At 45.6% G+C, this 69,876-nt stretch overlaps 2 protein-coding genes, 1 long non-coding RNA gene and 1 pseudogene across 20 annotated transcripts; 1 reads left to right on the top strand and 3 right to left on the bottom strand.

Annotated features, from left to right (window-relative positions):
• Positions 1-10,387: 10,387 nt before the first annotated feature.
• Positions 10,388-44,633, top strand: Hmox2 (heme oxygenase 2). Of its 4 annotated transcripts, XM_087574578.1 has the most exons (7): positions 10,418-10,494; positions 16,025-16,111; positions 40,595-40,713; positions 41,652-41,769; positions 42,417-42,908; positions 43,586-43,712; positions 43,802-44,632. In XM_087574578.1, the coding sequence occupies exons 3-7, from the start codon at positions 40,631-40,633 to the stop codon at positions 43,927-43,929; spliced, it is 948 nt and encodes a 315-aa protein (XP_087430704.1). In that variant the 5' UTR covers positions 10,418-10,494; positions 16,025-16,111; positions 40,595-40,630; the 3' UTR covers positions 43,930-44,632.
• LOC148002765 (uncharacterized) lies at positions 21,185-29,219 on the bottom strand. The gene is made up of 3 exons (XR_015631441.1): positions 29,162-29,219; positions 26,098-26,206; positions 21,185-21,697 (listed from the first exon to the last, which is right to left on the bottom strand). It is a non-coding gene; the product is annotated as an uncharacterized LOC148002765 (long non-coding RNA).
• Positions 36,073-37,510, bottom strand: Hmgn4-ps3 (high mobility group nucleosomal binding domain 4, pseudogene 3; annotated as a pseudogene). Its single transcript, XR_015631440.1, has one exon. The product of XR_015631440.1 is annotated as a high mobility group nucleosomal binding domain 4, pseudogene 3, transcript variant X2 (transcript).
• Positions 44,634-44,729: 96 nt separating the features above from the next.
• Cdip1 (cell death-inducing p53 target 1) lies at positions 44,730-67,548 on the bottom strand. Of its 14 annotated transcripts, none has more exons than XM_087572776.1 (8): positions 67,435-67,548; positions 60,856-60,929; positions 54,214-54,326; positions 48,474-48,540; positions 47,900-48,007; positions 47,504-47,659; positions 46,630-46,903; positions 44,730-46,533 (listed from the first exon to the last, which is right to left on the bottom strand). In XM_087572776.1, the coding sequence occupies exons 5-8, from the start codon at positions 47,982-47,984 to the stop codon at positions 46,422-46,424; spliced, it is 627 nt and encodes a 208-aa protein (XP_087428902.1). In that variant the 5' UTR covers positions 47,985-48,007; positions 48,474-48,540; positions 54,214-54,326; positions 60,856-60,929; positions 67,435-67,548; the 3' UTR covers positions 44,730-46,421.
• Positions 67,549-69,876: the final 2,328 nt, after the last annotated feature.

Below are 69,876 nucleotides of genomic sequence, written 5' to 3'. Positions count from 1 at the left end.
CAAGTACGGTTTTTCTGCCCGAGTGCATGTGGCGTGTGTCTGGCGTGAGGGCGGGAGATGGGGTTTCTGCTAGATAGAATACCTGTCTTAAGCCTTCCTAGTGCTGAGATTAGAGGTATGAACTACCATGCTTGGCTGATTATCTCTACATTATGTAAAACATTAATCTACACTTATAAAACGCTTTTTGGTGGTGGTGGTGGTGGTGGTGGTGGTCGTCGTCGTCGTCGTCGTCGTCGTCATCATCATCATCATCATCATCATCATCATCGACGATGTCTCACATTGTAGTCATCTGGCCTGGAGGTTGGTATGTAGACCAGGCTCTGCCTTTCCAGTGTTGGCGCCACACCTGGCTTGATTACTACTTTAATAAATACATGAGATCCATCTTCATTTGTGCATATTGGCTGTCATTTAATGTTCCCTAACCTTCTGAAGCTATCTGTGGGACTCCTCTGTATGTCCGACTAACTTTTTTTTTTTTTCTTTTCTTTTTCTCGGAGCTGGGGACCGAACCCAGGGCCTTGCGCTTGCTAGGCAAGCGCTCTACCACTGAGCTAAATCCCCAACCGACTAACTTTGTAGGAACTGTATTTCTTTTTCTTGTTTGAGATGGGTGTGTGTGTGTGTGTGTGTGTGTGTGTGTGTGTGTGTGTGTGTGTGTGTGTGTCCGTCCCTGGCTGTTCTGGAACTCACTCTGTAGAACCAGGCTGGCTTCAAACAGAGCTCCACCTGCCTCTGCCTCCCAAATGCTGGGATTAAAGGCGTGTGTCACCACCACCCTGCTCTTTTTTTTTTTTTTTTTTGTTAAGACAACTGAGATTTAGGTTCAACTCACACTTGGATGTGCCTTACCAGTTATCTGAAAAGTTATTGCTAAGTGAGACACACCATCCATTTTCCAGTCTTTAACTTGTCTCAAGTCAAACGCCTCCTCAGGATCTTCTCCAGAGCGTGCACTTTGTTACTTGGTTGCTAACAGCTCTGGAAAAAGTGCCTTTGATTAGACAGGCAAATGACTGTTGATGATTTCGTTAGTTAACCAATGGGCTGTGAATACAGCAGCTCCAGTAAAAGCCAAAAAATCCGCCATTGTTTTCCTTTAAAGCTAGCATTTGAGATACCTCAGGGGATTGTTTTTGTAGTGTCTATTTTTTAATTTATTTTTTATTACTTTTAGTTTTGTGTGTATGTGCATGTGGCGGGGTGGGGAGGTATACATATGAGTTTATTTTGCCTGCAGGGGCCAGAAATGTGAGGAGTTACAGATGTCCCTAAGCCACCGAATGTGGATGCTATGACTCAAACTCAGTCCACTGGAAGAACGTTTTTGTTTGTTCGTTTGTTTGTTTTGTTTGTTCGTTTCGGGACAGAGTCTCTTGTATATAGTCCTGGCTGTCCTGAAATTCACTAGGTGGACCAGGCTGGTTTTGAACTCACAGAGATCCACCTACTTTTTGACATCTGATGTAGTTTGTTTTTTGAGACAAGGTCTTATTATGTGGCCCAGCTGGTCTCAAATTTGGGAGTCTCCTGCCTCTGCTTCCAGAATACTGGATTATAAGTATGTATCACTATGCCTAGATGATTATGCTATGTGAGACATTGACCTGGACTTTTAAAAAAATGCTTGTGTTTATTGTTTAATAAATCCTTATTTAGGGCTGGAAAGATGGTTCAGTGGTTAAGAGCATTGACTGCTCTTCCAGAGGTCCTGAGTTCAATTCCCAGTAACCACATGGTGGCTCACAACCATCTGTAATGGGATCTGATGCCCTCTTCTGGTGTGTCTGAAGAAAGCTACAGTGTACTCATGTACATAAAATAAATGAATATTTAAAAAATAAATAAACTCACATATACACTTGTGTTTACATTTATAAATGCATGTCATTTATGATTTTTTCTTTTAATAGCATATATTGATTATCTGTAACCATGGGTTTCAGTATGACATTTTTATGCAGGTATAAAGTTCTTTTTACCACATTCACTCCCCATTAGCTTTTGTTGTTCTTCTACTCCCACTGACGCCTTCCTCTCCAGCCAGCCTTCCTGCTCTTTTCATACTTGTTTCCTTAAAATACTTAAGTGAATGAAAAAATAAATTATAGGAAATATTTTATCATCTTTCTAACGATATGTGAATATGCGTGTGAGTATGTGCATGTGGCTACAGATGTGTGTGGAGGATAAAAGAGGGTGTTTGGTCCCCTGAACTGAGTTACATTGGCTGTGAGATGCGCCATGTGGGTGCTGGGGACTGAGCTGCCATCCTCTGGAAGAGCAGCAAGTACTCTTAACCTCTGAGACATCTCTCTAGCCCTCCACAGCCCCCTTGTTTTTCATAATGATTTCATCAGTGTTGCTTACAGGAGCTTGGGCTAAGGGGAGAGGTCATGTACAGGAACGTGGGTATCCATTTATGAATTTGTTTTGTGTATATCTCGTCACCTCTGCCACCCTATGATATTACGCTTCTGTGCCTATGGGGCAAATCCATATCTTACTGGGGTATGGGGCAGGCGTTGAGCAATTGTAGAGCACCGTAAACATCTGGGAAAATCACTACTTAGTGGTAAGTTCTTCAGGTTCCTATCGTGAACTGAACACTCCTTCGGTTTCATTTTCATGCACATAAGCAGAACCTTTGGGGAACTGGGGCAATCTAATTCCCTAATTAGCCGCTGTTGGACTTTGTCTTGTTGCCTTAAGTAAAAGAACTGTCAGTCAAACAGCCACCTGGAGAAAATTAATGATCGTAATGACGGCTTTAGCTGCTGAAGGCACAGCTTCAGTAAGAGCCGTTTGAAAATCTGTCATACCAACTTACTGCTTATCAACAGCCCCAGTGAACCCTAAATAATCTTGCAACTGTTTCCATGTAGGCAAGAGGGGGAACAGGGCTCCTTGCGAGCTAACAAAATTATGAGCATGAGGTGCTAAGAAGCGAGGTTCTGATTGGTCCAAGCACAAGTCTCAGTATTTCTCATTGGTGCTTAAGAGGCAAGACTGTGATTGGACAAGCAAATAGCTGAGGTTTCTCCAAAGCAAATGGTTATGTCTGGTTTCAGGTCCCAATACCCTTGTCAGGCTATGTAAGGTCAGCTCGTGGGTTTGCCATGAGACTTGTCACTACAAGCCTCGGCTGGTATAGCTGCCATAGTTCTACCCGGGAGCTGCCTTACTGGATGGTTTTTGGTTTTGTGTTGTTTCTGTTCTTCCCATTTTTCAATAGAGTTGTCCGAGTTAAGATGGAGGAAACAGCGGAGAGAGCAGTGAAGGTGGTGGGTTGTTGGAGAACCCTGCTCTTAAGGTCACAGTCCGCCATGTCTGGTTAGCTGTCTGAGTTCCGTGTAAAATGGAGGACTTCCTTTCTCAGAGGGGCTTCCCTTTTTCTGCCTAACCTTACTCGGAGAGTGTCTCTGGGCACAGATGCCTGACTTTATCTGGGATGTAGAACTCTCTGCACTCTCTGGATGTCTCGGCACACAAGTTCTGCTCTGGCTTCCTACCTAAATGATAATTAGGTCCTGTGTTACGACCAATCAAGCATTCCCGCCCATATGATTATTAGGTACTATGTTTAGGACCAATCAGCCCTTTCCACCAATACTCCTAAGAGCCCTTATATACCCTACTCCTGTAACAATAAAATAGAGCTGTTTCCGAAAGTCCTCCCGTCATACTCACAGCCGTCTGAACCCTGCTTTCTGCTCTTACTCCTCTGCCTTCATGGGCTGGTGGCCAATGATCCCTGAGAAGAGAGACCCACAGTAGGTAACTCGAGGCAGCTGAGTGGTTGTTAGCACCACTGGTAAATGGGTCAAGGCAGCCAACTATTTGACGTTAGAAAAAGAAATTGAACGATGGGGGCGGGGCCTGCAAAAAAAGAAAGGAAGGAAGGAAGGAAGAAATTGAACACTGGAGGACGCGTAGGAAGGACAGTGGACCCAGACAAACAAGAAAAAGCTAAGAGCGGAGACTGAAGGAACCAGAGAAGAAAGACTGCAAGGCCCTCGTCAAAGAACTGCCAAGTCTTCAGGATCTCAGGGTCTGAGACTCTGAACCCATACTATAATCAACCTTGTCTCTTGGCACCAATCTTCATCTTTCCGCTAGGCCACAAGGAAAAGTGCTCCGCTTTTAGCCTAGGTGGACATCATTGTAAGGTCATCTCGAGTTCACTGAGACTTGTGAAATCAAAAGGTCCAATACAAACTGAGCCAGCCTTGGATGGTGCTGTGCCTTCAAGAGCCCAGATGACCATCTGTGATCATCAATTTGCTTTCTTAAGGTGTCTGTAGGGTATTCCAAAAGTCTGGTAGGCAGCAAGAAAGAGTCTAAGGCAGCTGCCAAATGGGGCATCACACTGGACCACCCTGAACTCTGTCTCAGTCAGGGTTTCTATTCCTGCACAAACATCATGACCAAGAAGCAAGCTGGGGAGGAAAGGGTTTATCCAGCTTACACCTCCACATTGCTGTTCATCACCAAAGGAAGTCAGGACTGGAACTCAAGCAGGTCAGGAAGCAGGAGCTGATGCAGAGGCCATGGAGGGATGTTACTCACTGACTTCCTTGCCCTGGCTTGCTCAGCTTGCTCTCTTATAGAACCCAGGACCACCAGCCCAGGGACAGCACCACCCACCATGGGCTGGGTCCTCTCCCCTTGAACACTAGTTGAGAAAATGGCTTACAGGGGACACCAGACTGGCTCTACCTTGTTCAAAAGCCCTACTGACCTGGCCTTTGATTCCAGCACTTGGCAGACGCAGGTGGATGTCGGAGTTAGAGGCCAGCCTGGTCTACAGAGCTTCAGGACAGCCAGGGCTACATATTGAGATCTTGTCCGGAAAAACAAAACAAAATAAATCCATAGGGGCAGATCCAGCAATAAATAAATTAGAGAAGAAAAGAGGTGGTGCCCTGGTTTTTGGAAACTTTCACCATCAAAAGCTCTGATAATATAGCACAGTGGTAGAGTTCTTGTCTTAACATGCTGGAGATCCTGGATTGAATCCCTAGTAGTGAGTCCTATCTCTGTAATACTACTACTACTACTACTACTACTACTACTACTAATAATAATAATAATAATAATAATAATAATAATAATAATAATGACAGAAAAGAAGGCTCTGAGGAGAGCTTGCATTCACCACTAACTTAGCATCAATAAAATCCAACACCCTGGTCCTGCTCAGGGAGAAACTGCCTTCATTCTTTGGTTATCAATTAGGTTATCTAGATTTCTTCTAGAACGTCTTGGTTCTTTGTGAATAACACTGAGTAGGAAAGGATTCTGAAAATTTGGTTAACACTGCTAGAATGGAAATCTTCCTAGCTTGTAGGTGCATTATATACCTGAATAATAGAGAGATAGAAAGAGAACATTGTGGGGCTGGGGAGACATAACTCTGCAAAAGTAAGGGGCTTTTCTATGCTCTCCTTGCTGTGAGTAAAAACCCAGAGACCTTCATATTTATGGTAAAGGTGAGGCGCTAAGCTGGGCAGATTCTAAGCTATTCTAACCAAGTGTGCTGGCTTACTTCCCAGCCATGTGGTCCTTTCCTGCCATCTCAGGCCGCTCTGGCTCACTCCTGTCCTGATTCAACTCCCTCATTCTCTCCTGAGACTCTTCTCCCTCTCTCTGGGCTCAGAGGTTCCCCCTTCTCCTCTCCTGCCCGGCCATAGGCTGTTCGGCTCTTTATTTAACCAATCAGGAGGTGATGGAGGATAACATTTCACAAAATACTGAGTCCTACCAAAGTCTAGACTGCAACTGGATCTCTGAGTACAGGAGTCAGACTAAGAATATACAGTGCATAGAAACTTCTCCGGCATAACTCACTGAGAGAGCTCGTTCAAAATCTAGAATTCCATCCCAGCACGAAGCCAAACCAAAACTTTAATAGTTAAAAAAGTAAGTAGTTTTCTCCAAAGTTTTATTCTGCTTGGCAATCACTGAATAATTGAGTTACATGTCTCCCACACCATTACTATGAAAATCTATAAACATACAGAAAGGCTTAAGGAACTGTACAGTAAGAACCCATGTGTGTACTACCTGCATTCCGCAGTCCTCAACACTCTGCAATCCTCTTTCCTGCAGTGCTTGGCTGCCCATCCTTCTGCTCATCTCCCTTGTCTAAGAGTTTATACAATTTTGTTTATAAGATGTATTTTTGCTATTTTTGATCATGTCCACATGTGTGTTGAGGTATGTGCACATGAAGCAGATGCCCTCAAAGACCAGAGGACTTAAATCCCCCTACAACTGGAGTTACACGTGGTTGTGAATGTCATGAGGTAGGTCCTGAGAATCCACTCCAATCCTCTGCAAGAGCAGTGCCAGATCTCCAGGGCTGAGCCACCTCTCCAGCCCCATCTTACTTTTTTTTTCTTTTTGTTTATTTGAAACAAACTTTCTCTGGCTGTCCTAGGACTCAGACATTGCCTGCTCTGCTTCCTGAGTGCTGGGATGTAAGGCTTGGACCATCATGGCCGGACTCCATCTTACTTTTTAGAAGTCATTTGTTTTCGTGTGTGTGTGTGTGTGTGTGTGTGTGTGTGTGTGTGTGTGTGTGCGTACATATGGGTGTCACATGCTCTCATCTTAAGAAGCAGAAGCAATCCACTTGGCGGGGGCACAGTGGCACAGGCTTACTCATTAGCCTGGTTCTTGAAAATTAGGCTAACATGATTGGCCAGGAAGTCCTAGAGAGTCACCTGTCCTTGCTAACACTATGATACAAGTATGCCAGGTCCAGCTTTAAAAAATATTTTTTGGGGCTTGAGAAATGGCTCAATTCAATGGTTAAGGGCACTGACTGCTCTTCCAGAGGCCCTGAGTTCAATTCCTAGCCAACACATGGTGCCTCACAACCATCTGTAATGGGATCTGATGCCCTCTTCTGGTGTATCTGAAGACGGCTACAGTGTACTCACATACATAAAATAATTAAGTCTTTAAAAATGTTTACTTAAAAACATTTATTTTTATTTTGTGTATGTGGGTATTTTGCCTGAATGTATGTGTGTGTGTGTACCACAGGCCTGTGTGATGCCCACAGAGATCAAAAGAGGACATTAGATCCTCTGGAACTAGAATTACAGAAGTTTATAGACTACCATGTTGGTGCTGGGAATTGAACCCACGTCCTCTGCAAAAGCAGCAAGTGCTGCTAACTGCTGATCCATTTCTCCAGCCCCTGCACACCCACATTTCTACATTATGCTAAGGATTGAATTCGGGCCCTCACACTTGTACAGCAAGCACTGTACCAGCTGAGCTAAGAAGCCAGATCCCTATGAGTTTGAGGCCAGCCTTGAGTTTTAGCACTGCCTGGGCTATGTAGAGAGGCTGTGTCTGAAAAAAAAATAGAAGAAAGTATAAGAAAATATATGGTTTATTTTTTTCCTCCATCTTTATTAACTTGGGTATTTCTTATTTACATTTCAATTGTTATCCCCTTTCCTGGTTTCCAGGCCAACATCCCCCTAACCCTTCCCCTCCCCTTCCATATGGGTGTTCCCCTCCCCATCCTCCCCCCATTACCACTCTCCCCCCAATAATCACGTCCACTGGTGGTTCAGTCTTGGCAGGACCAAGGGCTTCCCCTTCCACTGGTGCTAGGCTATTTTTTTTTCTTTTTTTCGGAGCTGGGGACCGAACCCAGGGCCTTGCGCTTGCTAGGCAAGCGCTCTACCACTGAGCTAAATCCCCAACCCCTCTTACTAGACTATTCATTGTTACCTATGCAGTTGGAGCCCAAGGTCAGTCCATGTCTAGTCTTTGGGTAGTGGCTTAGTCCCTGGAAGCTCTGATTGGTTGGCATTGTTGTTCAAAGTATATGATTTATTATGGATTCATTTCAAAGCAACTTTCCTTGAGGAGGGGAGAGACAGACACACTAGAAAAATAAAATAACGGATTATTTAACATCAGGCTGCCCCAGGTTCCATTTGGGTAAGGATTAAGGCAAAGGAAACTTTTGTATCTTGTTCATTGAAACCAGTGTGTTTGTCTTTGGTTATTCTAAGTTATATTTTTTTGGAAGTTGAGATAAACAATTTAGTTTCAACTCCGAAATGTGAAGCCTGAGTGATTTTTAGCCTGATCTCATGAGACCTAGTAAAAGAACTCATGCTGACATAATGTTACCCTATAATTTTTATCTAACAGGAGTATCGTTTTTTTTGTTTTTTTGTTTTTTTTATTAACTTGAGTATTTCTTATATACATTTCGAGTGTTCTTCCCTTTCCCGGTTTCCGGGCAAACATCCCCCTCCCCCTCCCCTTCCTTATGGGTGTTCCCCTCCCCATCCTTCCCCCATTGCCGCCCTCCCCCCAGGAGTATCGTTTAATGCTATGTAGCGATCTTCCTATTTATGCCTCGCTTTGGGTCTTGAAAGTATGTAACCAAACTTTTGGCTACTTCATTGGGTTATTTTCCCTCTACCACCGGACTCCGCCCTTATCCCTTCCACCGCCCAACACAAGGTAGGAGAGAAAGGCTAGAGGGAAAGGGGGCGTTGATATCTTTATACTGCTTCCTGCTGATCAGGGGCTTCAGATTCATGGGACAAGTTTGACCTTCGTTGTCAGGATATCTCCAACTAGGAACCAGCAATTCACCAAACAGCAACAGTAGCAGCAGCGGTAGCAGCAGAGGCAGGGATGGGGAAGGAGTGGGGAGGGGCATGCGTAGCAGGAGGGTGAGCAGCAGGCACTGCAGCCTTGGGGTCTGGCATTTTTATTCCCTCTCAAGAGTCCCCAGGATTCCATATGTAAGCTCTCTTTAGCTGGCAAAATCACACCCCTGCCAGGGCAGGAGACAAATCACAATTAACTGCTGTGGACAGTCTGAAGCAGCCCACGTCCCACTTCTGAGATTAAAACAAAAGCGTATTTACAGGCTGGAGAGATGGCTCAGGGGTTAAGAGCACTGGCTGCTCTTCCACAGGTCCAGAGTTCAATTCCCAGCACCCATACGGTTGGTGGGTGACAACCATCTATAAGGGGATCTGATGCCCTCCTCTGGCATGTGGGTGTAAGTCCAGCAGAGCATTCATATATAAAAAACAAACAAACAAACAAACAAACAAAAAACCCTATTCACATAACTTTTCTGTGTTTTTAAAGAAAGTAAAATTTTCACTATAAAAGTATATAGAATATACAAATATATAGGAATAGCTACCCAGAAGTGGAATTGTTAGTTGGGCTTGATGATAGGGTATTGTGATGTAGGAGGACCTTGCGCTAGAGGCCAGCCTAGGCTACTTAAGTGAGATCTTAAAGGAAGAAGGGAGGGGAGGGGGAAGCGAGGGAGGGAGGGAGGGAGGAAGAAAAGAAAAAGAAAGAAGAAAGCTGTTTTATTTTTGAATTAGCCGCACTTGAGTGTTGGTATGTGCCTGTGCTAGCAGAGGCCAGAAGAGGGCGTCAGATCCCCTGAGGTTGGAGTTACAGGCAGTTGCTAAACAACCAACGTAGGTGCTGGGAATGGAATTGGCCCCTCATCCTTAGCATTACTTACTCCGAGCTACATCTCTAGTCCCCACAAACAAGGTCCACACAGAAGACAGACAGGGGACTGTTAGCAGAGGTGGACAGAGACCTGAGTGAAGATGATCGTTTGTACTGGAACTTCCTAGGGCTGGCTCGCGTGTTATGTGCCAAGTTGTCAAGGGGCTTGTGTGTTAAGTGCCAAGTGGTTAACTTGGCTCCTACATACATGCACAGATATAAGAGGATAAGCAAGAAAATGATGTCACTGCAAAGCGTTCATTCTTTTTTCTTTTTTTCTTTTTGCAGTGTTAAGGATCTAATAATTGTATTCCAATGAGTTACATCCCCAATCCTGTTGTGTTTTTGTCTTTTTGATAAATGCTCACACTGTTGCTCTTGAATTCTCCTGCCTCAGTCCCATCCCTGTCCCCCCACTCCTCCCCCGAGTGCTAGGATTCCAGGCTTGAGCCCCGATTCTCTCTCTCTCTTTTTAAAGATTTATTTATTTTTATCTGAGTACACCGTAGCTATCAGACACACAAGAAGAGGACATTGTATCCCATGTGGTTGCTGGGAATTGAACTCAGAACCTCTGGAAGAGCAGTCAGTGCTCTTAACCACTGAGCCATCTCTCCAGCCCAGCAGTCAGTGCTCTTAACTGCTGAACCATCTCTCCTGCCCCGAGCCCCGATTCTCGATCAACAAACAGTTGGCTTTTACTGACACGCTTCCTTCCTCTCGGGTTAATGTTACCACTCCCGAAGCTGTCTTGGAAGGCAGTGTCAGCTTGGCCAGGAGCCTCCTGCTAGCTGCCGCGCGTCTGGAGGCGTGGCCTATGGCTCCGCCCCTCGCTGCGTGCGCACGTCCTGCCGTCCTGCCGTCTTGCCGCCCTGCGGTCCTCGCGCTCGCCGGCTCGGCTGCGACGGTGCGGAGGGAGTCGCTGACGCGGAGACTGACTGACCTACAGAGCGGCTGAGGGTGAGTGGCCCGCTCGGTCCCCAGTCCTCCCCTCCCAGGTCCTAACCTGGCGGAGGCCTTCTTCGAAAGTTCTGCTCGGCTTTCTCTCGGTGACTCGCCCTCAGCCTGAGGGGACATCGGGCGGGGGCTGGCCGGAAGCGGGCTGAAGCGGGCGAGCGAGCAGGAGACTAGGGGTCGGAGAGGGGGCACCGAGCGGGCCTTGAGCGTCAGGTGAGCCCGAAACTGCGGACATCGCGCTCTAGAAGACCTTTGAGCCCCATCCCCTTGAGTCCTCTGGTGTTCCCGTAGGGCACAGCTCCTCCCAGCGTCACGAATACTCTTGAGGAGGTGACTCCGGGGTCGAAGTTAGTGCAGCAGTCCAGCCTACCTGAAGTCCCAGAGGAGCCTGGGGCGTGGTGGCCTTCTTGGTCCGGCCTTCAGTGGCTCCCCTCGGTGCCAAGAACCCTTAGAATCCCTTTAGGGACTTGATGAGTGAGTGACCTGTGGTGCGGAGTGCAAGACTCAGCCGTAGATGTAGCCGGTTGGTCTGGACCAGGAGGTCACCTATCACCTCCAAAGCACAGGTCTCCAGGTGACTTAATTGCCCTGTAAAAACTGCCGGGACCGCCTTGTACACTGTTTGCACAAGGGCTGTCTGAGCCATGCCATTTAAATCGGTTCTGAAGGACCAGTTGTTGTGGCCTGTGGCTGTTCATCCTTACTGTGTTCTAGTGCTGGCGCCACAAACTCAACCAGAGGGAGTGTTGCCGAGAGACATAAACACCATGAAATGTCCCATTGAGGGAGAGCGTTTGCTCTTCAATCCTTTCTAAGTCCTTGAGTGTTTCACCACCTATAAAATGAGATTATTGAGAGACTCGTGAAGTAAATCCACTAATATCCCACGGGCAAGATAACGGCACAGACGATCGCAGTTCTGCTTGGGCATCCTGTGATTTTTCAGAAGTGGATTAGAGATAAGAAATGGTTATGTTGTTCAAGTGGTCATACTAGCCTTAAACAGTCCAGCCGTATAGGAGATTTTGTGCTTTCCTGCTCCTGGTATGGTGCTAATGTTTATAGTAGTTATTATAAACATCATATAATATGTGACATTATTATTAATAAAGATTTTTTTTTTTGGTGGTGGTGGAGTTTGAACATGATGAGCATGTATTTTACTAGTGAACCCTCAACACTACCCTGTGTTTTCTGTTTTGAGAAGGAAATCTTGCTATGTAGTCTACACTGACTGAATTTGAGATCCTCCTGCCTCAGTCTTCTAACTGCTAGGATTATGAACTCAGCCTAAATCTTTTTTTTTTACCCCTTTGAGTCAGGATCTCTCAAATTATTTAGTTCTGTCCTCGAATTGGCTCTATAGATAAGCCTCAACTCACAGAGACCCTATCGCCTCTGCCTCTTCAGTGCTGGGATTAAGGTGTGTACATCATGCCGGGAGGTAACTGTATGTTTTGTTTACAGCGTTTATCAATGTTTTTAGTTTCTTTGAAGAGTAAAAAGTATTTATTCAGGTTTTTTTTTTTTCCCCAGAAACATCACAAGACATGATCTGTTTGCTAGGAGTTCCCAGTTCAGTAGGATATTTATAAATTCACTTGATAAAACTGTAAACATTTTCTGATAAAGTGCCCGGGCCAAAACACTGATTAGAGTTGCAGGTCCGTGAGCCTTGGAAAGTTGCATGCTCACTGAGTGACCTGATCCCACTGGGGATCTGAAGAGGAAATCCTGAGGGTCCTCTGGTTTGCCTTGAATTTCTTTTTTTCTTTGCTTAGGGCAGTCAGTTGAGATGTTGAGATATAGCGAATACGAGTGCTCTGCAATTGATAAAGCCACTGAGCTGCAGAGGTCAAATGTTAATTGTCTTTAACTTAGAAGTTTTCAAACTTGCAGACTCTCATAGTTGGGCCTACCTTGATTTTTAAAAATTTTCCCTTAGTAGCTGATCCTAAAGGACTTTGCATCAGTATTGCACCAAAAACTGGAGCATCACCTTCCCAGAAGGCAGATCTTTTAGAAACTGGAATTGCATAATTCAGAGCAAAATTCGTAGTTTCGGTTGTCACTCCTTGGAGAAACGAAACAAACTAAAACCCCAGATATGCTTCTTTGAATCTTACTGGCCATAGTTAAGTAAAAAGTTAAATGTATTTCTTTTTTTGAGGCTTGGGGAACAACCAGTGGGAATTTCTCTGGTATGAGAGATGATGATCTTCTGTTGTAATCCCAGCATTTGGAGTTGTTCGAGGACATCCTTAGCTGCTTATGGGCATTGGTGTTTTTCCTGCGTTTGTGTCTGTGTGAGAGTGCCTGATCCCCTGGAACTGGAGTTATAGACAGTTATGAGCAGTGCTCTTAACTGCTAAGCCATTTCTCCAACCCCCAATTATCAAATCTTGGCAATAGAGATTCTCTTGCATGGCAAAATTTGTAGCCAGGCATTGGTTTTCAGACTTTTTGTAGTATCTGAGCTGCAGTTGGGGTGCAAGATAAATCTACTTGAAAATCCAGGAGCAGCCAGACAGTGGTGGCGCATGCCTTTCATTCCATCGCTTAGGGGCAGAGGCAGGCAGATCTCTGAGTTCAAGGCTAGCCTGGACTACAGAAAGAGTTCCAAGACATCCAGGACTGCACAGAGAAACCTTGTCTTGAAACAGTAACAACAAAATTGTGTGTGTGCATGATGTTTTATGTGTGCTTGTTGGGGAGGTGAGAGCACAGCTTATAGACGTTCTCCTTCCACAGAGATTCTAGGGGTCAAGCTCTACGGTTAAACTGCACCATTAACAGAGGATCCATCTTGCTGCCCAAGAAAGAGACTCTTTTAGTTGGTTGTTTTGTTTGTTTAAATTTTAAAAACTGAGATTGGGGTTGTAGAGGTCAGAGGACACCATGCAGGACTTGGTTCTCTCTTTACAACCATTTGGGTTCCAGGGATCAAGCCCAGGTTGTCGCGAAATGCCTTTATCTACTGTACTCTCGCTGGCCCTGTTTTGCTTTCTTTTGAGACAAGGCTTTCACTTTGTAACCTAGGGTGGGCTTGAAGTGGAGATCTCTGCTCTAGTTCTTTGAGTGCCGGCATGGCAAGTGTTTGCCATTATACACAGTTTAGAACTGTGCTGCTTTTTTATTCTTAAATTTTCTTAGATTATTTTTACTTATGAGTGTTTCGCCTGCATGTTAAGTTGTGCACCACACATGTGCCATGTACCTGAAGGCCCCTTGGATCTAGAATTATGAATGGTGTAAGCCACCAGGTGGCTTACTGAACCTGAACCTGGGTCTTCTTCAAAAGCAGAAAGTGTTTCTAATGGGAGCCATCTCTCCAGCTGCGCTTCTTGTTAAAGCCGGTCTCACCTGGCTGGCCTGGAACGCTATGTATGAGATTGAAGGGGTCGTTCTTCCTCTGCCTCCTAAATGTTGGAATAAATGTGTTTTTTTTTTCCTTCCTTGTTTGACACAGGGTCTCACTGTGTTTCTCTGTTAACCTGCATGCACAGAGATCATCCTCTGCTTCTTCAGTGCAGGGAGTAAATGTTTGCACTACCATACCTAGCCCAAGCTTTAGTTTTTATATCCACAAAAGGGGTTATTAATACTTGCTGAGTTTCCCAGCCCTCAGAGCCTTTAAATGCTGCTCATTGATTTAAGATGGCGCTTACTAAAACCATCCGTTTTGGTAAATCTGAGATTGAGACTGGGAATCTGTGGTTTTTAGGATTTAACTTCTTTTTGGTGGGTGGGGTTGGAGTCGGGGGGAGGTTCTCTATGTTGCCCTGGCTGTCCTGGAACTCCCTGTAAGCCAGGCTCAAAGTCCGAGAACTGCCTGCCTCTGCCCCTCAATTACTGGGATTAGAAAGTGTGTAATAATAATGCCCAGCTAGGATTTGATTTTGATTAGTTCTGTGAAATAAAGCCCAGGCTGAGCAAAGAAGGGGATGAACTTGTAAGTTAGTGGGCTACATGGCCAACGTAGCAGCAGAAGAGGACGGGGCAGTTGTCGTATGATTAGCTGTGTTCTCAGTTTGTGTGCAAGAGGCCATCCAAGCAGCTGTTATCTTCTTTCTGCCTAGGGGAAAATTAAGTTTTGTCACAGGAGTGGCTTTGGTTTCCTTCCCAGGAGTATCATGAAGCTAATTATTGACATAGTTCTCAGTAACTTTACAAGGGCTTTAGGCAAGGACGGTGTAATGAGACTGCTGTCTTGTCCTGAGAGTCCCAACTACTTTTTTCTTTCTTTTCTTTTCCTTTTCTTTCTTTTTTCTCTTTCTCTTTGGCAGTTGCTCACTTTGTGGGTCCAGGCTCACTTTGACCCTCCTGAGCATTTTGCATGTGGGGGTTCCAGGCATGTGTCCAATTCAAGGCTTATTAGTACTTCCCATCTATTAAAAATACTATATTGTTAGTACTTTTTAAACCGCACAAGGTTAATCTAGTTGTCTGGCTTGTCTCTAAAGTAGTTATTATAACTATATTTTTCTGCCAAACATGGTGACCCGTAATCTAAGCATACAGGTGAACTGAAGGAATTGATGGGCAGTATATTTGAAATCAGAGCTACTCTGTCAAACCTAGAATCCCCATGGTACTGTTACCTGTGTTATACAGATAGCATGTGTAAACTGTCGCACCCTGTTGTGTTATATTTTTACTTTTCCTATCACCCTTATATAAAAGCTATTTGAAATCCAAAACAATATCTTAGTCCTCCTTGCTTTTTTTAAAATGTGCATTGATGTTTTGTCTGCATGTATGTCTGTGTGAGAGTGTTGGAGCCTCCGGACACCCCAGTGACAGTTGTGAGCTGCCATGTGGTTCCTGGGAATTGAACCCAGGCCCTCTAGAAGATCAGCTGTATTCGTAACACTGAGCCATTTCTCCAGCCCTCCACCCCGTCTTTTCTAGCTGTAGGGCATATTTGTTGGTAGTTGTGTAGCAGCACTTGCTCAAATAGCATAATCCCCTCATAGATCCTTGATTTGCTGCATTCTCCAGCAAGACTGCTGTGTACTGCAAGCTACCACTATAGGCCCTCTAAGACAAATTTAAAAAACATTAATCTCTTCTAGGTGTACATGGGTGGGGGTGAGTCTGTAAAGTGCCGTGACAGCCTGACTTCTGATCCCCAGTATGCATGTAAAAAGCTGTGTAGAGTGGAGAGATGGCCGCTCAGAAAAGAACTTGCTTCTCATGGAGAGGACTGGAATTATGATCCCAGCATGGATGGTTCACAACTCCACAGATTCCACAGGATACAATGCCTCTTTTTGGTCTCCATAGATACCTGAATACTTGTACACATACACAGACATACAGACATAGGGAAGAAGGAAGGAAGGAAAGAAGGGAAGGAAGGAAGGAAGGAAGGGTGGGTGAGCCAGTGAGTTCATGTAGCAGCACACATCTGCACTCCAGTGCTGAAGAGGTGGATACAGGCAGATTGCTAGAGTTTGCTGGCCAACCAGTGTGACCAAATCTGTGAGTTTCAGGCTGTGTGAGAGATCCTGTCTTTTTTTTTTTTTTTAAGGTAGAGAAGCAATTGGGGAAGACAGATGGACAGAAGACATCAGCCTCTGGCCTCCACAGACACTTACATGCACAGACACATGCTCATGTAAGAACATAAAACCGTATGGGTGAACAACTAGATGGATGAAATGCACAGCATATAGGCAGTGGCTTCGAGTGTCTTCCTGAAATTTTAGCTTATTCTTTCTAGTAGCTAATCTGCTCCAGCTCTTTGAACTTTTCTGAATACGTGATATCATTAACCACTGTCATAGCATTTCAACTTTTACCTCTTTCTCCAGAAGAGGTCTGGGATTAGGACTGAAAGCATCCACTTTAATACAGTGGTTATTTTCACTAGAAAGTTCTGAAGCTATCCAAGAGCACAGGCAGAGACACTGCATTAGAATAACAGAGTCTTCTCCCATCTGGGGAACTCAAAGGAATTTAGGAGCTCTGTGACAGGCTATGGTTCAAAACCAAGTATCAGAACCAGGGTGGGGTTTTCTGTTGTTGGTTGATTGGTTTTGTTTGTTGTTTTTGTGTACATCTACCTCCAACTCAAGGGATCCACCTGCCTCTGTCTCCCAAGTGTTGAGATTAATCACTATATCTAGCCAGAACTAAGGATTCTTATGTCATTCTCTGTAAGGACTACAGGAGCTGTGTATCTCTTTAAAACCTCAGTATCACACTGGCATATTCTTCCAAATTTTAAAGGAGATGACATGTTAAGTACATATGTCTAGTGGTATAAGGATAGCGGAGCAGAAATGTGAGCCCATTTGGGAGGTGTGTATTCAATCTCTACACTGTGCTAAGTGAAGTTGAACTAAAGACATCAGGTCCTAGCATTATTGTTACTAGGAGCTGTCACTCATCTTGGGAAACCCAGAACAGTACAATTGTTGTAAGATTTATTATTATCGTCCTGATGCTCGGTGTTTTCAGGAGTCAGGAAAGTTAAAGATCTGAGAAATTGAAAAGTTGGAGGACTAGAACCAAACCCACAGTAGGTCAGGTAAGAGGAAGAGAAAAGCAGGGAGGCCAGAGAGAGGGGAGAGCTGGACGACCTCCGAGCTGTAGTGGAAGTCTTATGCTTGCAGAAAGAGCATCACACATAGACTCCTCAAATAGGGTTCTTAATCTGAAGTTTTGGGTCTCCAGGTTAACTGTATGGAGACCTGTGCTTGCTCACAGACAGAACAGGGAACTTCTCTATTTGTGTAAATCGATTAGACCTGGAGCCTTATCTGACTCAGCATAGTAAAAAATGACAAAGCATTATTTTGGCAAATGGCCATCCTTCTCATATTCAGAAATGGACAACCGTATCTTTCTACCTGCTAGACAAGCATTCCACCAACTGAACTATGTCCAGACTCAGACTTTTGACTTTTGCTTTACAACAGAGGATGGTCATTGATTTTTTTTTTTTTCCCCCAACCACCCACCCCTTCCTGCCTCCCTGCCCTGACATTCCCGGTTGTTTTTTTTTTTTTCCCTTTGTGATGTGTACCTAGGGCCTCGTCGTGGTGTTTTAAACTGTGAATAGACAGTGTGTGAATTTGTTGTGTAGTTGTATTGATCTTACCTTCTAATGATTAGCTCCTTTGCTTAAGAAACAAATGAGAAAAGGGGCTGCAGGGAAGTGCAGACTCTCAGGACAACTGGGACCACACAAGGATTTGTTTTCTTAAACTGATGTAGACAACAAGGAATTTCTGATGGAGGCTGAGAAGCGTTTGTTGCCATGATTGTAAAAACTTGTTCCTGGGGCTGGAGAGATGGCTGGAGTTAAGAGCACTGACTGCTCTTCCAGAGATCCTGAGTTCAATTCCTAGAAACCACATGGTGGCTCACAACCATCTGTAATGGGATCTGATGCCCTCTTCTGTGTGTTTGAGGACAGTGATGGTGTACTCATATAAATAAATAAATCTTAAAAAAAGAATCAAGCAAGCAAGAAATACTCTTGCAGAGGACCAAGGTTCAATCCTTAGTACCCACATGGTGGTTCACAACCATTTATAACTGTAGTTCCAGAGGCTCTAACACCCTCTCCTGACCTCTGAGGTCACCGGGCATATGTATGGTGCATATAAGCTGAAGAGTTGAAACATACACATGTTGTAACAAAATTAATCTTAAATTTTGTGTCAGTATACAAAGATTTTAACCAATGAAAACCTTAAACTTTTATCAATATACAAAATTCTGTACCAGTGTAACAAAAGATAACCTCAGTACTGCATCAAAATATAAAGATCTCTATCAGTGTTAGATTATGGCTATAGAATTTTTTTTTTTTTTTGGTTTAAGAGTAGATTTAATTATCTACCCTTGTTTGTCTAATTTCTTACAATATTTCTATATCCCCGTTTTTCTTAATCTCTGTTCCCTTACTCTGGTGATTTGAATATACTTGGCCTAGAGAATGGCAGTATTTGGAGGTGTGGCCTTGTTGGAGCAAGTGTGTCACTATGGGTGTGGCCTTTGAGAGCTTCCTCCTAGCTGCCTGAGGATGCCAGTCTTCTCTGCCTTCGGAACAAAATGTAGAACTCTCAGCTCCTCCTATGCCACACCTGCCTGGACACTGCCGTGCTCCCACCTTGATGATAACTAACTGAACCTCTGAACCTGTAAGCCAGCTCCAGTTAAATGTCTTTGTAAGAGTTACCTTGATCATTATGTATTTTCATAGTAAAACCCTAAGACGCTTACCCAAGAAAGAAAGATTAGAGAAGAGGAAAGGAAAGTTAGAAATCCCTGAGCTAAGCTCCCTAGTGTGTTTTCTCCCTGTCCATTACCATTATTATTTGCAGTCATCCCCTAAATGACATCATATCCATAACTCATAAAATGACCAAAACCATCCACCCTAACTTAAGGGACCGGGACTATGGCCTTCTTATAATTGCTTCCTGCTGAATTGGGATGAAGAATTCCTGTTTGGCTTCCCTAAAGGAAATTGGAAAAATGGTTAAGTCAAAAGAAAGCTAACTGGCATCATTTGTTGTCTCTACATGTTGAGAAAGACCAGGGCTTAGCTGAAGTCCCTACTAGAACATTCTGATAGGTTGGATGAACCAGGGTCATCTGGGATCAGCAGTCCTTTGTGAAGCTGTTCTAGAACCAAGTCTCTGGAAACATGAGTTTGAGGCAGGATCAGTTGGAGCTGGAACAGCAGGTTTCAGCATCTCAGCAACCCTGAGAGTGAGTCCTGTTAGGGCTGCCCTCTTGGTCTTCTGTTCTGTAATATATAAACCTTACAGTTCTCCAAAGACATCTGTATGGAATGTGCCGGGTGCACAGATCAATTAAGGATGGTTTTCTGCTCTTAATTTGAGCAGGTGAAAGACAGCTGTTTTTTTTAAGAGGTTAATTTGATTATATAATCAAACTTCAGTATAAATCTCCATTCATGCCACCTGAAAGGACGGCACGATGAATCTTAAGGACTCTGTAGCCAGTAATATCCAAAGCTGAAGTTCCGGCTAGAGACATTTTTATGCCTCACCCAGTTTCAGGGCTGTTCCCATGTAGAGGGATCAGCAAATCATGTTACCTATCTTGTTTGTTCTTCGTGATTTTCTTCTTCCTGTCTGCAGCCGAGACCCCCATCAAATCTGATCCTTATTATTTTGGAAGGAGTCCAAAGCCTTTCCTCTTCCTGTTAACACAAACTTAGAGCCTTCTCCCGACATAGCATGTCCTTTGTCTGGCAGTCTGAAGTCATTCAGAGTAGGGATGGATCCATGTTAGCAGCCCTTTTCTATCCTGGTCTGCTTTATTTTGACCTCTTTCATAGAAGATTTGTAATACATCCCAACCGTAGAACTTATAATCCCTTAATTTAAAACAATTAAAACAGTTGTTTTATTGAGACAGAGTTTCTCTGTGTAGCTTGGGCTGACTTGAATTTGTTCTGTAGATTAGGCTGACCTCAAACTCAAAAAGAACCCAAGGGTTCCTGCCTTTGTCTTTAAGTATTGAGATCAAAGGCCTGGATTTATGTATTATCTATGTACCCTTGAAAACATTTATATCAATTCCCATTTCTTTCTCCCTTCTTTGGAGATTAATGTCTGTGTGGATAAATACACCTATATTCCCTTTTCTCTTTTCTATAAATTCAAGATTGATGTGTATTTATTAAATTGTTAAGGATATTCACACTTATTCTCAAACAAAAACATATACTATCTTTAATGAAAAAAAGTATCATTCTGAATTTTAGATTGTCATTTGCAAGTAGCTGACTCTATCATAGAAGGTCCAATTCTGACTATTGTGTAGACCAAAGAGCCTTTTATTAGACTAAAAAGGGGAATTGTAGAGAGAACATCTTGTGTATTGTATGGATGCATAACCTGTCCATTAAAAATCCTATGACTGGGGCTGGAGAGATGGCTCAGTGGTTAAGAGCACTGACTGCTCTTCTAGAGGTCCTGAGTTCAAATTCCAGCAACCACATGGTGGCTCACAGCCATCTGTAATGGGATCTGATGCCCTCTTCTGGTGTGTCTGAAGACAGTGTCCATGTACTTACATAAAACAAATAAAACTAAAAAAAAAAAAAAAAAAAAGCCTATGACTTAGGCAGCAAATAGAAGGTGGGACCTCAAGAGGAGAAAGAATTCTGGAAGAGAAGGAGGCGGGAGATTGGCAGGAAGATGTGAGGAGATGGACGCATGTAGCCGAGCACAGGTACCAGCCACGTGGCAGAGTGTAGGCTAGAGAACAGAGAACATGGGGCATTTTTAGTTATACCTACTCAGAGAAGAGTAGCATATGGCCAAGGGATTTGTAAACATCTGTTAAGTCTGAGTCTTACTTCTGGGAGCATGGGGCTGGAAGGAAGAACCAAGGCCAAACTTCAGTTTGTCTCTGCCTTTGCTTCTGTTTCCTAACTCCCCTGGAAACACTCCCCCCCCCCCCTTTTTTAAATTATTCCTGTAGTGGTGCACAACTTTAACTCCAGCTCTTGGGAGACAGAAGGCATCTCTTTTGAGTTCAAGGCCAGCCTGTTTTACACACTGCGTTTCGGGACAGCCAGAGAGCTATACAGTGAGACCCTGTCTTTCTTTTGTTTTTTCTGTATATGTCTGTATATTATGTATGTGTGGGTATGTTTGCCTGTGTTTGTGTGACTATGTGGAGACCAGAGGTCAACTTCTTTAATTTTAAAGAAAATTAAAGGTAGCTTCTTTAATTTTAAAAAACTTTTAGTTATTTACACTGAAAATGTTGCTCCCCCTCCCAGTCTCTCTTCCCAGAGTTTTTCAACCCTCACCCTCTCCTTCACCTCTGAGAGGCTGCCTCCCTGAATCCCCTTCCCTGGGACTCAGGATTAGGCATATCCTCTCCCACTGAGGCCAGACAAGGCAGTCCTCTGCTACATGTGGTGGTGGTGGTGGTGGTGGTGGTGGTGGTGGTGGTGGTGGTGGTGGTGGTGGTGGTGGGGATTGGACCCATGTATGTTCTTTGTTTGGTGGCTTAGTCTTTGGGAGTTCCCAGAGGTCCAGGTTGTTGACACTGTTGATCTTCCTATGTTGCCATCTCCAGCTCCTTCAATCCTTCCCCAAACTCTCCCACAGGAGTCCTGACCTCAGTCCAATTGTTGGCTCTTCTTCTGTCTCAGTCAACTGCTGGTAGAGCCTCTCAGTGGACAGCCATGCTAGACTCCTTTCTGCAAGCACAATGTGGCATCAGTAATAGTGTCAGGGTTTGGTGCTTGCCCATGGGATGGATCCCAAATTGGGCCAGTCACTGGTCAGCCATTCCTTCAATCTCTGCTCCATTTTTGTCCCTGCATTTCTTTTAGATAGGAACAATTCTGGGTCAAAAATTTTGTATGCGGGTTGGTGTCCCCATCCCTCCACTGGTGGCCCTGCCTAACTACTGGAGGTGGTCTCTTCAGGATCCATCTCCCCACTGTTGGGCATTTCAGCTAAGGTTACCCCCAGTGAGTCCTGGAAGCCTCTCACATCCCAGGTCTCTGGGACTTTCTAGAGGTTCCCCCACCCTCAACTCCCCACCCCGGCAGCCACATACGTTCTCCTGGCCTTCTGAGCTTCTCTCCTGTTTTCCCCTAATACCTGATCCTGCTTCCCCCTTTCTCCTCCCCCTCTCCTCTCCCACTCAAGACCCTCCTTTCAGGTACCTTCCTTAGGTTACTTTCCACTTTGATTTTTGAGACAGGCAGGGCCTTACAAAACCCAGGGCTTGCAGTTTGGACTAGATTGTCTTGTCACTGAGTCTAGAATCTATCTACTGTTACATCTCTCCTCCCCCGGCACTAGGGTTGCAGGTGCATGCCACCATGCCCAGTTTTCATGCGGGTACTGGGAAATGTTGTCTCCATGCTTGTACAGCAAGAGCTTTACCCACTAAACCATCTCTCTTAACTCTGCTAGGAAACCATCCTGCTATTGGATTGTATTCTCAGCCATCCTGTATATTTATTTATTTATCTTTAAAAGGTGAGGTGGAAGTTTAACTTGCTGGCAGAATGCTTGCCTGTTATGCTCTGAGGCTCTAGTACTGCCTAAACAAAACAAAAAAACCACAGAGGTCACTCTGGGTTCTTAGAATTTCCAAGACCTTACAGAATTCAAAGGTTGAAGGTTGTGGTTGCACTGTCCTCTTCTGTGTGGAAAGTGAGAGGGCCTATTTAAACATGGTGTAACCCGGGGTTGGGGATTTAGCTCAGTGGTAGAGCGCTTGCCTAGGAAGCGCAAGGCCCTGGGTTTGGTCCCCAGCTCCAAAAAAAAAGAACCACAAGAAAACAAACAAACAAACAAACAAAATGGTGTAACCCAGTATTTCCCCTTAGACAGAGAACATAAAACTCATGCTCCCTCAAGGCCAGTCTTACCCTACTAGGAGTTTCTGCTATAAAAGTACTACCTAAAAAATTCTTATTCCAAAAGAAAACAAGTTTTGAAAATGGTTATTTTTGTAAGTTGTGGTAGTATATACCTATAATACCCATAATCTCAGTTGGGTGCCTGAAGAGGGAGGTTAGCTTGTTCTAGGACAGTCTGGATTACATAGTAATATCCTGTCATAAACTACCAGGCTACTCCCTAGCTAGGTATTGTTTTTCATTCTATAATTAAATTTTATTTATTTGTATGTATATGAGTCTGTGTGTGTATGTGTGTGTGAATGTGTGTGAGTTTGTGTGTGAGTCTGTGTGTCTGTGTGTGTGTGAGTCTGTGTGTGTGAATCTGTGTGTGTGTGTCTGTGTGTGTGTGAGAGTGTGTGTGTGGTGTGTCTCTGTGAGTGTGTGTGTGTCTGTGTGTGAGTGTATCTGTGTGTGTGTGGTGTGTGAGTGTGTGTGGTGTGTGTGTGTCTCTGTGAGTGTGTGTGTCCGTGTGTGTGTGAGTCTGTGTGTGTGGTGTGTGAGTGTGTGTGGTGTGTGTGTGTCTCTGTGAGTGTGTGTGTCTGTGTGTGTGTGAGTCTGTGTGTGTGAATCTGTGTGTGTGTGTCTGTGTGTGTGTGAGAGTGTGTGTGTGGTGTGTCTCTGTGAGTGTGAGTGTGTCTGTGTGTGTGTGTGGTGTGTGTGTGGTGTGTGTGTGTCTCTGTGAGTGTGTGTCTGTGTGTGAGTATGTCTGTGTGTGTGTGGTGTGTGAGTGTGTGTGGTGTGTGTGTGTCTCTGTGAGTGTGTGTGTCTGTGTGTGAGTGTGTCTCTGTGTGTGTGTCTGGTATGTGAGTGTGTGTGGTATGTGAGTGTGTGTGTGTAATGTCTGTGTGGTGTGTGAGTGTGTGTGTCTCAGTGTGTGTGTGTGAGAGTGTGTGTGTGTAATGTCTGTGTGTGGTGTGTGAGTGTGTGTGTCTCAGTGTGTGTGTGAGAGTGTGTGTAATGTCTGTGTGTGTGGTGTGTGTGTGTGAGAATGTGTGTGTGAGAGTGTGTGTGAGTGTGTGAGTGTGTGTGAGTGTGTGTCTGTGTGTGAGTGTGTGTGTGGTGTGTGTAAGAGTGTGAGTGTGTGTGTGAGAGTGTGTGTGGTGTGTGTGAGTGTGTGTGAGAGTGTGTGTGAGTGTGTGTGAGTGTGTGTCTGTGTGTGAGTGTGTGTGGTGTGTGTAAGAGTGTGAGTGTGTGTGTGTGAGAGTGTGTGTGAGAGTGTGTGTGAGTGTGTGTGAGTGTGTGTGAGTGTGTGTGTAATGTCTGTGTGTAGTGTGTGAGTGTGTGTAATGTCTGTGTCTGTGTGTGGTGTGTGAGTGTGTGTGAGAGTGTGTGTCTGTGTGTGTGTGAGAGTGTGTGAGTGTGTGTGTGAGTGTGTGTGTAATGTCTGTGTGTGTCTGTGTGTGTGTGGTGTGTGTGTGAGAGTGTGTGTGTCTGTGTGTGTGTGAGTGTGTGTGTGAGAGTGTGTGTGAGTGTGTGTGTGTAATGTCTGTGTGTGTCTGTGTGTGTGTGGTGTGTGTGTGAGAGTGTGTGTGTCTGTGTGTGTGTGAGTGTGTGTGTGAGAGTGTGTGTGAGTGTGTGTGTGTAATGTCTGTGTGTGTGTGTGGTGTGTGTGTGAGAGTGTGTTGGAGTGACTGGAGCTGGAGTCAGAAGCAGGCCTTATTTGAATACTGGGAAACTCTGGAAGAGCAGCAGTGCTCCTAACTGCTGAGCACTCTCTCCAGCCCCCTGGGATTCATCTTGTTGTTTGTTTCTTAAGCATGCCTCAGTTTCTCTTTCCTGTTTTTTCTTTTCTTTTCTTTCTTTCTTTCTTTCTTTCTTTCTTTCTTTCTTTCTTTCTTTCTTTCTTTCTTTCTTTCTTTTTTTTTTTTTTCCGGAGCTGAGGACCGAACCCAGGGCCTTGCGCTTTCTAGGCAAGTGCTCTACCACTGAGCTAAATCCCCAACCCCTCTCTTTCCTGTTTTTGAAAAAAAAAAATATTGGCTTTTAGAGACAGAGCTCTAAGTATGAACAGTACTGGCTGTCCTAGAGTCACTTTGAAGACCAGGCTGGCCTTGAATTTACAGAGATCCACCTGTTTCTGCCTCCGAGTGCTGGGACTAAAGGGGTGTACCACCATGCCCTGCTTAAAAATACCTCAATTCTGGAAATCATTCATTCATTTAAAAAATTCTTGATTAAGTTTATGCATCATAAAATAATGATGCAGGAGAAACTTGAAGTAGTAAAATTGACGTTATAAAGAATTTACTAATAAACTTGCTTATGAGCCAGGTGCATGTCTTTAATCCCAGCATCAGGAGGCAGAGGCAGAGGCAGTTGGATATCTGTGAGTTTGAGACCAGCCTCATCTACATAGTAAGTTCCAGGACAGCTACAAAGGATTGTTACACAGTGAGACCCTGTCTAAAAAACAAACAAACCCCCAATTGCTTATTACACACAAGAATAACTTAGTTAAAGGGGCCTCCTTGAGGATAGTAGTGTACCTACCAGCTTGTTAGAAACTGTTAGGAAATGTACTCCACAATTGAAGGTTTCTGACTTAAAATGAGTGGTTAGTCCCATCCTCATAGCAAAGAACATGCTCAGAGGTAGTTCAGAGGGCCAGCTCAGGCTACAACCATGACTGAGTCCTGATCTGCCTTAAGTTCCTCAAGCCCTTATTAGGAAAAGTGTAATCCTGCCAAGTAGGCAAGATAGACCTCCAAAAAGAATAATATTTGTTTCATTAGGTTCCCTCCCTCCCTCCCTCCCTCCCTCCCTCCCTCCCTCCCTCCCTTCCTCCCTCTCTTCCTTCCTTGCTTCCAAGTGGTGTACTTAAGAAATAAATCCGGGAGCTAGAGAGATGTCTTGGTGGTTACGAGTACTGACTATTTTTAAAAAAGATATAGGGTGTGGGCGGGAAAAGAAAAAGATATAATTCTGGCAATATCTGGATACAATTCTGGTGATATCTTTACTGTGCAGATATCCCATCTGTCCAAGTAGCCAGACTTGCCGTTTCCTGTCCTTATTTAAATTGTTCAAAGTGTGACCTGGGGCTGAAATTGAAAGACTTAAGGATGACAATGTATGCGTGCGTGTTGTGGTAACAATTAAAAAGATCATTTGCTATCAGTTCCCAAGAGCTGGATCCACTGACTCCAAGCACGCACACACACGTGCACGCACACACCTACCTCGTTCTGTGGGCCCTTTCACATTCTCACTCCTCGAGGGCAACAGAGCCAGATCCTCGTGTTCCAACTGCCTCTCGGCCATTTCTTTCACACACTGCCCTCTTTAGCCCTGTAGAATCAAAGTCCCAGAAACTTGTAATTTAGCTATTAGATTTACATGTTAAATTCTCAATCCACAATTCATACACACAATAAATTCACTGCCAATTCATAACGATATAAACCGCCCACCTAGACAAGATAAAATTGACCTAGTTCACTTAAATCTGAGCCATCTTCATCCCTCTCCTTCCTCCCCTCTCCTGCCTTACAAAAACTTTGTCTCCGACTCTCTACTGTCCAATCATGTATCGCCTGACATCAGCCTACATATGTGGGATTCTTAAGTCTTCTCTTTGGGCATTAGCCAGAGTCTGGTTCTTACTATTAAAGGTTCTTCCCCTCTGCCCACCTCCACCCCAGACAGGGTTTTCTCTGTGTATTCACGGCTGTCCTGGAATTTGCTTTAGAGACCAAGCTGGCCTCAACTCACAGAAGTTCTCCTGCCTCTGCCTCCTAAGTGCTGGCATTAAAAGGTGTGTACCATCACCACGTGGCTATATCCCTCATTTTTTCCTAGAACACACTATGTAAACCGGGCTGGCCCTGATTTGTGGCAATCCTCTTGCTTCAGCTTCCTGACTACTGTTGTTGCATCTATGTTATTTTGGGACAGACTCTCTCCAGCTGGCCTCAGACTCCTGTCTTTCTGTTTCAGCATTCTGAGTTTTGGGATTACAGGTGTATGTATGCAGTCATCCTCTGCGGTTTGACAGTTCTAGACTCATTTAATTTTTCCTAACTATCTTGCAGAATTGTTACTACAAAGAGTAGAAACTTAGAGAAATTAAGTAGATGTTCCAGTCTTGTGTTCTGTCACATAAGCTTGTTTGTGACAGAGCCAGGGTTTGCTCCTGATTGTGAGCATTGAAAGCTTGTGCTTTAACTATAGCCACATCCTTGTGATGCCTCTTGTCTGGTGTAGCCAGTAGGCTTCTCTGTTGTTGACCGATCTGTTAGCTTTTGTCAAGTGCTTGATATTGTTGAGGCTCATCTCTCAGTACCCCGTCTGTGGGAGCTCATCCCTCAGTACCCCATGTCTGGCCTCTTGTGTGTTGTGATAGCACACATGGTGGACTGCTGTGCAGGAAGGTGTCTGGGCATATGCCTGCTGTTAGAGCTGCTGAACTCATTTCCCAGAGACTTCAGATGGAGGAGACTCCGTCTTCAGGCCGTAGGATAGTGTAGTGTGATACAAACGCTGAAATGTGTACCTAAATCAATAGTCTAGACTACATTCATGTAAATGGCAGATGGCTGTGGGGTTGGAAAGACTATGATCTGGGAATCTACCACTTAGGAAAATAACACAAAATTTCTGATGTAGATCAAGTAAATGCATGGCAGCAGCTGTTTCTTCTTCCTCTCAATCCTTGGAAGTAACATCGAGGAGCCTAGTGCAAAGTTCTGCTAAGTAATCACTGTCACTATTGGGTTTTGTTTTTTTTTTAATTTTTAAATATTATTACGAGGTATATTGCAAGTACTTTATGCTAACAGTGGATGATTATGAATTTATCTTAAAAATTTGACGATACATAGATCATTTGATAGGATGGTTGTCTTATATACATAAGGTTCTGATTTCAGTCCTCAGCAAAAAAAAAAAAAAGGTTGATTGTATTAAAGTACATTCCTGTATATTGGTCTGCATTGAGTGTTGCATTGAGTGTTTTTAAACCCACTCAGTCACCTACCCACCCACATCACACACACAGCCTCCCATACACACAGGGTTTCTCTGTGTAGTTCTGGCTGTCCTGGGATTTACTCGAGTCCAGGTTGGCCTCAAACTCAGAGATCCACCTGCTTCTGCTTCCCAAGTGCTGGGATTAAAGGCTCTCACCACCACTGTCCCGAATCTTATTTTTAATTATGTGTGTATACATCTGAGTGTTGGTGTGGTGCCTGCAGAGGCCAGGAGAGGGCGTCAGATTCCCAGGAGCTAGAGTTATTGGTGGCTGTGAATCACTGAACAGAGTGAATTCAGTTTCTCACCAAGAACAGTCTGTGCTCTTAATTGCTGAACCATCTCTCCAGCTCCAGAGCTTTTTGTCATAGAAGAAAGTTGATGAGTCTGTACTTGGGTGTCTTCCTGTGGGACATAGTTGTCTGTATGTAAATCAACCCTTATTTGATGAGAACACAGTTGAAGACCCCCACTCCTAGAGATTCCTGGTGCCTTGCTCATTAAGGTTGGAAAAAGTATGAGATGAAAGTTCAGTTCTGACAGCCCCTCAAGTATAGGCTGTTCTAAGAAATTCAGCCGTTTTATTCTCATCCGTCAGCTGTGCTTTATTCTTAACTGCCATAGCTACCAAGCTGTGTAAACCTAAAACAGCCATTGGAAGTACTTGATCTTGTCAGGAATGTCACTGTTAGGAAGTCTCGAATAATCCCATACTCTGAAGGGCCCTAGGAAGCATGTACTGTGCCTTGCAAAAACTAGATGAAATGTAGAAGGTACCAGTTGATGAAAGTCTTATCCTGTAGAGTTGCTGATCTTACAGAACTTTTCTCTCACCCCTCTTACCCTACCATTTCCAAACATACATTTTCTTAAAAAAATTTAAAATTAGGTTTATTCATTTTTTTTTAGTTTTATGTGTATATATATGTATGTGTACCATTTACATTCCTGGTGCCCACAGGGGTTCAGAATAGGGCATTGGATTCCCCTGGAACTGGAGTTAAAGATGGTTGTGAACTACCATGTGTGCACTGAGAAATGAACCCAGGCCCTCTGTAAGGAGAGCAAGTGCTCTTAGCCCCATCAGTATATATACATTTTCAGAAGCAGGTAGGACTGCTTAGATTTTTAAGTAATCACTACACAGTTGACACAAAGATGGGTTCCCTCCCTCCCTCCCTCTCACATAGCTCTGCCTGCCTGTTTCCCAACTACTGGGATTAAAAGCCTTCACCACCACCTCCCTGCATACACACTGAGATCCCTGGAGCTCACCGAGAGTTCTCATTCTCAGAATCACCACTCCAGAGTGATTCTTGTAACTAGATCTTTGTTTCTCTCAATCACTATGGCAACTAGTGCTATAGAGATGTGGAGACCCTATTGTGACCTCTTTAGTGTTGGTTAGCTCTGATTTTATTATCCACTAAGGCCTGATAAGTCTGGCTATTTCTCTCCAGGCACGGAGTGTTGGGGTGTGCCATCTCCCCCTTTGGGACCACCTTGGGTTGCCCTCTTAGCAAAGTTGGCCTTACCAAGGAGCAGTCATCTTGGATTATATAATTTGAATGAGCCAAGGTAGGTGTTTGAGAGACAGGAAGTAACAACTCTGTGTGTGTGTGTGTGTGTGTGTGTGCGCGCGCGCGCGCGCGCGCGCATGTGCATGTGCATGCCCAAGTGCCTGCAAGCACATATGGAGACCAGAGGTCAACACTGGGTGCCTTGCTCAGTCCTTGGGTCTCCACCTTAGTTGTTGAAACAGGTTTTCTCACTAAATTTGTGGCTTATTGATGTGGTTAGCTGGCTGGTTAGTGAGCTCCAGGGATCTGCCTTTCTCCTCACCCTCAGAACTGAAGCTATAGATATGCCACTGTTTCTATGTGGGTCATGCAGATCTGAATGCAGGTCCTTGTTGTTTTTACCCACCAAGCTGTGTCCTCAGCCCCCAGCAAAGCATTTATATCTCAGAAATCATAGGGTCATGCTTTTCATCCTGAAACAAACTATAGTTTATTACCTTCCTGTAGGAATAAATAGTGTAGTACAGGCAGCTGTACCTCAGTTTCTGTGTAGCCTGGAGTGTGTGGTAACACCACACTAACTCACACGTGTGAACCAGTGAAAACTGTTGGGGACACAGGAAGAACCTCTTACCTTCTGAATGACTCGGGTTTAGTTCCAACTTGACTGTTAGGTGTTTCATGTAGCCAAAGCTGGCCTCTTATTTACTTTGTAGCCAAGAATGACCTTGAAGTTTTGGTCTTCCGGCTTCTCCCTCCACCCTCCAGAGTGCTAGGATTATGTACCAGACTGTACCAGCATGCTCCATATATGCAGTGCTGGGGATTTAACCCAGGACTTTGTCTATGCTGGGCAAACACTGTACAGCTGAGCCACAGCCCAACCGAATCAAATTTTAGTCCCATCCTTCCCCTCTCTTAAAGTAGACTAAGGAAACAACGCCAGGCCTCTGCGATTGTTTCATTTTAGCGTTCTTTCTCTTTAAGATTTATTTTTATGTGCATTGGTATTCCACCTGCATGTATGCCTATGTGAGAGGGCCAGGTCCCCTGGAACTTTCAGTCAGTTGTGAGCTGCTAGGTAGGTGCTGGGAATTGAACCTGGGTCCTCTGGAAGGGTAGCCAGTGCTCTTACCCTGTTAGTGAACCATCCCTTCAGCCTGTTGATTTTAGTTTTTTTTTTTTCCGGAGCTGGGGACCGAACCCAGGGCCTTGCGCTTGCTAGGCAAGCACTCTACCACTGAGCTAAATCCCCAACCCTGATTTTAGTTTTTTATAGTTAGTGGAACTGCTCAACACTGATAGAATGCCCAGATCTGTCATGCTATGGCCTGTGGTCCTCTGTGTTTTGCCCTACAGAAGAATAGCTTCTAAGGCTTTTTAGTGTTACTGGAGAGGAAAGTATCTGGGAGCTGGGTTTGCATTTTGGAGCCATCTTAATTGCTGACTTTTTCCCTCCAACTAGAAATGTGATTCTTGTAGGGACCACTATCAGCTCAGGACACCCCAAGACCAGGTTCTCAGCACAGAGATGTATTTGCCCTAGAGGTCTAGGAATAAGAGACAAAGATAGGAGAGAGGATGAGGAGAAGAGAGAGGGGGAAGGGATATTTGTCATGGGGGACAAAAGACAGCCTCTGGATAGAGAGGACACAGATGTAGCTCATAGGCAAATCGTGTTAGGATGAGGTGTTTAATTTTAACTGAGCATGTTAATTAAGTGAGCCAAAGAGGTTTTGATTGATTACTGGACTTCAATACTTTGATAGGTGGAAGTTGGTATTCAGCCTCAGGAAGAGGAAGTGGCCTAATGAGGGAATGATGAATATCACACACACACACACACACACACACACACACACACACACACACACACACACACGGTACTTTAACATACATGTAGGGAGCAGGAGGAGTATGCTGTTGATTTCATTTATTGTAGGAATGCCTACACTCCGTCCCTCCCTCCCCCCTGGTTTGTGATGATAAGTAAGCTTAGTGTCTCACATATGCTGGGCAAATAGAAAGGCTGTGTAACCAGTGAAAGAATAAAAAGGGAAGAAAAGGAAACATTACTGGTCCTGGGTTTCAGCACCAAACGATTGAGGGAAAAAAGGAAAAAGGAAAGGAATATGAGTGCATCTAGGTATGGTGGAAGGGAAAGTTTATTAGAGATTTGTGGGAGAGTGTAGTTAGAGGCAGGGACACCTGGGAGATCCACAGTGGACCTGACCAGACTGAACTGAGCCATGTGAGAAAGGGGGAGGAGAAGGGAAGGGGATGGGGAGGATAGAACCAGATGCAGCAGCCAGGAGACCAAAAGTACAAAAAGAGTGAGCTTGTAACCAGAGTGGTTGGATTATATAGGGGAAAGGAGCCCAGCACCCTGAGCTGGAGAGTTCAGGGTGGGCCAGCCAGGAGGACCCTGTAACAGGATGGGGCAAAGGGATTGTTGAGAGAGCCTGGGGCAAGGTCTGCTTTGATGTGTATTAAATCGGCATCTCAGTCATTTGTTCCAAGTCTGAAACCTAACAACCGGGTCTCTTAATTTACCTCAGCAGTCAGTTCCAGGTCCTTCTCTGTGTGTGTGTTTACCATTGCATCCGTGGAGTTTTGACTGCTCATGCAGTTGTATTTGGACATGCTAGAGATGAGGGCACCTGTCTTCCTCAACTGAAAAAATGTTTCTGAAAGGAGACTTAGACATCCTGAGCTGATGTGACTTATTGAGGTTTATAAAAGGCTGGCACTTTTGTTTTTGTTACTATTTTTTGAGATTAGGTTTCACTGTGCCGCTTAGGCTGGCCTTGAACTGCCTCACTCCCTCTTGCCCCAGTTTTAAGATGACAAGGGTGCGCCACTATACCCTGATTTTTCTCCCCAGTACTGGGGAGAAATATAGGACCTCAAGAATACTAGAAAATGTTCTGCTAAGGACTAACCTAGCTTTCTTGCTACTTAGCCAGATTTACAAGGGTGTGTTTCATGAATCAGACTAAAGTTTTTCGTCACTGGGTCTTTAACAAGATTTCCTGTCTGATCTTGCTCTTTATCAAGAGGCTAATAATCATCTGTTCAGTGAACTGCAGGGTTGAACTTCAACAAATCAAATGAAGAAAGAGTGAAATTTATGTAAAAAGAGTGAAACTTACGTATTTATTAGGTTTCCTGGGGAATGACTGCTAGAGTTCAGAGCCCTCTGGGCCATTTATTATAGAAACTCAGAAACTGCTGAGTTACTAAGATAATGTGGTTTCCACAGGGTGTTGCGAGGCCCCTGTTATCAAATGTCTTGTTAGGTTAGAACCGATTTACCTGTCTGTTGTTCCCAGCATCCAACACAGAGCTCACAACCGAGCCGAGCTGGCCCAAAGAATGCCATTGAGTGTGGGCATTCTGTCCTGTCTTAGTCACATGTTTACCTGTGAAAAGAACAAGGCATTGCCATTTCCCCACATGCCACAGAAGGGCTGAGTTTTCTGATATGACTTGTCCAGAATCATATGGCTGTATTTCTCATACTTCTTTCCTCATTGTTTCACAGTTGTCCAGTTGCTATTTCTTAGTTTTTGAGTTGTTTGGGAACAGGTCTCATGTATCCCAGGCTGGCCTTGAACTCTTGTGTATCCAAGGATGACCTTGAACCTCTGGTCCTCCTGCCTTGAGTCCGACACGTTGGCTTAGGCTACTGGGCCCAGGTTACTAACCCTAGTCGGGGGTGAAACCCAGGGCTTTCTCAGTGAATCCTTACCACACTTCTCAGTAAGAGACCCGCAATTGAGGCAGCATTACATTTATCTCACACAGTCTTTTCAGGTAAGGCGTCTCACTGTAGTCCTCACAGCATATCTGAGAAGGTAAAGCAGTTTTTCTTGGCCTGTTTTATGAATGAGGAAACTCAGCTTTCAGGAAATTATGACTCATACAGTGCCAAGAGCTACTCAGACCTAAATATTTTTATCCCTAAAGATCAGGCCCTTTATGCGGGGTCAAGCTGCACTTTCCACTCTTGAAGATAAGCTGGGTTTCCATTAAAGAGAACAAAGAACCAGGTAAAAAGTTAAAATCAAATCTTATACTGACCAATTTAGAGTCATGGCACCCAATTACACACTCAACACATAACTCTCATTTAGCTTGTATTTCCAGTGCATTCTCTGTGTACATTGTAACTGTTCTAATGGAGATTGGAGGCTCTGAGGTGTGCTGTTAAACTGAGTCTGAGGGAAGTCTTCATCTGCTGGGTAGGAAGCTTCTTGTTTAACTGGGGGTGGTTACATAGGGCAAGATGGTGCCAGTTCTATATAGGAGTAAAATCTTGAACTGTAGACAGCCTTCTAGGAAGCAGGCAGGGATTCACAATGTTGATAAGTCTGATACTGAGCAGAAATCTATTCAGAGGGAATTATGATCAAGTCTTGGTGAGGAATGCTTACAACAGCCACTTAGCCTCCCTTCCCATATGGAGAATAACGGTGACTTGTACTGTGGACATAAACTCATTGTTGCTGGGTGCCACTACTTAATGAGTCAGGCTTACAGCATTGTCTCATTCCAGGGAGCAGGTAACTCTGACAGTCCTTTTCCGTGGTCTGCAACCTGCTCCTTTCCTTCAGTATAGAATGAATACAAGAAGTCTTTATTATTCTTAGATCATCAGATGAGAAATGAACCATGATATAGTCCTTAGGTTACATTTCTGCCTAGCAGCAGTGCTCTGAATTACCCGGCCTTGTGAAACTTTTGGAGCTAGTCTCCACGAAGGAGAGTTTCTTTGAATAACATGTTATTTCAGAAAGTCATGGTGCCTTTGAGGTGGATGTTCTATCTGCTAGGTGGGTCTCTAGGAACCTCTTCTGGAAGCTTCTGTGAATGGAACTTGCTGCTTCACTCATTCAGGTGTTAGCATGAGACAGCAGCTGATTGGAAAGACAGCTGGCAGTCTGAGGATGTGAGTGGAGTAGCAGTCAGTGTTTTAAACGGGGAGGGGCACAGAAGTGACCTTTCTGGAACTTGTGATAGCAGAAGGGTCAAGGACTGACTTCCTTGTTGATTAGTTGAGGACATATCTTTTTTCTTTTTTTTTTTTTTTTTTTTTTTTTTGGTTCTTTTTTTCGGAGCTGGGGACCGAACCCAGGACCTTGCGCTTCCTAGGCAAGAGCTCTACCACTGAGCTAAATCCCCAACCCCTAGTTGAGGACATATCTTAACTAGTTTGCTTACACCATTCAATTCCTATCTGGGTTTCCTCTTTACCCTTTCCTTCCTTGTATTTGTGTCCTACCCTTTTTTCTTCCTAATAGAACCACGCTACATAAAAGAGACAACCAGTTGGCTAAGCTGTCCAACAGAAAGCAGGACTGAAGAGCTTTCCCGTTTCCTGTCAGTAGTGACGTGCTTACATGCTGATGCAGTCCAGGCTGGGCACGAGGTGCACCTCCACACCACACCCCGGCCCTGCAGTATGCTGTTAGAGAGTTGTGGTCAGCGGTTTGGCTTTCTCGTGTGTGTGTGTGTGTGTGTGTGTGTGTGTGCGCAACCACAGCTTAGTCAGCTTGCCATAGCTGTGCTAGCCCTCTACTGTTTACTGTCCTTTGGGGAGCTTAGTGTCCTTGGCTGTTTGACTGTGATTTATCCTTTCTAGTGTGACTGTATATTATGATTGTACAGATTGCTATAAGCAATTTTAAAGGAGTATATCCTAGAGTAAACAGATCAGCAGAGGATTTGGATATGTAGCTTTTCAGAGGTTGAAGATAATTGTTTCTACTGGGGCAAGGTAGCCTCTTAGTGTTACCCTATATGGTTACTCACTTGAGGAATGGACACATATTGTTTCCCTTAGCAGTAGACTATGTTGGTTGAAAGTGATACTGAGCCTTCCCAGTAAGGGAGCTTTCAGACCCTTTAAGGACTCAGTATTCTTCGAAGGGAAATAAATAAGTAAATTGTACTTGTAGTTTAGAAAACTTAAAATGACAGACAGCAGGTTATTAGTATTATTTTATTGTTTTAAAATTACATATTGTAAACTAGATGCGGTGATACGTGCCTGTGATCCTAGTAAGCTGAAGTGAGGCTGGAGGATTGAGATTGAAAGTCATCTGGGTTACCTTTAAAGGACGGGCAGGGGTTGGGGATTTAGCTCAGTGGTAGAGCGCTTGCCTAGCAAGCACAAGGCCCTGGGTTCGGTCCCCAGCTCTGAAAAAAAGAAAAGGGGGGGAAAAAAAAGGACGGGCAAATAGATCTCTGTGAGTTCAAGGTCAGGCTGGTCTACATGGTTCCAGGATGGCCAGAGGTACAGTGTAAGACCCTCTCTCTGAGAGAGAGAGAGAGAGAGAGAGAGAGAGAGAGAGAGAGAGAGAGAGAGAGAGAGAGAGAGAGAAAGAGAGAGGAAGGAAGGAAGGAAGAAAATAGCATAGCCTGAGCTACATGGCTAGACCCTACTATATAGCTCAGGCTATTTTCAATCTCAAGGTATGATACATACTGTTGATATATTTAACTCCTTTCCTCCGTCCCTACCCTTTTATAGGCCTTGAACTTTATTTAGCCAGGGATAATCTTGAACTCCTGTCTTTACTCCCAAAGTACTAGGATTACAGGCATGCGCCAGTATACTCCTTCCTCTCTCCCTCCCTCTCTTCTTTCCTTCTTTCCTACCTACCTACCTACCTACCTACCTACCTACCTACCTACCTACCTACCTAGTTTAGAGAGTGTTTTGTTTAACATCAGCAAGGATTTCTAGAAAGCCCAGTGTTCCCTGTCCTGGAGCTAAATAGTTGAAAAGACAGCTGTAGCCATTTTACTGGCTGTGAAGACTGAAGTAGGGGCTGGCAGATGGTAAAATTGAAAAGGATGTATGTGAGGATGGCTCGGGGTGGGGGCTGACACACACAAATTAAGTGCTCAGAATGTGAAACTAGTGATTGGGTACCAATGAAAGCCAACTCTTACTTTTCTTTTGTATTTTTTTTAACCATAACCAGCTTTATTAAAGATGCTTTTCATAAACAATCATGGTATTTCAGGCAAGACATGGGCAGACAGTCAACCATATACAGGAACTTCCAAATTCCCTTCTTGTATAGACTACCAAAATCAGAAATCCACTATAAAACCCAATGAAGTCTTCATTCAGTGCTTTGAAAGGGGGAGTAGCTTAGAGTGAGGGTTGACATTTCACGTTAAGGAGGTTGTTTAACAACTTTCCACAAGCCGACCCTGACTGTCAGGAACTGAACATGGCAGAATCTGAAGATCCACAGTCTTTTACAAAAGGAACCAGTGCTCTTCCGAGAACACTCAAAGTCACTGCAAAGTCCACGTCGCCCAATAGACTAGAAAACCAATTTTGGGGGTGAGGCTCCAACGGGTCTCTGGTTTTAAGGGAATTAAGTCTGTGTTGATGGTACGGGGGGAGGGAACAGGATATAGAAATGAATTTAGAGTTTCCAGAGACCACAGGCCTTGGTGGCTACCCACGCAAGACCAGGACGTCTCTCCTGGAAGCCAACAGGAACCTTTTGAAATTATCAGGGAAAGGGGTTTTCTGTCCTCAATTCAGCTTGGGTGATATTTTGTTGGTGACACATGATCCTTCCCCCCACCCCCAACAATGAAGTGTTCCGTGTGCTAACAATATAGTTAAAAAAAAAAAAAGTAAAACAAAATTCTGCATTTTTATAAAACTTGATAAAAAATAGTATTTCAAACTGTGCAGTCACCAGAAGTACAGAGTTTTCAAAAATGCACACACGTCCCTTGGCCTCTCCAGCACCTTCAGCTTTCTGTGCCTGGTCTGTGTTGGCATCTCCGTTGTCCGCATGGTTACCGGCATTGGCTCTCCCCTTCTCTCCCTTCTCTGCAGGGCCGTTTTAGGCCTGGGCTATGGCTTTGGAGGAGCAGGTTTGGCAGACCCACCTTGCAGATCCCTGGGGCTCCTCCTTCATCTTGGCTTTGTCTCCTTTAGCGTCCCCTTCAGCCTTTCTTTTGGGCATGGCAGTGGCAGGGGATGTCGGCGCTGAGCACGGGTTTACAGCGGCGCACGGGTTTGGTCCATTCCGGGGTCATCCTCGCTGCTTCTTCACACTGCTCTTCTTTTGTATTTTTAAAAGATGAAAAGGGCCTTGTTGTTCAAGAAAATTGCACTCCCAGAATGAGCACTTAGTCCCAGATAAAACAGCGACTATATTTTAGTCACTGCTGTTCACTGTAATAATTGGGGTACAAGTATCATTCACAGAACTATTGAAGTGATAAATTACATTAGTATTACTTTACTCTTTTATCTACCTCACTACATGGTAACCTTTGTGACTGTGCTTGTCCCTGCCATTGTCATGCTGTACTTTGAAAAGCAGGGGATCTGCAATTCTAAGGTGTCACAGTGCAGCTTAGAAGCTCTGGGACACTTTACCGCATTGTACTCTTCTCTTCTGAGTAACCGGGGCTCTCATCGTGGTACTCTTTGCCTTGTTGCTATCTGTCACTGAGAGACCAGAAACATTTCTTGTCTATTAGGGTCCCCAGAGGTGTGGGGCATAGCCTCCTTCAACTTTCACTGCTCCTCCCCCACCCCACCTTCTTTCCTGCCCTTTCTTTGTGCATTTGGTTTTTTGTTTGTTTGTTTTCATGGTCTTAATGAGAGGCCAAACCTACTCTGTCTTGGTACCGGCCTACATCTAAAAAAAAAAAAAAAACCTGAGAACTTGACCTGCAGCTGAACCCAAGCTGCTCTCAAATTCCAGGGAGGACCTCATGGCCTGTCATTAGCCCATACCCCAGAGTTACTCCCTAGCAACAGTTAATCAAAGATCAGTCTGATTGTTTCTTTGTGAGACCATTTGTGATTGTTCAGTCTTACTTCAGGACACCTACCTGTAGGTGCTTGCCAGGCTGAACACCCCCTATGTCAGGGTTGGGTTGAAGGAGAGCCCAAGCCCAAGCCCAAGCTTGTAATAAAGAGACCTTAATGTGATTGCATTGGAAATGGCCCCTTGGTGTCTTTGGGATTCACGAACACTTCTGGGCATAACATTAGTAGGTAGCCCTAATGGGCTGGAACTCGTTATAGACTTAGCCTTATAGATCTGGCCTTGAAGTTGCAGTGATCCTCTTGCTTCTGTAAATCCACATTAATTCTTTGCAAACCCTTAGAAGGCCCATGTAGGAGTCATCCTACACCTGACAAAGCTTGCCTCAGCCATTCCTGAGGAAACACGGCACGGCAGCCTTGCACTACCTTAATCTGCTGCACCACATTCCCAACTCTGAGCCCTTGCGTTGTTGACGGTTCTTCTAGAAGCCTCCTCCATATTTGATGGCCATCTGCCTTTACATTCTGATGGGCAGTTGTGTCCCATAGTTCTGAAGTATGTATGCTTTGGAGTCAAGCAAATGTTGTCTTGTACTATGTAAGTTTCATTAAACCTCAATCGGAATGCAAGTAGAAGACCCAGCTTGTTGACACATGTCTGTAATCCAGTACTCAGGAGGCTGAGGCATTAGGATTAGCACAAGTTTAGTTTGGGCTATAGATCTACTTCAGAAAAGGCTTAGGAAGTGCAGGATGTGTGTTAAAAAAAAAATTGAAGGGGCTGGAGAGATGGCTCAGTAGTAGAATACTTAGTGCTCTTATATCTTATAAAGAACTAGGGTTCAGTTCTCAACACCCACACAGTGGCTCACAACTCTAGTTCCAAGGCATTCTCTACACCATCTTTTGACTTTTCTGGACACCAGGCATGCACATGACACAGAAATGCATGCAGGTAAAATAGGTATATATTAGGTTAAAAGAAATCCGCTTAAATTTTTTTTAAAAACTGAGGACTGTGCTGAGCAAACCACACACATACCCTAAAAACGCAAAGATGGCAGCTGGGTCCCTAGACGATGTACTAATGTGATTCTGTAGGGGAGATATGTTTTATGGTATATTTTGTTTTTGTTTTCTCCCTTTCCAAGGATCTTGGCTTTTTCTTTTTTTCTTTTCCTTTTCTTCCTTTTTTTGGGGGGGTGGGGGTGGGGGCAAGGTTTCTCTGTGTACTCTTTACTGTCCTGGAACTTGCTCTGTAGACCAGGCTGCCTCAAACTCAGAGGTCTATCTGCTTCTGCCTCCCAAGGACTGGGATTAAAAGCAGGTGCCATCACTGCCTGGCTTCAAGGGAGTTTTCCACAGTGCTAGACATTTGAACCAAAGGTCTCACACATGTTAGCCAAGCACTTTAGCCTGAGCTACATACACTCCCACTTTATGGGCACCTAATTGTCTCCCTTGTGGAAAATGCTCAATAAGTAAGTGCTAATTGAGGTAGAAAATTGTGTTTTCCTTGGCCCAGTTTAGCCAGATAAGGCTCCAGAGCTGGAATTCTTGTCTTTATGAATGACTTTCTTAGTTGGTGCTGTTGTGCCACACTGCTCTTCTAGAAAGTTCCCCGAGTGGGCACCCCCTGTATATACCGCCAGAGTAGCCGTCTCCAGGGATGGAGGATGGTGTCATCATGTTATGGGATTGTACTTCCCTTGTTGACGAAAGCTCAGCCTTGAAGCAGGCATGGGAATTAATCAGCTGGCTTATTGTTCCCTGCACCAGCAGAGCACAGACTAGGCGGGGGACAGTTTGCTGGGCGACTTAATGGGTTGTTCTGTTCTACAGTGGAGCCGTCAGACATAGCCTGGCCTAACTAAACTCTGGTCAGTACTGTTCTCATTCCTGTCACCTGGCAGGAACGAACTGTGTGGTAAAATGGAGGCTTTGCATTGCTTACTAAGCTGAGAGCTCCTGAACCTTTTATCTTTTTTTTTTTAATGTAGCTTTCTTTTATATCTTTGGTAGCTTTTTATTTATATATAATCTCAAACACGCAGAAAAAAAGGTAAGTCTAGTGCAAAGAACTTCTGTACCCCTTTTAGCCAGACTGTCGGCACTTTTGCCTTGCCTCACATCCCCACATACAGCTTACGTGCTGACAGTAGTTGCAGACAGCATCCCATGTACTTCCAAATGCCAGTGTGTATTGCCCAAGAACAAAAGCATTATTATAACCCCCTGTCCATCTTCAGATCTGTCCATGTTCTGAAATGCTCCCGCAATGGCAGAATTTTGAGGTGCAGGGGTGTCTGTTATATTGGCTTAAATGAGAAAAGGTTATGCAGTCATCAGTTCCTTGTGTCTGTACAGGACCGAAGTGAGGGCAGCACAAACAACTCAGCAACAATGTCTTCAGAGGTGGAGACCTCGGAGGGCGTCGATGAGTCAGAGAACAACTCTACGGCACCAGAAAAGGAAAACCATACCAAGTGAGTGACGGCAGCTGGCTGCTGCCTGTCAGGAGGCCTCGCTCAGCACCTGTCCTCACCCCTGTCATCGTGCTTGGTTCAGTCTGATGCGACAAGGGAATGGTCGTCAGCACTAAGGGCCCTGCTGCACAAGTTCCTTAGCTTCTCATTAGAGTCCTGTCATTGGCTAAGTCATTTCCTATATCTTACTATATTTGCTAATAAACCAGTTCTTAGGATGTGGGGTGATACAGAATAATTTCCTAAAAAAATAAAATACTGTAGAGACTAGACCACAAGAGAACCAGATTTTTCTCATTCTAACAGATGGAGTGTGTGAATACACAGGAGCCTTCCTAGGTTCCATTGTCCTTATGATGATATTTTTCTTCCTTATCCATTTATTGATGTAACTTTATCCTGTGTAATTCTGTTAAATACAAAACTGGGAGGCAGAAGCAGGTGGATCTCTGAGTTCAAGGCCATCCTGGTCTACAGAGTGAGTTCCAGGACAGCCAGAGCTACACAGAAACCCCGTCTCAAAGACAAAAAGAAAAAGAAACCAACCAAGATCTTGGTCTGTCTCTCAACTATCTCATCTTCCCACAACTAGGCCCATCCACATATCATCTGGGAGGAAGGCAGCTCTTTCTGGGATAGATTAAGTATTGGTTCTTCAGCCACTAGGTGGCTACAAAGCAAAGCGTCATTTATTTGGGTGCTTGCTAACAGATACCAATGCAGGCACTCTTGAGGAGACCAGAGTAAGTGTCTTGTCCACTGAGTTCTTGTGTCAGATTGTCCTATCTTGCCCTGTGCTCACTGACAGGCTCAGTTACTCACATTGGACTGGAATAGTGTCTGAGCAGCTCCTGTTTCCTGGCTCCATCGTGGGCCTTTTAGTCTTTTCTGGAGAACTGGAAAGGGCTACTGTCTCACCCAAAATTCATCTCCCACAGAATGGCAGACCTTTCTGAGCTCCTGAAGGAAGGGACCAAGGAAGCACATGACCGGGCAGAAAATACCCAGTTTGTCAAAGACTTCTTGAAAGGAAACATTAAGAAGGAGCTATTTAAGGTTTGTGCCCCTCAGTCAGATGGGGTTGGGTTCTAATCTTTAATAAGGGGTGGGAAGTGGGGTGGCTTTAGTCAGTTGAGGAAGTTGTCATGCAACCACTCTAGGAAGAAGCTGCTGGGTCTTTTCTACTTTTTTCTTGGAGACAGTCTGGATGGATATATGGATGGATATATATATATATCTCCCATCCACTATGCCCAGCCATATATTTGTTTTCCTGGTGTTAAGCCTATTCTAGCCTAGACGGAGTAACAAAAATATATTGGCAAATATTCACTAGAAGCTTCCTAGGTGTATTAAGTAGTTAAATATATTTAAAAAGGACCACAGTTGGATCTTTGGGAACTGGACAAGTGGCTTTTGTCTTGAGCTACTCTTAAAACTGGTGGTGATGGTGGTGGGGACTGGAGAGTTGGCTCAGTGGTTAAGAGTACTGACTGCTCTTCCAGAGGTCCTGGTTCAATTCCTAGGAACCACATAGTGGCTCACAACCATCTGTAATGGGATCTGATGCCCTCTTTTGGCATGCAGATAAAGCACTCATATATATATAATAATCTTTAAAAAAAAAAAAAACAAAGCTTAGTGGGTTCTAGAGCTGCTGCTGGCTTATAGCTCTTTCCCACAATCTTCCATCACACTCACAGCTGGCCACCACTGCACTTTACTTCACATACTCAGCCCTTGAGGAGGAAATGGATCGCAACAAGGACCACCCAGCCTTCGCCCCTTTATATTTCCCCACGGAACTACACCGGAAGGAAGCACTGATCAAGGACATGGAGTATTTCTTTGGTGAAAACTGGGAGGAGCAGGTGAAGTGCTCCGAGGCTGCCCAGAAGTATGTGGATCGGATTCACTACGTAGGACAGAATGAGCCAGAGCTGCTGGTGGCCCATGCTTACACTCGTTACATGGGGGACCTTTCGGGAGGCCAGGTGCTGAAGAAGGTGGCTCAGCGGGCACTAAAACTCCCCAGCACTGGGGAAGGGACCCAGTTCTACCTGTTCGAGCATGTGGACAATGCCCAGCAATTCAAGCAGTTCTACCGCGCCAGGATGAATGCCTTGGACCTGAGTATGAAGACCAAAGAGAGGATTGTGGAGGAGGCCAACAAAGCCTTTGAATATAATATGCAGGTATTACTGGGCACTGACCATGGAACCTGACCCATGCGGTTATAACCTTGGATGCATGCGTAGTAGAGTCAAAGCCAGAAGTTTCTTGAGAGGCTATTGGTAGTGTGACAAATGAGTTCCTACATGCCCTAGAAAAAAGTGAGGGAACCAGTTAGCCATCAGGGATCATGGAGCAGTGGATGGCTCCCAGGCCTGGCTGGAGGCCATGACTAGGGCTGGAAAGGGCAAAGCCCCAGCATTTGAAAGGTCTGAAATAGATCTATTTCCCTCTATCTTACCACAGGATATTAGGATTGAGGAATGGAGAGTTTCATTTTGTAGCAAGTATTGATATAAAAATATCACTTAATATGGAGCCAGATTCATTGGGAAGTAGAATAAAGAGGTTTTACAAGTCTCAGGTAGGGCTGATCTTACAGAAGCCATTTCTGTCCCCAGTACCTCAGTGTTGGGAGAGAATAGCTGTGGGCACTCAAGCAGAGTCCTTAGCAGCAGCCACCTGAGCTCCCACTAAGATGTGCAGGGCGGTGTTCACTTTTCTGGCTTGATGTTCATCTGGTTTTCAGTCCTGATGAGGTGTTTCTGGACTCTAGCTTCTCCATGGGTCATCTGTAGAGTGTAAATTCTGAGTCTCCCTAGTTTAGGGATAGCCTCTAATGATTGTTTTTGCTCCTCAGATATTCAGTGAACTGGACCAGGCTGGCTCCATGCTAACAAAAGAAACCCTGGAGGATGGGCTCCCAGTACATGATGGGAAAGGAGATGTACGTAAATGCCCCTTTTATGCTGCTCAGCCAGACAAAGGTAGGTTATGGGTCCTCAACTAACATTTCTGGGAACAGGTATATGATTGCCCTACACTGATGCCATGTCTTATGTTGTGCTGCATGCAGGTACCCTGGGAGGCAGCAACTGCCCCTTCCGGACAGCCATGGCTGTGCTGAGGAAGCCTAGCCTGCAGCTCATTCTGGCTGCCAGTGTGGCCTTGGTAGCTGGACTCTTGGCCTGGTACTACATGTGAAGGACCTGTCATGTTGTTTGCATCCTATCCCAAGTGACCTCTTCCATCCCCATCTCCACCTCTGCCCAAAACTACCACCTCAGGTGACTTTTCTAATGCTGGGTTTGAGAAAACAAGCAACCAATAAAAGCCAGACACTAGCACCTCTGCCTGCCAGCATCTTCTCTGCCAACCAGGTACATACCAGACAGTGGCTGTCGCTCTGTTAACAGCCAGTGCCCGACTGCAGTTCAGTCATGGACTTCTCATCTGGCAGTGTTCCAGGACGTTTGCCATTTGGGAGGCCTGGGTACACTGTTTTCTTAGCAGTACTTGGAATAGTCATTGCCATGCTGGGAGTGAGCTGCCCACACCCAGGTTTTGTGGAAAACGGTCATGCCAGCTGATGGGTCAGTTTTCCAGGCCTTTTGGAGTAGAAGCTGTGTATTCCTGCCTCAAAGCCTACAGAGCTTATCCTGCATAACCAGGATCTCCCCAAGAAGTCTTGTTAGCCTGGTCTGTCTCCACTGACTACACCTGCCACAGCACTCTAAAAACAAACTCCACACACTCCCCTCCTTCCTGGGACAGTACAGAGTCCTCAGAAACAGTGGCATGTTGCATACCAATGGACATCCTCTTTGATGACACTCCTTGCCCACTTCCTAGCACCTTCTATTTCCTTGTATTCATGCTAAACACCATAAAAGATCCTTAACATCTGCTTGGACCTGTGATTTTTCTAACTCAAATTCTTTGAGGTTTCTTATTTCAAAAGTACATACTTAAATTTAAGCAATTCATGCTCTAAAATAGAAATGTGAAGTTAAATGTCTTTATTAGTAGGAATCTATTCCTATAAAAGTCTTTGTGTGAAAAAAATGGTAGAACAGCAGGGAAACTCAAAAAGACTTGAGCTCACCACTTTCACAGTTCAGAAGATTGATTTTACCAAGAACTGAGTGCCGAGACTTCAGTGTGTCATCTTCAGATATAAGGTCTTAGTCCAGTAGTGCTGTATTCTTTAAGGACAAAAGAGCAATAGCTATAGGTTAGGAGGTCACTAAGCTAGGACAGGGCTCCAATTTGCAGGCTCAGAAGCCTGGACATCTAATTATGCAACGGTAGAAACCAATGCCCTGGCCCAGAACAGCTCGGTTCCCCCAGGGCAGGTCTATATATAATTCTGGTTTGGTGTAATTGGGTTCTTGAATGTGTTGTTTCCCAGGCCCAGGCTCCTGCCTGCCACTAGACTGACTACCTGTAGTCCCACCCTGTCTCTCAGAAAAGAAGGAAGCCAGGCAAGACAGCAGAGGCCCAGGGCAGGGGAGTGAAAGGGCCAATTTAATGAAACTACAAACTGGGACCAGGCCACAGTTCACAGTGATAGGAGGCCATGCAGTGTGTGAGACCAGGAGAGGGACAGCAGCAGGTTACAGCGTCCACATGGGCATATTCACAGACCATTCAAGAAATGGACAGGTTTGGGCTTACACCCAGGGCACGACTCATGTCCCTAGGATACTCCCACCACTTGTGACTTCTTTCCTGGTCCCCGGTGCCACAGCTGTTCGTTCCTATTGAGGAGCTCCAATATGGAAGCAAGTCAACTATGGCAAAAAGGCTGGCACTTACTCCAGAGACCAATGAACTTACAAGGAGGTGCTTCTGACCTGCCATGTCAGCAAACCACCAGGCAGAAGTTGCACCTACATAGCACAGAGACAGAAGTAGACAGGACAGGCTCATGGGCATTCATTCCTTCCGGCCCCAGAAAATAGAGGGGCTCACAGAGGTGTGGCCAGAAAGGAGATCTGCATACTGACTGACTCAAAGAAGCTAGGTGAGGACAGGGGCAAGTTCTTCTTCGTTACCAGAGCTTTAAATAGCCCAGCATCCTCTCTGCCTTATACCAGGCAGCTCTTGGGTGTCTCCATACCTGAGAGTTCTGAGGTCCAGGGTTAGCAGTCTTCATTTCTTTCCCTATCTTGGTACCCGAGACAACAAACCCCACTTAAACCATAAGACCCTGTCTTGCTTGGGTCCACTTAACTTTAGATGACACCCTGACTTCATTCCAGCAGGTCAGGAACTGTGGTTCCAGGCACGATCCTCACTGTAGGCCCTAGTCTGGGGGGCCTGTTGATGCCTCTGGGTGCTTTTGGTCCCAGGAAGAATAAGGACCAGCCTGAACCGTCTATTTACACAGAAAGGAGAAATGAGGACCCCAGTAAGAGAGCCACTCTAGCTTATCTTCTGAATTGCAAATGTCCAAGCAACACACAGGATCAGTGCCACCCCCATGCCACCCACTGGCCCTTGGCCTTCAATCCAACAGAATTTTGCTGGAAGAGTCGGATGCTCAGGGAAGGGCAAGGTGAGGACAGGATTTCCAGGGTACAGTGGCAAAACTTCCAACCGTAAGTGGGGTTTGGGGAGTAATAACCACTGAGCATGGGGAGCAAAGCACATGGGGCCAGACTGATAGGCGGGGGAGTCCAAGTCTGGCTCTGTTAGCACAAGCGCTTGTATGTGCAGATGTAGGCTTTGCAGCTGGGACATGTGTGCGTCACATCCTTGAAGTCATTGATGAGGCAGGGGATCAAGCAGCAGCCCAGGTCACACCTGAATTGAAGACAGAGACAGGCTGAGTCCTGAGAAGGCTCAGGCAGCATATAGAGCCCCAGCAGTACCAACCACTTACCAGTGCCCCACACCTACCCCATGAAGCAGCAGAAGAAACCCAGCACAAAGTTCATCAGGCCTATCTCGTAGGAGATCTTGGTGGTAATGGCCTGCTGGCAGTGAGGACACACTGTCTGCACTGGGGCGCCTTCAAAGATCTCTCCCTGCAGTACTGTCACCGTGGTGGCTGCCCCTGATGGGACCAATACTGTGGCCGTGTGGCCCCCGGGGCCAGGGTAGGACCCTGGTGGGTAGGGTCCTGGTGGATAATAGCCCATAGGTGGGTGAGGGCCTGGAGGAGGGTAGAAACCTGGAACAACACACAGAGAGGTCACTGAGCTGGGAAAACTCAGAACCTATGATCCCAACACTCAAAGCACAACCCACAGCTTTTTGCTGTCTTCCCCAAGAGGGCCAGAGTGTCGGCAGGAAGAAGCCTTGGCTCGAGGTGACCGTTATAATGACCCATTTGATCCCTACCACATTGAGACCAAGACAGACAGATGTGGCAGAAAGCTAGGAGCATAGCTCAACTCCACTTCCATGACTCTGGCCTGTCAAGACTGTTCTGCCTGCAAGGATGGGGCTTAAGAAAGAAGGAAAGTATCATTCCTCTCAAGCACATAAGGCTTCTTTTGCAAGTCAATGTTTGAAACACCAAAGACAACACAACCTAACCCCAGATACTGCAGGACCTAAGTGTAGTGCCAGTGAGCTACTGGGTCCAGGCCTCCCCTGGGGGCTTCTGTCCTTAATAGGGAAATCACCCCTACCACCCCTATCAAAGCTCCCACCATACCACATTCCTCAGCATGAACCACTGTGACCTTGCTCGATGGATGGTAAGTTCCTTCTAACTACCATTTTCAATGTATATGAAATGACTGATGACTTTCCATAATGGACTCACCTGCAGGCATGTAGGTGCCATCTGCATTCATGTGGGGGGGCACGAAACCAGGCTGAGGCACTGGATGGCCAGGCGGCTCATAGGGCGGGGGGGCAATGTCAGCAGAGGGCAGTGGCATGCCTGGTGGTGGCTGCATCACAGCTGGAGAGGTTCGGCCTGGATAGAGATGGGCAGAAGGAAGATTTGCTCAGCTGATCTCCACACAAGCGGGACACAGGGGGGCCCTGAAGCAGGATTTGGAAAGCCTCAACTTCACTTAGAATTGAGAGCTGTGGCAAGACCCCAGAAAGCAGAGGTCAGGAAAGACCCTTAAGGGCCAATGACACGGTACTGGCCCAGCAGTCCCATTTATGGACCTCATACAGACCTCTACTAATGTCAGTTTAACATCCTTACCTGGGGTATGTGGGGCTCCACTTTTTTCCTCCAGTAGTGGGGCTGTAGGACCTCCTGGATAAGGAGGGGGTGGCTCATTAGACATCTTTGCTGTTGATACTCCTGGATCTGGAGGAGAAACAAATTTAGCTCCTTGCTGTTGTGACCACCCATCTTCAGAAGCCATCAACCCGAGCACGGGTTTTCTCGGGCTCCTCAGCGATTCCCTGGCTCAAACTCAAGTGCCTGAGTCCTTCCACCATTCCTTTCCTCAAACGTGTGAGAAGGATCAGGTTGGTGGCTAGATCCAGCAGTGCCCGTGGGAGCATCAGCGACCACTGAGCTCCCTCTGACACTTGGGATACTCTACCTCTGCCAGGGACAACCCACCAGAGCTACCATCCTTTATACTGCTCCATGGTCATCCACATTTCTTTGGAAGCTGGAGGGTAAGGACAGAACTCTGATGACAAGGCCCAGCAATCCTGTCTGGGAACCTAACCCTGGCTACAGTTTCCCAACTCTTAACTGAGCCATGGAGGGGCAGACTTCTATCACAGGCTGCAACATGGTTTGGAAAGGGGTGATTTCTTACCTCAGATTTCTGGTGCACACAGAATGGAAACGGGTGAGAGTAATTCAGCCGAGACAGATCTAGGAGGCTATTTCAGGGAAAGAGAGAAAGCAAAAGCTTTAACCATAGGCTTCCAGGTAAGCTGTTCCCCCATGCTTACTCACAGCTTAACCACTCCACTCCCCAAGCACAGCTGCTGAATCCTGTGTGCCCACCACTCTCCAGCTACAGATCCAATTCCCATGCCTGATAGGAAGGAAAAGGAGTCAGCTGTGGGTTGGTGTCTGGCACTGGTTTGTCTTCAGATTTTGCTTAGGAGGTATGAAAAGGAAAGAGACAGTCAAAAGAAACAATGTTTTATTCCTTTCATCAAATGTTCGGAGCCGGGGTTGGGGATTTAGCTCAGTGGTAGAGCGCTTGCCTAGGACGGCGCAAGGCCCTGGGTTCGGTCCCCAGCTCCAAAAAAAAAGAACCAAAAAAAAAAAAAAAATGTTCGGAGCCTGCCATACTGCATTAGTGGAGAAGTAGACACACTCAGGTCTTGCCTTCACTCTATTTAAAATAAAAGATTTAGTCATTAGTAGCATTTTGAAGTGGGGACTGCCTTTTATTAACTGAAAAGCAGTAACAAATAGAAAAACTCCAGTACTATGGTATGTTCAGTAAAAATGGCATTTCTAGCAAAGCCTAGAGCCCTTACAGTAAGTCCAAACACAGAAGTACCAAGCCACTTCAATTTTTTCCCCCTTTGAAATAAGAGTCCCGGGGTTGGGGATTTAGCTCAGTGGTAGAGCACTTGCCTAGCAAGCGCAAGGCCCTGGGTTTGGTCCTCAGCTCTGAAAAAAAAAAAACAAAAAAAAAAAAAAAAAAACAAAAACAAAAAAAAAAACGAAATAAGAGTCCCACTGTGTAGTCTAGTCTGGCCTCTAACTCTTTATCCTCCTGCCTAGCCTACCATGTGCTAGAATTATATAGGCACACACCAGGACAACTTGGCTTCCTAAGTTTAACAAATCAGGGGCAGAGGGATCAGATCCAAGCTTTGGGGTCAATTTTGTGGTGATTTGAATAGGAATGGTCCCCATAGACTAGTGTTTGAATGTCTGAAGAGAGTAGCAATTAGAGGAAGTGTGGCCTTATTGGAGGAAGTGTGTCACTGTGGAGGCAGGCTTTGAGATCTCATATGTGCTCAAGCCATGTCCAGTTGTACAGTCCAGTTCCCAGATCAAGATGTGGAACTCTCAGCCCCTTCTCCAGCACCATGTCTGCCTGCACACTGCCGTGCTTCCCATCGTGACGATAATTAACTAAACCCCTAAAACTATACGCCAGCCCCAATTAACTGTCCTAAGAGCTGTGGTCATGGTATCTCTTCACAGCAATAAAATCCTAAGACAAATTTTAATACAAGTTTGAGAAACTCCATTCATGATCAATATAGCCTAACACCCTTTGTGCCCTGTGCAGGAAGTTACTGCTCTGCCACACCCAACTACAGCTTCAGCCCATCTTTCCTTAGGCAGGCCCACATCTGAGGCTTCCAGAAACAGGTCCACTACTTCAGATTACAGGACTACCACTCTACAAAGCCACCCTCACATTTCACAGCTCCAACCTACAGATAATGCCATGAGCATTTCATTCAGCTGCTGTGAGTGCTGCTTATTCCAAGTAACGACCAGAAGGAGACCCGCAGTACAACCCTGCCTGGCTTCCCCTCACTCTGTAGGAAGCTCTGCCAGGGAGCTGCGTACTCTACCTCTGCTTGGCCACACTTACCCACCAGCCTGGGCTTGTTTCGCTGAAGAACTCCAGATGGGGGTTTTCGCAGAAACAAGGATGCAACTGACATTCTGAGATGCCTACCATAACTCAGGAACACCACAGAGCCATGGAATCGAGCAAAACTGCTTTATTCCCCCAACCCTAACCCAGGCCACGTGGAGTATGATTCAGCTACAAGGGGGCAAAAACAAAACCCCCCAATCTGCAAAGCACCAGAACTCCTTTCCTGCCCCCCCCCCCCAGAGAAGAAAGGAGTGGCCTTGTGTCCAGTAAACAGAATGGACAGCAAAGAGATCTGGAGCCAGACAAACCTGGCCTCAAGTCCAGGACCTTAGCATGTCAGGAGGCCTTACCTTCCTGTATGAGAAACCTCCTTCCCTTCCCCAGGCCCGGGCACATCCCAATCTCTAGGACATCCATGGGGAGGAGGCTCTGCAGTTACATCACGGTGACAGCCTAAAGCTCTATTACCATATTAAAAGCACCAAACATAATTAACAGTGGGAAAGCATTCTTACAAATAAATTACTCAGCAATTCAATGTAGTATAAATACCACACGTTATAGAAACTAAAATGGCTAGGAAAAAGATCTGATGGGATCCTGTTGTACATGAAACTCATCCTTCACCAAGACATTATGTAGCACATGGCTGTACCTGGAAAAGCACATGATTCCAAAATAGGACCCTGATGGCAGCAGTACTGCCTGATATGGTAGCTAATCTTGTCAACCTGCACACTGGGAAACAAGAACCTCAACTGAAAAACTGCCTCTGTAAGACTGACCTTCAGTAAGTCTTCATTTCTAACTGATGTAGGAGTGGCCACAATAACCTTGGGCAGTAGTAACCCTGTGAGTCTGGCAGCAGACCAGTAAGTAGTGCTTTTCGTTTTGTTTGTTTTTTTAAGGTTTCCCCTTGAACTCCTGTCCTGATGTCCCTTGGTGGTGATACACTATAACCTGTAAGCTGTAACTAAAGTAACCCCTTCCTCTCCAAGTTGCTTTTGGTTATGGTGTTTCACTACAACAAACTGCTGTTGGGATTTAAAAAAAAAAAATCACTCGGAATGGAAAGTGAGAAAGAAATGGAGCATGGATTCTTGGTGCCAGGTTCAGTCGCTTTCCTGTGTCTCTTGCTTCCCAGAGAAGTTTCAAGTACGAGGCCTCAGGGGCCTGAGAGCTGCATTCTGTTTGGCTCTCAACTATTCATTATGCAGTGCAGTTGACTTAAAGCCAAGGCAGAGAGCGCCTAGCAGCCTGTCTGCTGATACAGGGCCCTGGAGTGGGGTGACAGCACAGCTGTAGGGGCTGAAGGCAAACTTAACTCTCTGGTTGAAACTGTCCTACACACTGCAACAGAGGGTAACCAACACACTCCCATGGTCTTTCTGTTTCCCAGAGTGCCAGTGAACAGGCATTCTACCAAGTCCAGGAGGAGAAAGGGGAATTTTGCATCTTGAGACATATTGGGGCAATCAGCTGGGTCAGCTCTATACACAAATTCTCACAGGACTGAAGACAAGTACTGAGGGGATGAGGCAAAAGGTGACAGAGAGGACAAGGCTCAGAGGGACTTTCTGACATGATTCTTTCCAGGTCTACAAGACCAATGGTTCTCCAAACTCTTGTTCTGTGGACTTTATACCAGATTATCAAGGACTTCAATTGGATTATCTCCCAATACAATATTAGAAAATATCTCTTACATACTTAATAAAGAATTTTAAAGTTAGTTTGACCATGCAGTAGTAGTGCGAGCCTTTAATCCCAGCACTCAGTAGGCAGAGCCAGTTCCAGGACAGTAAATAAAAAGTAGTTCAAGGCTAAGGCTGTAGCTCAGGGAGAGCAATTTCCTTACATGTGCAAGGTCCTAGATTCAACCAAAAATAAATAAATAAATAAATAAATAAATAAATAAATAAATAAATAAATAAATACTGAGCTTACAGTGGCAGATTAAGTTTCCAAAATTCCAATTAATACTCACCAACAGAACACAACTTAACAGTGGCAACACAGTGGCTCACCTGGGTTTTGTGGCAGGAAGACGGCTGTAAACGTGAAGTAAACTGAGCTACAGAGTAAGACACGGCCTTGAAAAATCCAAACCAGGGGTCAAAGAGATGGCCCAGCAGTGAGGAGCCCTTGTTCAGTTCTTAGCATCCACACAGTAGCTCACAACCATTCAGTTCTAGGGAATCCAATGCCCTCTTCTGACATCCACAGGCACCAGGCATATATGTGATAAACCCTACCCAACCAGTGGCTGGTCAACCAGTGGGCTCTGTAAGTGCAAGTGTGCATCATGCAAGTCCTGGAGCCTGAGTTTGACCCTGGAACCCACAAAAAGTGAAGAACAGAGTTGTCTCTTTACCTCCATGCAGATGCTGTGGCACACCCTCAACATAAAATAAAGCCAAGAAGTTACTAGCAACATACAAAGAAACAAAACAGTTCCCCTACAGTATGGAATTACTTCCTTTGTATTCGACACAGTATTTCTGAATATCTAAATCACCCGTTTGCTTCTGCTGGTAATTCTCTGGGGAAGTTGGGAAGCACAGAAGAGGGAACTTAGGACCTCAAATGCTTTATGTGTGCTTGGCCACTAACACCCCCAGAAATTGCACTAAAAAAGGAAAGTGTGCTGTGATGGTTTGCATATGCTTGGCCCAGGGAGTGGCATTATTAGAAGGTGTGGCCTTTTGGAAGAGGTGTGTCCCTGTGGGGTGGGCTTGGAGACCCTCCTCCTATCTCCTCCTAGGATGCTGAGGCTGCTCCTGGCTTCCTTCAGGTGAAGATGTAGAACTCAGCTCCTCCTGCACCATGGCTGCCTGGATGCTGCGATGCTCCTGCCTTGATGATAATGGACTGAACCTCTGAACCTGTGAGCTAGCCCCAATTAAATAAAACTTTATAAAACTTACATTGGTCAAGGTATCTGTTCATAGCAATAAAAGCCTAACTAAGACATGTACTTATGTCTGTTTATCTGTTTGCTAATGTGTATTTATGGGTGGCTTTGGAGCCCAGAAGAAAATGTCAGTCTCTTGAGCTGTAGTTATAAGCATTTGTGAACCATTTGAGGTGGGTGTTGGGATCTGAACTCTAGTCCTTTGATTGAGCAGCAAGTGCTCTTAACTGCTGAGCTGTCCCTCCAGCCCTGACAGTTGCTTTCTGGGCACGAGAGGGAAAAGCAGCTAGTTGGAACTCCCAGATGGCCATCAGTCCTGGTGTGGCTATCAGGCTTGAGGTTTTCTTGTGTGCCTCACACTTTATCACACGAGATGTTCAAAAGCTATGTGCATGCACACTAAGAATCGATAAAGCTGTGCTTGCTTTGGCAGCACATACACTAAAATCCAAACGACACAGAGATAGCACCCCCTGCGCACAAAGCCTGGTCAATTCAAGCTTCAGTAGCTTTTTTCTTTGTTACTGTGAAACTCTTTATTAGCTGTGTTTAGTTTAATAACCATTTTCTTGTGACAAAGCTTTGTGTAAAGTTAAAGGAAAAGGTTTTTACTGTACTTTGTTGCTATTAAGTGTTTTACACTTTATGGTCTGTGCACATCTGCCATGGTATGTGTGGAGGTCCAAGGACAACTCTCTATAGTCAGTTGTCTCAATCCAACTCTGCGTGAGCTCTGGAGCAGAGCTCAGGTCATCAGGTTTGCATGTTAAGCATCGTTACCCACAGAGCCATCTCACTGGCTAGCCATTAACTTTTAACTAATAAAAACATATCTTTAGCTAGGTGATGGTGGTGAATATTTTGATCCCAGCACTGGAGAGGCAAAGAAGGTGGTTCTCTGAGTTTGAGGCCAGCCCAGTCTAAAGAGAGTGTTCCAGGACAGCCAGAGCTACACAGAGAAACTCTTGTCTTGAAAAAACAAAACCAATCAAACAAACAAACAAACAAAAATCAAATCTATTTTTAAACATAAAAAAGAATAAAGTTAATTTTTACTACCTTTCTTTATGTGTGCGCTGCTTTGTGTAGTGGTAAAGACTGGTGCAGGTCGATGCCCCTGCCTTGATCCAACTCAGGCTCCAGTACTTTCTTTCAACTTAGTTCTGAGGCATCTGTGCAAATACCAGTACAGTGCAAAGTCAAGGTCTAATCCCATCTTTGCTCTACTAATAGGATAGTCTGACCTCCGCCCTATACCTCAGGAAATCCTCCTTCCAGGCTGCAGAAGACACCATGTACTAGAGAGATGACCCCACTAGACTGAATGCAGGGTCAATTCTCCACTGCCAAAGAGACCTAGAGTCTTCTGTTTCCCTAGGGAAATCAGAGCCTGTTGTTGTTCTATCTGAACTGTACCCCAGGGAGACACCTGCTACTGTGCAAGCTTTTTAAATTAAACAAGCAGCTGGGACAAGGACTCTGCATCAACCTTACTAAATCCAGCTCCACCATTATCTGGCTCTGACATCAGAGCCTTGGTTAACTCATTTGCCTTCCTCTCAGAATGGAAGGAAGGTTGTTACCAGAGGGTGTACGAAATGTCCTCTGCTGGACGCCAGGGGTTGGCCCACAAGAACACTGAATAAAAAGAACCAGTTACATGAGCCCGAGGTGGTGGTGTAGGTCTTTACTCGGGAGGCAGAGGCAGGTGGATCTCCGAGGTCCAGGTCAGCCTGGAGTACAAAACAAGTTTCTAACAACCAGGGCTCTGCACAGAGAAACCTGTAAACTGTGTTTCTCAACAAAGAAAAAAGTAAAAAGAAAAAAAAGAGCCTGTTACTTTACAGGAACCAATGCCTCTATCCTGGAGTTATCTGATCTCTGATCATGGTGCCTGTGGTCACCTGCGATGACCACATTCAGAGATAGTCAGATATTCAGACCCTAGTCTGAGCAGCTCACCCCTGTGGCATCCATTTCCAAAACAGCAGAGGTCATAGCCTCCGAGAAATCCTCAAGATTGCTCTCCTGTCAGACTGCCCTCTTAAGACACATGGGACTTGCCTAGAGCTCCCCAAGTCAGCAACACTCCTGGGAAGGCATTGTACCCTGGATCCAGTGGCATGGGAGTGGGGTTCACATACTGCAGAGCTGCATTCCCAGGATCATTGACTGCCCCTTCACAGAGGTGGTCCCCTGTGGCATCCATGGATTAAAACACCAGCTGGCCTTCGACTGTCTCTGGAAGTAGGTCTTTGGCATCTGGCCCCAGGGCAGGACATTCAGCCTCACCTACAGTCTCCCATTTGCTGGACAGGGCAGAAAGTCATGCAATGTGATGGGTCATTACAACCCAAGTGTATCATTGGATCAGACTGGCTTCTGGGTAACGTCACATGGCTGCCCTATCCTGATTTCCCAAATACCCTAAAAGTATGTTTTAACACAGGCTTATATGGTGGCCATGTGTAGGAAGGCCATGTGGGGTGAGATCCAGATGGCTGGTGCTGCTCTTGGAACAACTAGTCACTGGGGCTAGTATCACAGCTGAGTCAGCCCTCATTCCAACAACTACTCAGTGGTCCCATTAAAAACAAAAGCCAGAAGAAGCAGTGTTTTGGGGTCTAGACCCAGCCCTATTCAAAGCCCAGAAGGAAGGCTTGGAGGAGACAAAGTCCAACAGGCAAAGGAAAGAAAGAGGAAACAGTGATGAAGGTGGCTGTGCTAGCTGCGTAGGACAGCAGCCTTGAGGTTTGCAGGAGGACCCAGCTACAGGGACTACTGTTAAGCTCCAAACCTCGGATTTCAAGACACCACAGGTCAGGGAAGATGGTCCCAGACCCTCCAAAGCACAGGCTTCTGAGATCTCAGTGGCAGAGCACTTGCTTAGCACCTGTCATGGTTTGAATAAGCTTGGCCCAGGGAGTGGCACTATTTGGAGGTGTGGCCTTATTTGAGTTAGGTGTGTCACTGTTGGCATGGGCTTTAAGACCCTAGTCCTAGCTGCCTGGTAACCAGTATTCTGCTAGTAGCCTTCAGATGAAGATGTAGAACTCTCAGCTCCTCCTGCACCAGGCCTGCCTGGATGCTGCCATGCTCCTGCCTTGATGATAGCGGACTGAACCTCTGAACCTGTAAGCCAGCCCCAATTGAATGTTGTCTTTTCATGGTGTCTGCTCACAGTAGTAAACCCTAACTAACACAGCATCCACGAAGCCATAGGTTTAATTTCTTGTAGTGAAAACTCAGGAAAGCTGGAGCTACATAGTAAGATCCTGTCTCAGAAACAACAAGAGGTGGGGGTGGTGACAAAACCTCAGCTAGCAATGGAGAAGAGCCACCTTCCTTTCCTGCCTGTCAATGACACACTAAGAGCATAGGTCTTCCGGGCACTCTACATCAGGATAATGGTTGGAGCCCTATACAAATTCCTTAGTCTTTGACTTGTTTTAGAAAACAATGTTCTTGTGAGGCAGAACTGAACTCCACATGCTGGGCTTTACATAGGTAATAAGTAGTAGTTTTTCCAGAAGGTGCTTTTAATCGAATTACTATGCATAGAAAAATCATCCACTCCTAATGAAATCAAGGCTGTGCTTATGCCACATTGAAAATAGCAGTGACAGATTGTAAAGAATGACAGCCCCATGAAGTAGGTGGCTCAGAGAGCTACTTGCACCCAAAGCCATCTTTCCTGTGTTTTTCCTTCCGTTATGAAATCAGTGGATTAGCTAATTCACTGACCATCTGACTAAGCTCTGTCCTTAGTGCCTGGGCCATGGAGGCACTGACAGAAGTCAGCTCAGTCTAGACCACAGACCCTCTTCTCCTTCCTGCTAGCCGGGCTATAGGACGCGGTTACAGTAGTGCGGCAACCATGGAGAAATATACCGCTTATGAAGGATGGCCATGGAGACTCGGATCACCTCTAACTATCCACTGATAGATAAACCTGTTTTTGTCAGCTCCTGGGAAACAACTTCCAATCATTAGAAAAGAACTAGCATTTTAAAAACCAGCGTTACTTGGGCCTAAAAGCATATGTCTTTTCAGGAAATGAACTATCAAAACACTTCTATTAAACTTTCCAAGTAAATGGCTTTGTCAGGGATAAATGCTTTTTGTTGTTTAAAAACAGACCCAGCCATATCTCCCAATGGTATACAACTAGGGAAGTATATCATCTATGCTGGCTGCAAACTTTCCAGTATGGCTGCTTTAAGGTTACTATGCGCTAAGCTCTGTCAATAGCCTAATAAATTCAGTGATTACCCAGAATACACTTTGGTAGAATCACACCTTGTTTTGTTATTGGGACCATGTGAGTGGGTAGACTGTATGTATGTATGTATTATGTCTCCCCAAGGAAAGAAAGAAATTTTATCAACAGAAGCTATCATGGGCCTCTACATTGAAATCCTCTCTCTCAAAAAAAAAAAAAAAAAAAGGGGGCACCAAAAGCAAAAAAGAAAGGGCACAAAAAACCAAAACAACAAAAACAAAAATGGCAGGGGATGTAGTTCAGTGTAGAACACTTGCCTAATATGAGCAGGGTCCTAATATCTCCAGCACTATATACAAAAACGAAAGATAACTAGAGGCCCTGGAACGAGGCTGCAGGGGCTTCTGCTGTTGTGTAGGGAACACTGATGGAGCGTGTACCATGCTGGCATAGATACCCATCATTTGGACAGAAAGGAAAGGCTCAAAGTGAATGCAGGTACAGGGATGTCTCAGGCCCACACCATCTTCCTCTCCACCAAACTCTGCACAGATGTGTAGCTAAGTCAGGCACTTATTAGTGTGTAACCAGGCTAGGGCTTCTACAGCTGCCCAGAGACAATATGCTAGGCAAGAAACAAAGAGAAAGTAAGTTCAAGACCAACTGGTCTACATACATTCAGTTGAGGGAGGGAGGGAGGGAGGGAGGGAAGGAGGGAGAGAGAGAGGGGGAGAGAGAGAGGGGGAGAGAGAGAGAGAGAGAGAGAGAGAGAGAGAGAGAGAGAGAGAGAGAAGCCAAATTGAGATAAGACTAGTGGTTCCAACCTTACAAGTAGGTATGACTTCTAGGCCAAGGTGAGGACAATGACTGTGCACTGACATCCTAACGATTTCTCATCAGAGCTCCCAGCAAACTCCGTTCACTTCCTGTGACATCAAAGGAAGGGCCACAAGGAACAGGCTAATTCTACTTTTCTGCAGGAAAGTTGTGCTTTCAGGTATATTCCACTTTGAGGGCAGCAATTCCCACAAGCAAAGGTATCTGTATGTATTGTCTTGATATTCAGCCAAAAGGATGGCTAACTCCAATACAGTTACAAAGTAACTGCATTCACACCCGAAAGGACACCTATTTTTAACAACTATGGAAGACGGTATGGACTAGGACCTGAGCACAAGCAGTTAAGAATAGAGCAATCCTCCTTCAATGGAGTTCTGAATAGTGAGATCTTGAGAGGACATAAATGCAGAAGCCTTTTACTTACCTGCAGATTCTAGTTTTTCTATGATGAGCACTAGCTCCTTCTTCAAAATGCTCAAAGGTCTTAAATATTATCATTTTTCAAACCAAAAAGGTGCCTGAGACGACGAGTGTTTCTGTCGAAACAGGGGCTTCTAAGAACTCTATCTCTCAGATGTCACAAATATCTCTCACTGCATCTTCCCGGGCTTTGTAGAATAACTCCCACCTCTCTTCTGGATCATAGCCCAGGGCTTTGAGCAGATTGTCAAGCTGGCTAGGCCTTGCATGGAGAGCCAGCAAACCACTTGATGGAGGAGAGCAAGCAAGCAAATCCCCAAAGGACACATGATACACTACAGGGTGATGAGGTTACTGGGCCTGAGGCAGGGGATGATTGGTTCTGAGCCAAGAACACAGCCTAGGCTGGTCCTGTGCCCTTGCCCTGCTCTCTGAGCTGCTTCTGTCCTCAGGAGCTTGTTTCTATACATTCTGCTGCTGGCATAGGACGTGAGAGAAGTCCACACAGGAGAGGAAATGAAGAGCTGCAGCTGCAGGCACAACCAGAGATAAACAAGTTGTCGGCACCTGTTCCAAGGCAGGCCATGGTGACTGAAAGTTAATTTTAGAAACACCACAAGCCTAAAGACCCATCTCTCAAGCCACCAAAATGGAACCGTAGCGGGGGAAAGTCCTGACATCTGCCTGCAGTGAACTGACACAAAATAGACAGATCTCTGAGTTACTTTCACCAGGCGCCTAGTGAGATTAAAATTGTTATTCTGACCAAGGAGAACACACAAGACCCTGATGTGTAGTCACGCCATATAGTCACCACAGTCATAGCCACCAGGTGCAAGTTTTTTGCTTTTAAAATTTTTATTTTTTATGTGTATGTACTTGTGTCAGCTCTGGTGCCTGCAGAGGCCGGAGGTGGGCATCAAACCTCCTGAAAGGAGTCATAGATGTTTTGATTCTAGAACTAAACCACCCCTGGGCTCCCTTCTCTCACACAGCTCACCCTCCAAACTTTCTCTCACAAAGATGAGGTGACGTCATCCTTAAGATACTGATCTCTCCTGTAACATCACTTCCTCTATTATTCTAGGGAAAGTTCTGCTTGGGGGAAGGGAAGCTGCAGAGATGTGTCACTGCTAATACTGGACACTATAGAAGTAACAGCAGTTACTAAAAGCAAAGAAAATACCACAGAACACAGCAGGCCTGAGTCAGACCTCATCAACCCTAAGTTACTGTCAACTGCGTTTTCAAGAGCAATTTAAAAACAGAACCCTGTATGTTAGCATACACTCTGAGAAATGGTATTAAATTCTTTAAGTTCAAGGCCAGCTTGGTCCACTTTTCCAGACCAGCCAGAACTATACAGTAAGTCACAAGGCATGACCCCAAAACCGGAGAGAAATGTGCCTGGTCCAGGGTGACAGTGGAATCTCATCACTGCTGCCCTGTGGATCCATGCACTGATGTCAGCAGAGGCACCCGGAAAGAAACAAAACACAGGGAATCAACGTCGACAGAGTGGAAGGCAACTGGCGCCTTACATGCACTCTACCACATGGCAGAAGTCAACCAAACCCCTATAGTTGAGGCACACATGGGACCCTGCAATGTTCACTCATGTCAGCTGGTGCGATGGCTCTGGATTTGGGAAATGGGAAGGTGGTCATGTTTGGAGTTGTCACTGGCATGTGTACAGTTCTGACTCAGGTCTCTCACCTTTCTGGCTAGAAAAGCAGCAGAGATAACTGAAGCTGAAGTCTCAGCTAACATTCGTTTGGGTGTCAAGCCCTTGTTAAGCAGGAGCCATGTGAACTACTGGAGACTACAGTAGAGAAAATGGAAGCAACAGGTTGGGGAGTGGGCTCAGGAGTGATGTAGCTATTTTGGCTACAAGAGCAGAGCCAGGACTCAGCTGTCTTGACAAACACTCTCACAACGTTGCAGCTTTCTAGCTCTCTGCTCACACTGTCCAAAATGTTCAAAGGACACTGGATGCCCAGGATGGTGGTCCAAGTGTATAAGTATTTGGAAGGTAGAGGCAGGAGGATCAGAAGTTCGAGGCCAGTTTCAACTGCATAGAACATCTGAGAATGTCCTGGGCTGTGTTTTGGGCCCTGCCTCAAAAACTGTAACACAACAGCAAACATCTGAGTGGGTGGGATCCTAACCCCAACAAAGAGCTTCACCAGTGAAATCTCATCCTCTGCACTCAAGTTTACCTGGATCTCATGGTGCCATGAACAAAAGGCTGAAGTCTCACTGCCTCGCACTGGTTTTTCCTATGAAAGCAGGGCTGGGAAGAAAATGGGAAACAAAATGAAATGTGTCATTGGGCTGCAGTCTCTCCACATTTCTCAAAGCTCACAGGCCATTCAAGGACCTTAAAGGGCAGTGTGACCTCATGAAGTCTTTGCTCTACTAGCTGATTTTAGAACTAATCCAATGATTGGACAACTGAGGATTCAACTCTCCATTCAAAACTGTATTTTGAGAGAAGAATGCATATACCATGGTTCTGTGCTTTCAGAGTTGATAAGCTCAACAGGAAAACAAGTGAAACGCAGGCAGTACCTGATTCTATTCAGCCAATACACACTGTCTGCTGTGTCAGACACTTTCCTAGGCGATCTGGGTAGGAGACATTTTCCTTAACAGACTGGGGAGAGGGAACTATAAACAGAGGGGTACGTGATACAGGAATAAGAATTAGGGAAGGAGTCCTACAGAGCTTAATTCTACACAGCAAAGGCTTCACTGAATACGGAGCATTTCAGCACAGGCAAAGGTGAATTACATATAGCGTGGGAAAAAGGTCCGGGCAAAACATTACATGCAAAGGTCCCCAGAGCAGGTGGGAGAGGGGACCTGGGGAGCTCCCACACTGAGGGCAGGGAGGCAGTTGGGATAAGTTAGGAAGTGGGAGGGGTTAGTTTGTCCCAGTCTCCCTTCGCACTGTGTGCTGTACCATTATCAAATAGGTGGCTACCAGAGGGGAAGGCTGCCTCTGGTACAGTTCCTTTTTGGACAGACTGAAGCCAGAGAAACAGGTCATAATGTGGCTAATAGGTAAGCCATGCATATATGGAAGCCAAGTTGATTACGCCAAGGGTCAGAACTAAGGTTGCGTCCTTAAAGGACACACAACACCTGCCTGGGAAATCTGAGAGCTGAGAAGTGATCATTTGAGTTCTTCCCTGAACAGAGCAGGGTTCTTCAGGTCTGAACGTGGGCCAGTTATATCAGTGAACCCAACATTAGCCAAGTTTCTTGGTCTAAGTGAGTACTTATTCAAGAGCCAAGACCCTTGACTCCTTAATTCAGACATTCACTGCATGCAAGAGTAATGACTCAATTCACAGTCCCAATACTCAGAGAACTGTAGACCCACAAGGGGACCTGAGCTAGAACTTACAGAACAGGCAAGAAAAGCAGACGGCTCTAACCACAAGGAGGTCTGTGAGCCAGGGGCCTGCAGGACAGTCCTAGAGCCAGGGCATTAGTTACTCCCAGCAGAGGATCAAACACTGTGCTCAAGAGCCCAGACTGGTACTTGGGGACAGTCTCTACAGTTCATAAAATATGTATACTACAGCATGGCTGACACTCCTCGGCAGGATTCCCCATCTAGAAAGTTTATTTCTATTTGCCACCCCAGTCTCCAAACCAGATGGGTGAAAGGGGTCCCAACGTTGTTTTCTTCTTCAAAATTACAATTTACTTATTTATGTAATATCGGTGGGCTCATGTGCCATGGTATGTATGCCTGTTGGAAGTCAGAGGACAACCTAAGGCAGTTTGTTTCTTTTTGCTACATGTGTTCTGGGGATTAAACTCTAAAGTCAAATGCCTTTACCTGCTGCTGGGCATCTTCTCAGCTGACTTTTTTTTTTTAAATGTGTGTGGGATTTTGCCTACACGTATGCCTGTATGTCATTCAGTGTCTGAGGAGGCAAGAAGAGGTATAGGATGCCATGGAACTGGATTTGCCATAGGTGTTGGGAATTGTACACATGTTCTATGGAAGAACAGCCAGTGCTCTTAACTACAGAGCCATTTCTCCAACTCTTGACAATTTAAAACATTTCCTTTAAACCTTGACTAGTACTTCTAATTCTGTTAACAAATAAAACAAAACAAAACACAAACAAAAATAAACCCCTAACTCATCTGATGGCCAAGGTTTGAGAGAAAAGGTAGGATCATTCCTATGTCCCAAACCTCCTTCAGTCCACTCCAGCTCCTCCTACTGTACTTTTCACGGCTCTGACCCATCTATCTGATCTACCTGCTGAATAAATGAGTCATGAGATTTGGAATTAACCTCCCTGGACGCCCTACACTAGTCCTAACCCAAATGCCCACTACCCTCAGCTCCAGAGGCAGAGCACAGCCACATCTGAGGTAGATGTCTTTCTGAAGGTGCCTTTATTTATGGCCAATATTCAAAACAAGAAAGAATGCCACTTTCTGAATCATAGTCAGCTCCAAGGAGAAATAATCACAGTGAGGCCAGGACAGCTCCCACTTCTGGGATCTGCCTTCACTTTAACCCGTTATTTTAGGATGTGAAGGCCTGCTTTGTTATTTAGAAACTCTTGCTGCTTCCTCTGCTAGAAGGGCTATACCTAGGTTACCACCTCGAGCAGTGGTTCTCAACCTCCCTAAAGCTGTGACCTTTAATGTAGTACACCTCCTGTGTGGTGACTCCCCCTAAACCGTAAAATGATTTTCATTGCTACTTCATTACTAATTTTGCAACTTTTTTTTTTTTTTTTGGTTCTTTTTTTTCGGAGCTGGGGACCGAACCCAGGGCCTTGCGCTTCCTAGGCAAGCGCTCTACCACTGAGCTAAATCCCCAACCCCAATTTTGCAACTTTTAGAAATCAAAGTGTAGGGGTTGGGGATTTAGCTCAGTGGTAGAGCACTTGCCTAGCAAGCACAAGGCCCTGGGTTCAATCCTCAGCTCCGGAAAAAAAAAAAAATCAAAGTGTAAATATCTGTTTTCCAATGGTCTTACATGACCCCTGTGAAATGCTCGCTTAATACCCAGAGAATCAGAACCACTGTCTTAGGCAGATACAGATGTCAAGTGACAATCAGCCAAGAAGCAACAATAAATGCACAAAGGACACTATGTCCTGTCCCATTCCCCCAACTCTTAATATCACTGAACCATAATACTCATCAAGTAGTATAGAACTCTTCTCAAACACCACCCAAACAGCCCTGCCGTCTCCCCCCCCCCCCCCCCCCCCCGGAGCTGGGGACCGAACCCAGGGCCTTGCGCTTGCTAGGCAAGTGCTCTACCGCTGAGCTAAATCCCCAGCCCCTGCAGCCCTGCCGTCTTACTTCCTATGTTCACTGCATTTTTTTCTGAATCCCAGGCACAACACACAATTGGATCTGAATTTAGACTAAATTAATATTTATTGATTATGTGGTTTCTCAGGCACATTCAGAGGTTTAGTTGAACTGGACACCTTGTAGTTAAGAACTGACAAGCAAGGGGTTGGGGATTTGGCTCAGTGGTAGAGCACTTGCCTAGGAAGCACAAGGTCCTGGGTTCGATCCCCAGCCCCGAAAAAAAAAAAAGAAAAAAAAAAAAAAAGAACTGACAAGCAGCTGGGTGATGGCACTGCGTGTCTTCAATCCCAGCACTCAGGAGGCAGAGGCAGGTGGATCTCGGAGTTGGAGGCCAGCTTGGTCTATAGAGCTAGTTCCAGGACAGCCAGGGCTACACAGAGAATCTCAAAACAGGAAAGGAGGAGGAGGAGGAGGAAGAACAGGAAGAAGAGGAAGAGGAAAGAAACAAACAACTGACAAGCTAGACCATCCAGTGGACAGACCTGTAAGGGATTCTCGGCACTCACACATCAAGAGCATGGTGACAAGAAATATTATCTGTAAAGAAAATGCACTACAACTGCTTTCAAGGGAAGAATAACAGTGTTTTTAGAAACCAACACCACCCCCCCCCCCCGCCCATCTTTTTGGGTTCAAGCAACCAATCCTTCCACCTTGCCCTTCAGAGTGGCTGAGAATGCAAGGGTGCACCACCAGGCTGCTTTTCTTTTTTTTTTTTTTTTTTGGTTTTTTTTTTTTTTTTCGGAGCTGGGGACCAAACCCAGGGCCTTGCGCTTCCTAGGTAAGCGCTCTACCACTGAGCTAAATCCCCAGCCCCCAGGCTGCTTTTCTAAGACTTCTTTGTGTTATGAAGTTTCATGTTCTTTGTCTATCGTGAAGGAATAAGAATCTTTTCAGCACTCAGAGCAGACACAGGTCTTCATCTGGTCTGGGTGCTGTTCTGTGCATAAACGGAGCACACGAGGTTCTGGGAAAAGAAAAGCTTGTCATAAAGCTTCAGAGTTACAAAGAGGACCCTTCAGGGTAGTCTGGGAAACCTGTCCCAGGATCCTACTATCACCAGCGGGGTCTGATGACTCGAGGCATCAGGTAGGCCCAAGGGGCCACAGGCTCAGAACTGTGCAGTTCTGGGAGAGGAGGGGGCTGTAAGGCAGGCTGAGGGTAGAGAGCTGTCACCTCCGTAGTGGGATACTACTCTGCAGCCTTTCCTACAAGACAGAGTGCCTCCCAGAAATGGGTCCACTTCTATTTTGTACAATCTACTTCTAAGTTCTCTCACAGGACAAGAAACCTCCCATCCATGCTTCCACCCCCCACCCCAAAAGACCAAGAACTCTGGAGAACTCCACACAGGCTGACCTCTCACTAGAACATCTTTCACTTACAAGACCTTAACATAAATGACAAAACTTTTACTGCCTCGTCTCCCAAGCTCATGCTCTTTACATTTTCCCCCTCCAAGTAGAGTTTCTGAAAGCAGAGAGTTTTACAGAGCCTGTCTCTTCTCCCTTTCAAATGAAGAGAGTGTGTGACAGTCTGGTGTTCACAGCTATGGAGCCAAGTACAGAGAGGCCTGTGGGATTCAAAGCTGTAACTGTGAGGTCACCAACTGTGCACTTCAGCTTAGAAAACATCCACGGCACCAGCAGGCTCAAACTGGGCAAGCTTGGAACGTACAAAAGAGCCAAGAAGACAAGGCCAAGGGCTGGATAAGCAGACAACTCACTTTAATTATTGCCAGCATAATCTGCTGGGACAACAGGCCTCTGGGACACATTCCATTTTCTCTCTCTCAAAACAGTTTTGTTCCCTGAAGTATTCTTTGTGCATTCTTTCTTCTGGTCAGCTAACTTAAGTCTTCTTAACGTCCATGGTCCTTCCTGGTTCTAGAAACACATCCTATAGGAAAACCCTCCAAATCCCTTTGGATCTTCAGGGCTGGGAGGCAAACTGACTTTCAAATAGGCAAGGTTAAAAAGAAAAATCAATAAGCAACAAAAATTTCTAAGTCTGGTTAATAATATGCAAGCTTTACTAGGAATGAGAAGATACGCTATCTGCAGTGTACTTTGGCATGCCTGAAAATAAAACTGACGGATAGGTACAGAGTTAAAGGGCAATATTAAATGTACATTCCAGGTGATAGTCTATGGATGTGTACTGTGAGATTCAACGGTTTTCGTATGCTTTGAATTTTTCCTAATTAAACGTCAGGGCAGTGGAGGTCTTTGAGACAGTGAAGGACTGAAAATATTTTTCTTCTTAGGAGCAGAGAGCAAGAAGAACAGACATGCTCACCTCTTTCTTCCCACCCAACTCTGGTCAGCACCAACATGAAGCTAAGTACCAGACAGAGCAGTCCTATTTGCCCAGACAATGCTGTTCGGAGTACACTACAAAATTGATATAAAGAGTACTGAATGCCCTCTCTCCAGAGCCCCTGATCCTTACTCCTGAGACAAAGGTTCTCAGTCCCAGGTATGCATTTGTAGTTCTGGAGGGCTTGCTAAATGCAGATTTCTAGGCCTTACCCCGTAAACACTCAATCAGATGCTGGGGGATGGAGAAAGTCCAGGTCTCTCTGGTGCAGGGGATTCTACCCAGTTCACTCCATCTTCCTTGACACCTGTTGAGAGGCCCCTGGAGACCCACCTCCTCCAAGGTCCTGGATGGCTTGGGGCTTCGCCAGCCCGTCGCCTTCCTAACGTCCTGCCGGAGCGCCACGTAAAGCCAAGTCCAGATCTGCAAACCGGCGGGGAAAGGAGGACGACGGCCTCCTCCAAGACCGCCAAGGTCACCCGTGGGTCTCTGAGGCTTGCCTCAGGGATCCTCCGGGACCGACTGCTGTTCCTCTATACCCAGAGGAGAAATGGCACACACAGCCTTCCCTTACAGAAATACAGAAAGTCGAGATAATCACCCGAGTGGGCTGGACCTTCTCTGGCTGATATCCCGTCTGCAGGCCCAGTCGCTCGGGCCCTGAAATGCTATCCCTCGCAGCCTCGCAGCCTCACAGCCCCGCAGCTGCAGCCACACCGAAATCAACTGCCCTGATTCTGCGTAGCGTTTCAGAGGGAATGGACTCCACCACGCCAACCTAGCCCCGTTTACCTCGGAATCCAGGAGCCTGAGGCCAGGGGGTCAGAAATCTGAAAGGGTCCAGCCCGGTGCTCAGACGAGCCCCTCTACCAGAGGGCTCGCAGCACTCACCGCCCCCGCACGGAGAGGACCCTGGAATTTGTAGTCCTTCGGCGCACCCGCAGCATTCCCTGAGGCGGAGGCCTACAACTCCCGGCACCCACCGCGCGGCGGCGGGGTGAGGGCGGGGCTCCGTTCTAGGTCACGCGGGCCGAGGGTTTCAAAGCCCAGCCCCCGCCTCGGAGTGAAAGAGGGGTCCCACCGGAAGCCGCCTGGAAGACTCAGAGGTGACTCACCGTCAGTTCGGCCCTTCACCGGCCGAGCGCTGCTGCAGGAATGGCTGCCTCAGCCCGTAGCTGTCAAGAGGAAACGGGAAGGCTTTGGAGAAAGGCCCAAGCTCCTGGCCTCACGGCTTAGGGCGGAGCTTCGCGCCTCAGATAACGAGCTTGGGTGACGTCAGCCGAGGCGCGTTGCGGGTGTGAGGCGAGCAAGTGGGAGTACCCCAGGCCTTTCTGCTGGGGGAAAGGCTGAAAAGTAGGAGCATGGCAGTGCTTGCGCTCCCTCAGGCCCGCCAGCCATGGGTAGAGGGAGAGTTACCGCCCTTGCGTGCACGAAGCCGGGAACCACACCAGCTGTCCCTGCCATCACACAGCTTCCACTCTGACAGACGATAAATAAGCCACAAAATGCCCAGCACCTCAAAGGAAAGCAATGGTGTCCAACAGAATTATAGGGTTGCCTCTGGGCAGGGAAGGTAGGAAAGGCAATGGTGGGGTGAGGTGTGAAGTAAAGAGTCTGTTGTAGAAGAACTGAAAGACATTTTGGCCAGCAAGGTGAAGACTCTGGAAACACAGGCTAGATCCAAGTCACCAAGGTCATCAATGAAGTTTGGATCATTACATGTGGAAACTAAAGCTCTCTTTCATTTGTTTGTGTAATAGTCACTCATGGAGGTCAAAGGGCAACTTTCAGGAGTCAGGTCTCCTTCCAACGTGTAGGTTTTGGCTCTCAAATGCAGGTCTTTCAGGCTTGGCAGACAAACACCCATGAGCCATCTCATGGACCCTTTTGTATGTTTAAACAGGGTCTCCCTCTGAGCCCAGGAGGGCCTTACATTCAGACTCATGACCATCCTCCTACCTCAGCTTGCCAAGTGCTGGGATTACAGGCAGGGAGACATCACATTTTGAGGAGTTCTAAGGATTAGAATTACAATTGAGCTTCGTTAGTGTCTTATGGTCTTATTGCTGTGAACAGACACCATGACCAGTTTTATAAAAGACAGCATTTAATTGGGGCTGGCTCACACGTTCAGAGGTTCAGTACATTATCATCAAGGCAGGAGCATGGCAGTATCACAGCATCCAGGCAGGTGTGGTGCAGGACCTGCTGCATCTTCACCCAAAGGAAGCCAAGAACAGACTGAGCATCCCCAGGCAGCTAGGAAGAAGGTCTCCAAGCCCACCCTCACAGTGACACACTTCCTCCGACAAGGCCACACCTTCTAATAGTGCCACTCCCTAGGCCATGCATATGCAAACCATCACATTCCCCTCCCTGGCCTCCATTGGCTTGTTTAAACACATAAGACTATGGGGGCCATACCTAAACACAGCATAATTAAAAAAGTACATTTAAAGGCCCTGGGTTCGGTCCCCAGCTCCGAAAAAAAGAACCAAAAAAAAAAAAAAAGTACATTTAGTTCAACTTCCAAAGTCCCCATAGTCTATAGCAGTATCAACAATGTTAAAAGTCCAAAGTTCAAAGTCTTCTGAGAACCATCTAATCACTAAACTGTAATCCCCGAATTAAGACAGGCAGCCAGCTGGACAAACTTCAAACTCTGCCGTCTCCATGTCTTCTGTCAATGGGGTCTTCAGATCTTCAACTTCTTTTTCATCTTCGTTGACTGCAACAAACTTTTTTCCTGAGTTGGTTCCACTCCCGTTAGCAGCTTTCCTCAGTAGATAGCCTATAGCTCTAACATCTCAAACACCTTTGAGTCTCAAACAGTTTCAATGTAACAGCTTGTTTCAATGTCTTGGATCCACACATGATCCTCCAAAGGGCTGGCTTCACTTTTCTAGCTCTGCCCTCTGTAGCACTCAGGTTGATCCACTCCACTGCCTTAGCTGTCCTTGGTGATCATCCTATGGTACTGGCATCTCCAATACACTGGGCTCTTCGTTGTAACTAGGCTTCACCAATAGCCTCTCACAGGCTCTCTTCATGGTGCCAAGCCTCAACTCCTTTGCATGACTCCTTCAGTCCTGGGCCATCAATTGCAACTGAGGCTGCACCTTCACCAATGGTCTTCCACGCCTCTCACAGTGCCCAGTCTCAGCTGCTCTTCATGACCCCTTCATGGCTTCAAAACCAGTACCACCTGGGTGACTCAGCCACAGCAAGAGGTACAACCTTGGCTATCTCTGGAACACAGCTTCTTTGTGCACACAGAAAAACACTTCCCAGAAGATTTCACCTCAGTGATGCTAATCTCTTCCTTAGTTCCAGCTAACCAGTATCAATTGTCCCAGTAGTCTCCTCCTCCTCTTAGATTATAAAGCCAGAGACACATGGCTGAAACTGAGTTCTGCTGCTTGCAGGAGCTGGAATATGGAATATGGAATATTGCTGTGAACAGACACCATGACCAATGTAAGTCTTATAAAGGACAGCATTTAATTGGGGCTGGCTTACAGGTTCAGAGGTTCAGTCCATTATCATCAAGGCAGGAG

This window comes from Rattus norvegicus, chromosome 10 (genome assembly GCF_021556685.1).
Source record: "Rattus norvegicus strain SHRSP/BbbUtx chromosome 10, alternate assembly SHRSP_T2T, whole genome shotgun sequence".
Taxonomy (NCBI): Eukaryota; Metazoa; Chordata; class Mammalia; order Rodentia; family Muridae; genus Rattus; species Rattus norvegicus.
The sequence above is the reverse complement of the archived record's forward strand: the minus strand, read 5'-3'. Positions and strand labels throughout refer to the sequence as shown.

What these genes read in the sequence shown, in the direction of transcription:
- Hmox2 (XM_087574578.1), top strand. Translation starts at nt 40,631, where the DNA reads ATGTCTTCAGAGGTGGAGACCTCGGAGGGCGTCGATGAGTCAGAGAAC. An exon ending in TTAAGAAGGAGCTATTTAAG is followed by an intron (nt 41,770 to 42,416) that starts GTTTGTGCCCCT and finishes TCACACTCACAG; the next exon opens with CTGGCCACCACTGCACTTTA. An exon ending in TGCTGCTCAGCCAGACAAAG is followed by an intron (nt 43,713 to 43,801) that starts GTAGGTTATGGG and finishes TGCTGCATGCAG; the next exon opens with GTACCCTGGGAGGCAGCAAC.
- Cdip1 (XM_087572776.1), bottom strand. Translation starts at nt 47,984, where the DNA reads ATGTCTAATGAGCCACCCCCTCCTTATCCAGGAGGTCCTACAGCCCCA. An exon ending in TGGAGCCCCACATACCCCAG is followed by an intron (nt 47,660 to 47,899) that starts GTAAGGATGTTA and finishes ATCTCTATCCAG; the next exon opens with GCCGAACCTCTCCAGCTGTG. An exon ending in TTCTTCTGCTGCTTCATGGG is followed by an intron (nt 46,534 to 46,629) that starts GTAGGTGTGGGG and finishes TCTTCAATTCAG; the next exon opens with GTGTGACCTGGGCTGCTGCT.